Source organism: Corvus kubaryi, unplaced genomic scaffold, assembly GCF_017639235.1.
Source record: "Corvus kubaryi isolate FWS band 111438036 unplaced genomic scaffold, C.kubaryi_AGA036_p1.0 78, whole genome shotgun sequence".
NCBI classification, from domain to species: domain Eukaryota; kingdom Metazoa; phylum Chordata; class Aves; order Passeriformes; family Corvidae; genus Corvus; species Corvus kubaryi.
Genome location: NW_024582065.1, coordinates 10,268,014 through 10,340,102, shown reverse-complemented (window position 1 = coordinate 10,340,102; position 72,089 = coordinate 10,268,014). Strand labels below are relative to the sequence as shown.

Sequence of the window (72,089 nt, the reverse complement as noted above, 5' to 3'; positions counted from 1 at the left end):
AGTATCAAAGTTCAAGTCAGTCTTTACTGATTGCTTTTTGAATGCTTGGATGCAAATGATTTGGTTTTGCTGACTTAAAAATATCTAATTATTGCTCTTTAGTAACAATCAGACTTACTCTGACCATATTTGTTTCATCACCTTCCATCAAAATAACCATTCTTGGTCATTTTTTTCTCATATTTGGGATAGAAATAATACCCTGAACACCATCTTCTTCTGCCTTATTAGACAGTGTACCATTTTTGTTTGAAGCAGCAAGATCTTTAAAACTCTTTGTAGTCTTACTACATACAACACCAATGTCCCAATTAGACAAAGATGTGTCAAATTTTGTGCAACAAGAAAGACCAAACCATTATCTTTTGAAACCACAGAAGTTCAGGATTCAGCATGCTACTGGTTGACAATGTGCTGTGATGTGTTTTGTCAATATAATTCTCATTTCTTTTCTTTTCTCCCTTAGCTTATACTTTCCAATTGGAATATTCATAACTGTAAATGAATCTGTATTCTACCTTCTTCTTTTGAATGGGAGAGTGCTGCCTTAGAACTTTTCATGCACAGGAAGAATTGATATGTAGAAATAATGTAAACATGACTGTTGATGCTGTTCACTGGCAATGGTATTTTGTATGATTTTATCAAGAGAACAAGATTCTTTAATGCAGCTTTGGAGAGTCTAATAGTATTCCCAGCAACCATAAAGTCCAATCTCTTGAAAACTCAGTGTCCCTTCTTTACGTCTCAGCAGTGACAGTTCAGATCTACCTGCTACAGAGCAGTGGGGTGCTTCTCTGCAAGTGGTTTTTTTTTAATAGACCCTTTAAAGGGCTCTAAAAACGCCTTTCCAACTTGAGTTTTCTCTCAGTGTTATTAATTTTTTTATTAGAGATCTTGTTATTTTCAGGGTTCCCAAAAGACCTATTTACAGCAGACATTTATGGAAAAGAAGCATGGTTAAACTGGTGAAAATAACTGCAGAAGTCATAAGTAAGTAATATAAGCTGCAGCAAGGATACCGTGTGTTGTTTTAATTTCCAAAATAGCAACAGTTCAGACATTTAATTGCATTTTTATGACTCTTTTTTTTCATAGCTGTCTGGTGTAAAATATGTTGCCAGTAATATGTAACTGCTAATAACTTTAAGTTTCCTAAGCTGGCATTAGATTTCTTATCCTATTGGAGAGGAAGGTCACTTAATATACTCTTCATCCTTATGAGGAAAAAAATGCGGATGGTGGATGTATATCTATGTTTTTATACTTGTATTACCTGAAATCTTTTCTGCAGTAAGAAAGATACAGGAGAGTGAATTATTTATGTCCTCTCATAGTCTTAGGAGCGTAAAGGGAGCTTTTTTACCCAAGGGATTTTTTGAGAAGCCAGCTTAGCTTAATTTTGCAATAACTGGCTCCTAGAGTCATATCTCTACCCTACTGTGCCTACCAGCTCTTATTGTGTAGGGACACAGGCTGTAGCAGTGCTCAGCTTGGACCTTAATATTGACCTAAACAAATATTAATACCAATAGTAACTTATGAGGGTGGGAAAATGAGGCAGACAAAGACACAATTCTATAGGTCGTGTCTGTGTTGTTCGAGGCTAGCATCCTTTGGGTAAGAGCATGTCTATCCATATCTACAGAAGCTGGTCATTGTAATTTCTGTGGTAGTGAAAGGTGCAGGGGGCTAGATGATTTTTAAAACATTGCATAGAGGATGAATGTTCTGTGCCTTGTGGCATGGCACAAAGGTGGATTGGAGGCTTTTGAGGTAGTGTTAAGTGCCTGTCCTGGACAGAGGCAGAGTAATTTGCCTCTTCTCATGCATAATTTCTTCCTGGATTAACCCTTGTGTGAATTACTCAGCTAGCTCTGCTTAGGTTGCTTCAAGGATGGAATTAACTATAAGTAGAAAGGAATGTAAGTATTGTAACTGAAGTATGGATTATGCAGACACAGGGCTCTACATTAAATAAGGAGCAAGTTAGACTGGTTGGTTAGCCACAGGGAGGACTAAATCCCATATCAAGAAACAATCCGACCATTGAATTTAAGTAACTTCCTTCCTTCTCTGCTTCACATCTTTAATCTTGATGCCAAAAAAAGAGACACACAAGTTCTCTAAATTCATAGCAAGGTATTTACATCATGCCTCTCTCTTGACCTTTTTGTCTTCCATCCATTGACTTCTTTCTAGGTCCCTGACAGTATGCTGAGGAGTCATTGTATTTATTAGGATCCAGTAATTCATTGCATACCATGCATTCTTCCAAGTGATGCACTTCTGATTATTCCCTTGGGGATTATTCAAGCAATACTGATGTTGGGAATATACATTATGATTGTTCGGGTTAATAGCCCAGTGATTAATTAGACATTCTTGGAAAGTAATTGATTGTATTAATTGTTTCACTGAACAGCCCTCCCAGCACTGGCCCAGAGCTTCTGCCGTGGCAGCACCAATGGGGCGAATTGCTGCCAGCTGTTGTGCTACAGCTGTTGGATCTCCTTGTTTTACTTTGCCCAAGGCTGGGATCTGCTGCCATTGACACTCCTTGACTCTAATTCCTCCAGGAAATCTGTGATAACTTCTCTGAGTAGAATTGGTGCTGAGGCATGGGGAGCAATGTGGAGCTGGCAGGGCTGAAGATTACCTGCTCTTTGGCACTGACCAATATTAGGTTACTGGATAGTTTCATTCAGTGCAGTTGAAAATAGGGCATTTTGCAAAACTCTATTAATTCTCAGAACAGCAAATGACTTAGTGAAAGTCATATTGCTCAGAGAGAATGCAGCTGTGATTCAGAAGACTCTCAGAACTGCTGAAGGTGAAGACTAAATGCCTTGCAATAGTGAGAGAAAGGAGAATGACAGGGTCTATTATGACCAGCTCTTATGTCATGTACACCTGCACACCTTATAGAGAACATTGCCCAAGTATTTAAGCACTGCTTCGCTACACACATAAGGAAAGCAATCTATTAAAAAAAATACAAAAGCAAATGCAAATCAGGAAAGCTTCTCTTGTCTTAGAGTCCCTGTAGGGAGCTGGTTTGGGTGTGGAGGAGCTGAACTCTTCATTGCTGCTGGGTGAACACACACGTCTGTGTAGATGTGTCAGTCTGTGGCACATGTGGAGTGATACAGCCTTTCAGAGAGATAAGGTAAGATTGGCTTTAGAGAGCCATTAGGTAATAACCTCAATTAGTCTGAACTGGAAAATAGAGTATATGTTTGTAGTGGTTTGGTCCAAAATACTCATTACTGTTTATCTGCTGTGAGATAAGAATTAGGAGAAATGCAAAACAGGCACCAAACTTGAAAGAATATAAAGAAGTTTATTAACAGACCTAAAAGAAGAAGGAAAAAAAATTATACCACCTTCAGAACTCTCCTCCTCCCCCCACCTTCCTCCCTTCTCCCACTGACAATGTGAAAAGACAACCCTTAAGATGTTCAGTCTGTTTACCACTTCCATAAAAACCTTGTTCAGTCCATTTAGAAAGAGAAGTCTCTTCTTGCTCATGCTATGAAAACATTATCACAACGAGACAGCCGCCCACTTCCAAATATCGTTCAGTCCATTTAGGAAGAGGAGTCTCTCTGCCTGCGTGTGAGTCCTTTCCCCCGACTTGCAGCTTTTCCCGCAACTGCTTTCGAGGGTCCACTCTTGAAGTTTTCTGGGGTACAATTTTAAGGTTGAGCCGTTCAGAAACAAAAACAGAGGCCCTTCTCCTTCCCTGGGAGCAAAGGGTCTTCATCATCTTCATCGTTAGGACTATCTCTGGGAGCATCTCTAGGAACTGAGGTTTTCTCCTTTCCCATTTGGAGCAAAAGTCCTCATCTGGTTCATCTCTACGGACTGAGGTTTTCTCCTTTCCCGTTTGGAGCAAAAGTCCTCATCTGGTTCATCTCTCCCTGTCCAAACTTCTCATGAAATTACAGCTGCGTCAGCATCTGCCTATCTCAGCGCAGGTGCTTTTGCTCACGAGTTGAACACTCCACCCCCCATATCTTCATGAAATTACAACAGGATACTCTGATATATCATAGCTTCACAACAGAATTTCAGCTTTAAGCATCTCCTCTCTCTCTTCCCTCAGGTTTTCAGCTCTTCACAGCAATAAAAGGGTTAATCTCACCTCGGCCTTGCAGCTTTGCAGCTGGAATGTTGAATTTTTCTTATCGCAGTGGAGAGGGGGGAGAGCCGAGCCGCTCCGGCTGCCCACGGCAAGGCAGTGGGGGGGGTTCCACGGCTGGAACAGGTCCATGGCTTCAGGATGGCCGTGGCCCGGCCCGGCCTGGCCCAGGCAGGGCCTGGCCGGGCCCACTGGGCCCTGCTCGGGCCCTGCAGCCACCTGTCCCAGCGCCGGAAACGAGAGAGAGCTTGGAGGGGGAGTTTGCCTATTCTTAAATGTGGATCACAGAGGTGATCACAACTTTAAGTGGCTTAGAGAATTGTCCATATTCAAACTGGCCAGCTGATAGGTTCTGTCAGTTCCCAGAGGAAACTGTAAGCACCCCTTAGCAAGGACGTCCCTTCCGGGACTACGCTTGCTAACCTATGACAATGTTTACTGGATGAAAATGCAACATCACTGCCAAGAAACAAGTACCACAAAGAGCACACCTTTGTTTTCGATGACTGAAGAAAATTATTTGGTACTTTGGAATCAATAAATTTGGCTTAAAGGATGCAGCTCAAGGCAATCTTAACTAATCATTGTTTTAAAAAGCATATAAAATTCAACAAAACACTTTAAAAAAGAGATATCTCAGTCATGACATTAATGTCAGGGAGAGTAAAATCTTCTTTGAACATCTTGCCAACTGCTAGTCACTTACTGAAGTTTTATAGCATTAGCTTAGTAGTGGCAGCCTTCTGTATCTGTCACATCTTGTTTTATTTGCATCAGAGGCTATAATTATATTCATACAAACTTTACATCATTTTAAAATCTGAAAGCAGCCCCTGATTTACGTTCCCTACAAGGCAATTCTTTCTCTTCTGGATGTAATATGTCACAGAGGAGAGTGAAGCTGCAACATTGCTGCCATCCTTCTGCCTCCTCCAAGCATACCTCCAGGACACTGCAGATACATTAAACAGGAGCAGCGAGCCCTGGCTTCTCTCTGCTCGCTTGCAATGCTCACACGCAGGGCAGTGGGAGAGCCCTAATGGGGCTGGGGCAGCACTGTGACTTCAAGAGGGCTTACATTTTAAAGTAAGAACAGAGAGGGCATGGGGGCATTGCAAGCCCCTCTGTCCATATCCTGTCCGCTTTTGGCTAAAGCAGTAACATCCTTGCTCGAGCTTCATCTTCACTCATAAAATATCTAAAATAAATTTTGGACAATAAAACTTTTCTGAGAGAGCAGACATACACCACCAGTGCTCCCATTTCAAAGGCACTGGTGTGAAAAACTTTGCCTCTAAACTACTGAATTTTCCTGCAGTCTCCCTGACTTCATTTCTACAGAAATTCAGCTGCACACCCTGTCAACATGCCATTAGCTGACTAGAATGATAGGGCTTTTGGCTAAGAGACTAAAATGCAGATTTATGGCCTGTGATGATTCTCCCTAGGATCCTTTCCCAAACTGTCATGCAGAAGTAGCAGGCTGACACTGTCCCCCTACCATATATATGTTTTGACAACTTTCTTAAAGCTGGCTTCTTATCGTTTCTTAAAACTCATTTAAAAAGAACTTTCTGAAAACCCTTGGTAACGTCAGTTAACGTGAAGCCAGCTTTCAGTTGCTTAGCAAGGGTTTGAGGTTGACTGGCATGTAAAAAGAAAAAAGAAGGAACCTTGAGAAAAAAATTGAGCCAAATACTCACAGAAGTATTTCTTATGGACAAATATTGCATGGGTTTAAGTTTCTAAATGAATTGAGTTTATACAGTTTGGAGAAACAACTGGGAAAGGAAAGCCTGATGTCAGAACCATTCCAATCAGTGACAACATGTGGAAATGCAGGCTTTGTGACTTTTCGCCTGTTTTTATTTTATGTCATTAACATGGGATCAGCATGAGCAAACACCCATGTGGGGCCATGGGCCAGTTCACATCTCTGCTGTGTTCACCCATGGTCTTTGCTGAAGTCATGGTTGGTTCAATGCATGGCCATGTGAGAGCAATGGCTGGAAAAGCCACAATTAGATCTGCCTGACAGGTCTCTCCTGAGGTCATGACAAGGACCTTCACAGAGAGCAGCACCAGGTGGGCATCAACCCCTTGGTGTTTCCAAGCCACCACCGGATCTGAATTTTCCAACATCTTCCCAGCTAAAAAAGTTTTCCTCTGAAAAACCCCTTCCTGCCTACATCATGTCATTTTCCCAGGAGCATCTGAGACCCTCCAGGGATGTGTTGAGGTTTCTGAGGAAACGTGGGTCACGGTAAGCTGCAGGAGGAGTAGGCCTCTGAAGCCAGTGCCCAGCAAGTGGGGCTGAGGAATTTACAGCCCTCGTAGTGCTCATACTTTATTTCTCCCCACAGCCGTGCGAGTCTTCTGTGTTGTGTCAGCAGAGATCTCGAACACGAGAGCAGAGTGCGTTCCTGTGCCTTGCTTGCTGCTGTTTTTCCAAGATTCCCATCTCTGAACTCGGGCACGTTTCCCTCTTGCACAAGGTGTGTGGATGTCATGGGTTCAAGCGAGTGGGGGCAGGGGTTGTCCCTGGGGAGCAGAGGGGAGTGGGGCTGCCATCACCCTGGAGGGAAGTACAAACCAACCCACCGCCCCAGTCGCCACTGGCCCCAGGACAGGGGGACTGATGGCCCCCAGACCCTTCCAGGACAATATGCATTTCTGCTTTGCTCATAAACAAACTTATCTAAACCACCACACTTTATACCCACTTAAAATTCTGAATACCTTTTCATTTATCTAAAGCTTGCTGAGGTGAGTTCCTATAAGGGAAGACTTATTTCATTTCCATGAAATGTTTATATTTTCTGGGAAGTTTCTCTCTCACCTCTTTAAATTTTACTGCAGTTGGCGTGCAGCCTGTAGTAGGGTCCTCCCAAGGAAGCTGGTGAGGCAGAAAGGTTCAAGAGGGACTATAAATTTAAAACTTTCTGGGTTAGAATAATTTAAGTGCAGCAAGTTCTTAACCTTAAAGGATCAATACTGAGGGTTTTTCCTTGTAGTGCTGTAAAATTCAAGCTAAGAAAAAAAACCCCAACAAAACCCAAACCCAAATCAAAACCAATTCCCCCCAATCCAGATTTAAAGTAAATAAAGGCTGTATATGAACAGGGGATTGATACTGAACTATGTTTCTGGAGTTTCAGATTCCATTGTCCGAAGGATGTCTGTTTTGGCTGTTCGGGAGAATAACCATCTCAAGAAAGTGTTTTACAAAAAATATAAATACCCATAACCTAGTACTCATCCTTGCAAAACGGACGTAGTTCTCTTTCTGCAACTAGTTTCTTTGTTTAAAGTCCAGAAGGGACTTGGCCATTTCAGCACAGATTTTTGGAGCTGATTAGGGCTGGTTGGTCTGTATGTGCCCATGGGTGAGTGTGTTGCTGTACAGATGACTTCTCTGAATTACACCCTGCTGTACTTACATTTTCTGACCAGTTTTCTGAGACTCTGGCTTAATATCAGGTATATGTATGCCATTTTAATTGTTTTATATCCTCTTGTATGGCATTTGTATTAAAGAAGGCATTGACCAACCTGCTACCTTCTCAGAATATTAATGCATGGCCTCAGTGAAGTATCTTGCAGTATATTCCGGCATCCATATTTGTTTTGGAAAAAAACCCCAATATCTTCAAATGAGGTTCACAAACTGTTACCAAAAACCACAGAACAAATTCCAGTGCAATACGAAAATCTCAGCTGTTGTTTCTCCAGCAGGTATGTAAGGTAAATGCAACTCAAAAGAAATATTAAGATGCCATATCTAGAAGAATAGATACCACCTTTAGCAGAATATGTGAGATCATCAATCTCATATGGGAAATATAGGACCCTGAGGTCAACATTTGACAAATAGTGCAGGAGAAACTGTTTTATAAAACACAAATTCCCATTTAGCCTCTAACACTTCACACAGTCTCCAACAATAATTTTCAGTCTGAAACCTCTGTCCTCTGTGGGAGGATGATGCTGAGTCCCCTTTTTACATGGGTAAAAATGACAAGGGATGGAAAGAGTTGGTGCATGCCACATTCAAGCTGTTTTAAACACTTGTTCCTAACAGCCTGGCCCAAAATAAAAACATGAGACCTAAACAATCAGAGCAAACTAGAGTCTCTGTTTTGGAACTCTCCAGGAGCAGCCCTGTAGATAAAATTCCTAAATCAATCTTCTGGATGCCCTTACTTGATCTGGGATTACAGAGAAGCTCCTTTTGGCATTTTACATAGAAACTCCATTTGTAGATGCCAAGAACTGCTCAGAAGAAATAAAGAATGCCTTGTGTGATAGTGACAAGGCTTTCTACAAGGAAAGTATCATCTTTACAAACCAGATGTGTAGCACAGAACCACCCTGTATGCACTGTACTGGGCATTTCACTCAGTCTGCAGATCCACCTGCCTGTCTGCTGTTATTTCTGGCAACACTCGGTGCCATGCCTGCAGAGGGTGTAGGGCTACACTCCCTGCCCACTTGTGGGGCACCAGTGCAGGTGTGCAGTGATGACAGTAGGTGGCTGTACTGCCAACCGCAGCCCGATTTGCAGGCTCAGTGCCTCCAGAAACACCATCCTGGTCAGGCACCTTTTTCTGCAGTGACAGTCCTAGCTTTGCTGGGGTTTAGGAGACATAACCGAATGCAATTGAATCTATGTAAAATTCTGAGAACAAACTGACACCTCTATATTCTAAGGGCTTGGGATACAGGGTAGGAGTGGCAGGGTTTCTCTCCTGATAGAAACATTTAAATTGGGAGTATTCAGCGAGTCTTGAAAAAGGACTAAAGAAACCAGTGTCTTAGATTTAGCTATTGTCTAATAACCCTACTCTGTATATTTCCTGCCAGTTTTTTTTCTGGCATAGTTTGTAACTCACAAAATCATGTCTGGGCAGTGACACAAACTGTGAGTTCACACTCAGAAATCCCCCCTTGACCCATCAGTGGACCTTCTGAGAAGCCAAAAAATAGCAGAGGTAGAGCAAAGTTCATGGTGCTTCTAGTCATATCAGCTTCAGGTGAACCTGCTCTTATCTGTCACCAGCCAACTGAAACCAACAGGGACCACTTACCAGCAGTAAGGTCCACCCTTGACTCTCCAGTGTGCATGCAGCCACTGCCTCTGTGTTTTATCCAGAAAAAAATACCCAAACATCTTCTAGATGAGCATGTTCAAGCCAGCCACAGCCTTTCCTTCAGATGAGTGACAGCACCGCATGGCAGAGGTTTGTGAAGCTGCAGCGTGGCAGGAGCCAAGGCAGAGTTCCATGCTAACATACTCTGTCCTCCCACAGCTTTCAAGATAAGAAGGCAAGCATGGTATTGATTTACCGAGTAAAAGTGACAGCTCCCAACATGTGGAACCGATCCCTGCTTGTCACTCAGCCCTGCTCATACAAGGCTGCTTGTATGTATGAAGTTATTAAGCAGAAACAGCCTATCAGAGCAGCCTCAGAGCAGGCAGGTACCACAGCAGTTCCAAGAGCCTGGGAACTACCAAATGGCACTCAGAAATCTGCACATCCATCTTCAGGAATGTATACAGACACCTGATTCTAAAGAGACACATTTCTGGTTTTGGACATAAATCCTATGACTCATGAGCCTAGTTCAATTAATAATTAATCCAAGCAACTTTTAACCCATATTTTTTTAATCCATCAAACCTAAGGAATGATACACTTATGAGTTATACCACTGAGAACAGCTTACAGAAGAAAAAGCATAGGAAATGTGTACACAGTTAGTCACTGGCTTTTGCTTTATGAATGTCACAGTTGTCAGGTGTATCTACTAAATAATTAAGGCTGATAATGGTCACCTGGTAAGAAGTTCCTCCCAGAGCCTTGGGACCGCTATTAATTAAGGTCTGAGCAGAATAGAATGGATATTTGCCCTTTGTTGATATCAAAAAGTGGTGAGAGCTGGAACTGTGTCTGAGATTAATGTTAATGAGGTTGTCTGTGTTGGAAGGTCAGTCACAGTCCTGCTCATCCTTCCTCTCTCTTCATCCTGATTGTCTTCATCATACTGTTCAGTAGAGAGGTAGCAAGGAACAATGCCTGTCTGTGACCTTCCCAGGAAGTAAAGGAGTCTAGTTATTCCTAGACTTAATGTTTTTCATACTTAGATGAGCAGTAACTTTAAAGTTCTTGCACACAACTTGCTCTAATGAGAAAAATTTCCTCTGCCATGGCTAATAACGTGAGCTCCAGCGCAAGCTGCAGAGCACTCTCCACAGTTCTCTCTGCCATGTGATCCAGCATTGCAGAAAATGAGCAATGGCAACAATAAATAATGACAGAATCAGAAAGCATGGAACCCCTTTTCCTGTAACAATATATATCTTTCAGTGAAACACTCTGATCTCACAGCAGTAATGCACCATTATGCCCCTGAGGCCACTCCTCTGATTCCACATTTTATGGACCAGCTCTTTATTCCTAAATTCAGCAGATGCATGGCTTATAGCTGGTCTCAGCATGGAATGCATCACAAGCAGCTTGTCTATTACAAGTGACCTGCTAAAGAGAAGAAATAGTGTTTGTATCCTCTGTAGCATTTTTAAAGCTGAAAAAGGAGACATGAAAGATTTCTTTTTTTCTGGATCCTGTGTATTGCTCAATATTAAGTATTTGGAATACAAAAAAACCCTGAAGACCCATCATTCATTCATTTTTCTCTTGGAAGCAGAGGATGAGTAGTAGAAATTCTTGGGAAAAACTCAGAGCAGTAAGACAACTAGAAATTATCTACAACTGCTCTCTGGGATTTTGGCTGAATAATCCTTCTCATATGGAATTTTAAAGGCTTTAGTAATAGTATTATTTTTTAAATAATCTGTTTAAACTGTTGTAGAAAGTTTTGTAGATTTTTAAGGGTTTTTTTTAAGACTTCTGTTCAAATGATCCTTATAGTTTTCCTTTAAGTAAGAGACTGTTGTATTTGTTGTTGTTATAGCATAGTGTATACTAACTAACCACAGAAGTCTTCTTATGTCCTTAAAAACAGTATATTGTATAGCTGTCCTTCGAGACCACAGACTGGTCTATCTAGTGCCTGGTTTTGGGGTGCAGAGCTGGGCTGTGTGCCAGATTTGAAGTGGTGCACAGCCTATTATTCTGGTAAACATCTATCCAAATTCCTGAGATAATGCCAGACAAATCTATGTGTGTGTCTGTTCACCTACACACACACACACACACACACACACGCATCAAATCAGTGCAAAAAATATTTTGGGGACACAGTCCATGGGACCATTGGAAGCACAAGCATTCTGGAGCAGAGATGAGTAAAGGCTGCAGCTGCCGCTGCCTGAGAGCTGGGGCTGTTCCTGTCCTGACTGACAAGTGCCTGTATCCTGTGGAGATGACTGTAGAGTAGTTCCATGTTTGGGGTGTGCTTCTGATCGTGACCATAAGCAACGAGGCCAGTATCCTATGTGCAAGGTCATGTTTCTTTTTGGCAGGTATTACTGGACTGGCCATTGCCAGAAGTATAAAGAGGGCCTAAGAAGAATTACTTCAGGATCTGTCCATTTCCAGTATTTTTCATGTTGTTCCAATCCCAGAATTCTGCATCTAAGTCATAACAGTACAGGTTGCTTTAATTGCTTTCTGCAAATGTTCTCCTTCACACCCTTGGCTGTTTCATTCCCAGAGCTTATTTACAGGTCAGCTTTCTCAGTGTTTTTGGACAAGTGCTTCAAACAGACATTCTGGAGCTGCTCACTGCAGACACTGACTTGTGAAGGGGATGCAGAATTAAAGAGGATCAGTATATGCATATGCCCTGGTTAAACACCACCTGCACACTGTGTCAGGTCTCAGTTGTGGCATTGCATGGGGAATGGAATTGTCACTGTAGACTGACTATTCTGTAACCATACACCAAAGCATATGGCACAAAGCAGATAAAATATTTTCTTTCTCTCTTATTTTCCTTCTACTGGCTCTCGCAGTTCTCCCTGCCCTGCCCACAAAAGCCAGCTTTGTATGTAAAGACACACCAGGCCAGTGCTTTGCCTCTACAACTCCAGCATGGAGACAAAATTAAAGGAGAAACAGTCACGAGCTGTGAATTAAGGAAAACATTACACTGTGATGTATTGACTGAATGAATGTGTGCACCCTAAAAAGTGTAGAGAAGGGATAGTTTTGATTCCTCCATGGGAAAAGCTGGAGTGGTCTGCAGCTAAGAAGTGCTGATGATACAATGAATATTTACTTGTACTTTCTGAAGCTAAATTCTTCATTTCCTCATTGGGAAGACAAGCCACTCTAAAAACCTCTGTGTTACCTGAGCACCCAACTCGCTCAGAGTACTCCCAATGTCAGAGTTTGAAATTCTCTCTTTACCAATTTTTTTTTTGCAGAACATGTACTGCCGTTTACAAAGTGAAAAAGATAACATGTTGGGGAAAGGAGAAGGCAATAGAAGAATTAGCTCCCATCTTATGGAAAAATCTAATCTTGGTTACCTGAAAGCATTTGGGCATCCAAACACAACAGGACTGCAGCAGGAAAAGGGAGGGAGTGCTCATTTCTTCCCTGGAATGGAATGAAATGTCTCAAACTAACACTTGGCCAAAGAAGCTTTATTATTGTTGCTCTGATTTCAGAATTATAAGGAAAAAGCTCTGACTACTGATGGGGAGAACTTGCACTTTTGCTTCATGGTGCTTAGAATTTTAAAATAATCCCTTGGAAGAGGAGCACAATTGGAATCACAGTTGAATGTGTTGATTCTTTTCCCTGCGATGTCTACAGAGAACCTTAAAAAAAAAGGGTGAAAATCATCTGTGTGGCCTTGAAACCTTATATAATGTTTCGGTGTTGGGCCAATAAAAAATATCCTAACCGTTATTCTGTCTGAGCTCAAGTCTTGAAGGAAATGTTGGACTGAGTAGGAAAAAAGCTCTACAGTTACAGGTCTTATAATTCTCAGAGCTTTCCCCCAAATACCCCCTATTTCCAAGCCCTGTCTCCAAACACTCAAACTGTGGAAGTGATAACCTGCAGACTTGGCAGTGTACATGACATTTTACTAAGGGAGCTAATACAAATATTATCTCAAGTGAAATGAGGGTTTAATTCTATTATCTGTGGCTTTTCTTTCCCTGGGGTCAAAAGTACAGAAAGTGGTCATGTTGTCTTTATAGCCCAAGAAACAAAAGACCTGTTTTTAAACCAAATTATTAGTCATCCAGAACTAATGTCCCACAGCACTAACCACTAAGGGGGCTTTGGAGTGATCTGAACCAGTGTGCAGTTCTCCAGACACATCGTTTCAGAGGTGCTAGTATGGAGCATAGCAGAGGATTCTCTTGAGGTGGCTGACACCATGGCCAGGGAGCGAGGAGCAGGGACTCTGCAGGTACTGTAAAGAAACTCTGCAATTGCTTATTTCTCCAAGAGTCCTACTTCTTGTTTTACACTGAAAATTTCATTCCCTGTTGCTTTGTGCAGGTTGCAGGTGTGTGGCTGTGCATGACAAAGCCTTGTGACAGCCAGCAGTGCCCTGCAGAGAGCAGAGGGCAGATCATGAGGGGTGCTGGCAGAATTCAAATGTGAATAGTGTGGTCTGGCATCCTACAAGGCATGTTAAATTCTGCAGCTGTGATCAGAGCTGTTCAGAAGGAGGAATCAGCATCAGCACAGATCTGCTCTTTGGCTTTGACTAGTCACTCATTTTTAGCAGCTCTTGTGCAAAACTAAAGGGCTCCAGACTCAGTTTTCTGCCTTTTAACCTGTTTGTGTCCCAGATTTGGGAATTCTGAAATTTGCAAGGGACTGAAAAGCACCAAAGCAGATTTTTTTAGTGATGGAACTAAACCTGAGTAACTCCAGTGTCTGAATCCTGTCTCCTCTGCTTCTGCTGAGGATATGGGCTCCAAGGAGCTCACAGTCCAGACCAAAGACTCATGGAAAAGGCTCACAGTGGTGGAGCACTGTTTGCTATACATGCTGGTTGACCTACTACTGTAGAGTTATGTCTCTGCAGGTAACGAGTACTGTAAGGAAAAATGACACAAGCTCCCTCTGATCAGGATTTTGGCAGTGGATCAGGTCAGAGGTTGTGCAAAGAACTTGCAGAAGTGGCATGACCTGAAGGAATGCACTGGGCAGGATGCCTGTGTCAGTGATGTGCACATCCATGAGCTCTGCCTTTCCTGGCAACTGATGCTGCAAATAGAACTGTGCAAGCCTGACTCCGAACAGAATGGAAACCCTGAAATGGTCATGGTAGTCATGACATTGGCTCAGGGGCTTATGGAATTAATAACTTGCTACAGTTCATGTCCAAGCCAAATCCTTTAGCTGGTCATTAATTTACAACCTATGCCCACTGATTATTGTTCCCTAGAAGAATGACTCAAATCCAGCCGAAGATTTTGTAATGCTTCCCTCTCAGATGCCCATTGCAAGACTGAAAGCTGGATCTTCTTGTTCACTGCAGGTACTTAAGGAGGTTAATTAATTTCAAAAAGCTTGTTCTTTTCTCTTACAAATCCATTTTTTCCCCTAGCATTCACTATGGCTACATATGGTCGGCCAACAAATTTTATAAGTAATTCATTTTACTGGTTTTGCCTGGGATAACATTACTTTTCTTCCAACTAGCTGGTATGGTGCTGTGATCTGGATGTATGACCAAAGCAGTCTTAATAACAACCTGGTGTTCCAGTTATTGGTGAACAGGGCTTATACCAACCCAGCAGCAAGGGGCTGGGGGACAGCGGAAGCTGGGGGAGGACACAGCTGGGACAGCTGACCCCAGCTGGCCAGGGATGGGTGTCTCACATCATATCACATCATGTGCAGCAACAGAAGCTGGGGGAAGAGAGAGGAAGGAGGGCGTGTTCGGGGTGATGGTGTTTGTCTTCTGGAGTCACTGTTACATGTGCTGGAGCCCTGCTGTCCTGGCGGTGGCTGAACGCCTGCCTACCCGTAGGAGTGTTGAATTGCTTGTTTGGCTTTGCTTGCGCCCAAAATTTTTGCTGTGCTATTAAACTGTCTCTATCTCAACTCACAAGTCTTCCTACTTTTGCCCTCCCAATTCTCTTATGTTCCCCATCCCAATTCTCTTATGTGGGGGAGAGATGTGAGTCAATGTCTTTGTGGGGCTGAGCTGCTACCAGGGTGAGCCCACAACTTTTACATGACACAGCAACTGAGACTCACCCCAGATAATTTCTCAGGTAAAAAAATGCAGCACTTTCTCAGGATTCAAGAGATATTCTCCACTTTCTCCTACTCCCAGAGTAATCTCAGACCTTTCTTTCACATGTTTTTTCTCACACTGCATTGGGAGAACTGAATAAATGCAAAAATGGTTGCTTTAATCAAGAAGAAACTGAAAAATATGTTTTGTTGACAGCATGTGCTAGAGTAATAAGATCCAGTGCTGCTGCTGTTGTAATTACAAGTGAAATAGTCCTTCACTCTCAAAGATACTGTGCAGGCTCTGTTTGTTCAGATGGCACACCGTCCTTTTGGTCTAAAGCAACTACTTACATTTTCCACATAACAACTTCCCAAAGATGCCTTTGAAAATTTCTAAAGACAACATGTATTTAATACTTTAATATAAGCAGGTTTGATTCAATACAGATTGTTCAGAAGCACCAAATATCTGTGGATGTATCTTAGGTTGTATCTAAATCTGTACTTCCGTGCATAGTTTTGTGTCTGAAAGCAATCCCAAGCCACATGGTCTGTGAAACAGCACAGGGAGCTTAGTAGAAATATAAACCATGTGAACTGTGATGCCACTAAATCACAGATCTTCCTTTTGTCTGTTTTGATAGCCCTTGATCCTCCAAGGACGTGGAAGTATTTTCCAGTCCAGCAACTGAAAAATAAGGCCACTTTGGATTCTGGAAACAAAAACATTCTCTTTAAATCCATGCCTTTATAATTTTGTTTTCAGACACTGTCTGTCAGTCTAGCCTTTGAAATTAGCACAAATACCCATGAGAAATTTAATCCAGCTCAAGGCTCTGAATTAAATACATTGCAGCCGATAAATAGTTGCCCTTTGACTTCCAAATGATGTTTAATCTTTGAATCAGGTACAGTAACCGAGGGTAATCTGCTCATCAGTTTTCTAGGTTAAATAAATGGATATATTAGTTTCCTCTAGATTTCAATGTTTTATAATAGCAATGGGAACATAAAATCAGCACCACAAAAAAGAATCCAGAACTATCTGCTATGCTTTTTATTAACAAGCCTCAGAAAAAAAGGATCTTTATTGCCCATGAAGTGACTCTGTGCTGCCCAGGGGGACAGTCAGTGTTTCTGGGGTGAGGAAACTCTACTACAGGCATGTTAGGGCTGCCTTGCCCAGGTGTAACTGCCCAGCAGAGCTGTTGACTCTTGGAGTGAATGGACCTGTGCTTTGTTCTGGGCCACAGGGGACACTGAGGCTGACGCCCTCATTCTGCTTGAGGTGGAAATGATGTCACTAAGCTTCTCTTTTCATGGTTTGCCTATTCCTTGTCTGCATGCCAATATCCCTGACTTTGCAGTTATTTGTTGGAGACAAATTTACTTGGAGGAAAGCACAGAAAAAGAACATGACCCCTTCAAAAGTTTAAAGGACCAATATAAAGATTAGTTAAAAGATACTTTTACATACCATTGCATATGCTCAGTAAAATCTTCATAGCAATTCAAAATAATTTTAGTATATTTAAATGAAAATAATTTCAAAATTCAGATTCAGCTCAATTAAGTAGCTGACAGAACCCATTTTACAGTCTATAGAAGTCAGGCAGTTAATGATTTTAAAATTCTCCATTTTTTTTCAAAGCAAAACAAGAAATAAAAATGAAGCTTATGTAGAACAAGGTGTTCCAAATGAGCCCTCAGGACACAGCAGTCTCAAACTCTGTGAGCCTCTGTGTTCATGAGATGGTGTCACACTGCATTAGCTTTTCGTAGGACACTGTTACACATTGTTCTCAGTGCAAGCAACTATACTCAGCTTGGCTTCCTTGTCATGCAAATCATCAAAATTATTGGAGCATATACAATTACCTGTCTCAAATCCACACTCACGTGGGACAGACAGTCAATGAAGAAACTGTAAAATTAATTGTTTAATGCAAGTTACTGATCATTTGGAGAGATGATTTATGGAATTACAAAGGTCTGACATTCATTGACCACCAAATTACCCTTTAAATTATTCAATGCTCTAGAGACTATTTACTGACTTGCTGTGACCTAACCTGAGCTGATTCCTGCAGCAATGCAGAGCATTGCCTGCTGCTGTGGTGCATGTAGGACACATGCAGATTTTACACCCTGTTGGCAGTAAAAGCAATTAATTTTGTCCAAACTGATTTTGTAAGATAAAGCTATAAAAAAAAAGCACCATAGTGAAGGTCATATCAGTCAAAGTTCCTCATATCCTCTTCCAAAAAGAGAACAAGTTGCCCACACCTCTACTTTATTAAGGCTGAAATCAGTTTAGGTCCCTGTTTGCCAAACCCAACAAACAAAGCCAGGCATTTTTCAAAAGGTAGAAGAGGTACACTGTACTTTCATCATCTTGGGCAGTAATTATCTTAATCTGGCTAATTAGGAGGTTTTGTGAGAAAGCAAGCAGCTCGGACATGCTTAGTGGCAGTATCTGTGGCACAAGCTCTGTACTCCAGAACCCCTTGCTTGGTGGAATAATTGTGGCTTTTCTTTTTTTTTACTCTTGGTTGACAGGTAGATCTCTGAAAAGAAGGAAGAAAGCCACAGAAACTTCCCAGCTGCTTTTGTGCAATACTCAGAGATTAAATAGTCTTTGTCATATTTATAAGAAAAAGAAAATTGAAAGTTTTGTTATGAATTTCAGACTATGTTAAAATGAAAGCACTTCCTTGGCATATCTAGCTAAATAAGTGAGGTTGATGGGGGGATTGCTTTTTAGAGAGCCACTGAAATTATTAGAAAATGATCAAACTTTTAGAGAGACTCATGCAGGAGCTGGCAATCCTGAAGGAAGCTGTCCACAACCCAAGTTAATTGGAGAACAGTGACTGTGCAAAGATGACAAGCTAAAGCAGGTCTAGGCATATGGATGGTAAAAGACTATTGTGTAAGAAGTATTTTGGTACAGGTGAAGAATTCCCTCCAGCTGTATAGGTGCCATTTACACAAGTTCGAATTTTGCCCAGAGTTAGACTTGCCCTGTTAGTATAAGGAGAAGAGGTATTACTTTTTCTAAGTTTTGATAAGTTATTGTGAGAAATTACTAAGAAATCGTGTTCCTTCCCAAGTCCTAATGTGTGTCCCAAAGTCTTTCACGGTGCCCTTTTTCTCATGTGATTTTACCAATGTAATCATTATGTTAGTCGCATAAGTTTCCCTACTTAAGTACTTCCTAAAAGGCACTTTAAGGTGGGAAAACTTTCTGTACAGGTGTGTGTAGCAAGCTGGCGAAGCTGCATGAGTTGAATTGTGCCTGGCCAATGTCCATAGAAAATGGAGTCATCTCTGAATTTCCCATGAGCATGCCATAAACCAGTGGTTTATCTAAAGCTGAAGGTAAGAGTGCATAGAATAAATTTCTTCCTAGATGTGTTACGAGAATGTGCTCTTTAGACTGTCTTTCCCAGCTTCACACTCCCCCTGTGTTTGTAACAGATTCTGCTGGTAAATATCGTGATCGGCATTATTCTTACCTGGATAAGTTATTGTTATTGTTATTCAACTCCTCCAAACACATAAACTACAGGTATTTGGATTTCAGCACACCACAAGAAGTGCTCTTCTTTCCCTGTCCTTGCTATGCAGTATCTGCGGGGGACATCACAGATAATGTGAATAATCATCATGATTGTGGAGTTCTTGACCTGCGCTGCTCAGGCGCCCAAGCACAAAAGAAAAAGGGCTGAAAGTGTTTAGGACAGAGTGCTAGCTGGTCACAGGATTACTGCTCTCAAGTAGCTGTGCTAGCCCAGTCCTTAGACCCAGAGCCGTCCCTGCTTTGTGCCAGATGCCATCAGGGACTCGTGACTCAGGGAGGCTTTATTTTCGTTCTGAAGATCAGTTGTGCACACGGGCTGAGAGTGTGGGGGTGTGCAGGTAAGTGGAACCTAAGGTGCCCTGATCAATCTTGCCAATTTTCAGGATTAGTAATTGTTAGTTCAGACTCAATTGAACAATTGGATTTTTTTCTCTGCTAGCTGTAGTCTCGGTGTTGGTAGAACTCGTCAGCTGCAGGGAAGCAAAGCCGGGGATCCTATGGCCGTTAGGTGGTGCCCCTGCCTTGAGTAAAAAAAAAAAGCACATAAAAGACTCTACTGTCCTCATTTTAGTTATGCAAACAGGAGCAGCTCTAAGAAGGAAACTGTAGGGCAAGATTAAGGTCTAATGTGGGAATACATGAAGTGTATATATGCACGTATATATGTGTGTATATATATATATATACACACACAAATATACTTTTACTGAAAGAAATTTTGGCTGTTGAAGCCATTGGTAGAGGAGAGCAGTTTCTTTCAGTTCAGCTGAGTCTGTCATCCACCTTCACTGCCACCTTTGTCCCATGGGTGCCATCTCACCCCTAACCATTCTCACTGCAGTTTGTGCCAGTTGTAGAGAGCTGACATCCCAGAGGTGTCTCTGACATGCAGAGAGACACTTTACACAGAACAGCATGCTTTCTTCTGTGTCACTACCTAAACTTAAGCATTTCTCTGCATTATTTTGGGTTTGCCATTTTTTCTGACCCATTTTAAATCCTGAAGTACCTTGCCTCGTAACCCTCCGATAAAAATGCAGCACAATAAAACAACTTATTTGCCTGTATTTTTTATTGCCTGCTTTTAATTATGTTGTTGTCTGCCCCTTGCCCAGTGGTGAAAGGACACAGGTATTATTCAGTAGACTGAATCCAGCTCATTATGTAATCTGTCTAGTTGCAAGTGACCCACAGAATTCAATGTGATGTCTTTTTGCATGTCATGCACAGTCAACTGTCACTGTTTGCTGTCTTCTGAGGCTTAGCTCATGGCACAAGGTAGGTGAGCCAAATCCTGAACCTTTCCTAGTGACCAACAGTGAATGAAGCTCAGAGTTGCTGACTACCTGCCTGAGTGCTCATTTATTCCTGGCTCCACAACAGCACCTGAACATCTTGTTCCACTGAAAGAATTTTGCCTGCAAACAGGGAAGATTTTAGGAGAATAAATGTTCCCTGACTTAGATATTCAGCTGCTTCCTAGATAAGCTCCACAGTATAGCTTAGAAGAACAGCAGGTGAGGTGGGGGTACTGCTAAGGATGTTTGTGGCTGCCTTGCTTTAGAACATATTTTACCTTTTTGAGAAAACAAGCATCCCTATTTCCTGTCCATGGATCCAGGACATTCTGACCAGCTGGACAAAAACAGCTGGTAAGAGCAAAGACCTGGGGAGGTACCTAGTGCTCCTGGGTTCCAGCAGCTGCAGGAAAATCAACAGCCTCGTTTCTCCACACCAGCTTTTCCATTAGCATAGTTGAGAATAATGAACTGAACCAACTAATATTCAGGTTGGCTTAAGGTTGACTAATAACTACAGCTTCTCTGGTGATGAAAAGCATTCCATATCCTATTATTAGCAGATCAATGTGAATAATTTGCAGACATACAATAAAAGCTACCCATTGCAGATATTTCATTATAGTATTTAAGTAAAATTTAAACAACTACATTTTTATTATTTCAATATTATGTTTTTGATTTCATCTCTTGAAACATTCAAAATTACTATTATTTTTATAAGTTGCTTACTTACAATTACAGAAACCAAAACCTTGTCCTAACCCCTTATTTCTTAAGGAGTTCATCACTCTCTCTATCCCTGGGTTTTTTATTGTTGTAAAATATGCATCAACATTGCAAGTCTCAGGCTGGGACAAGCAGAAGCAGCAGCTGCTGCTGCCATGTACAGCCCCTCTCAGTGAATTACCCCCCGTGCTGGCTTCCCTCTACTGGAGACTGTGTTCAGTGTTAATGGTGAGCTGCTGCTTAGGAGGAGAGAGTTTCTGTAGTTCTGGCCTTGCTGTCATGGAAAGTTGTCTTCCCTCCTGCACATCTGCTGAGCATAAAGGTGCAGTATTCAGCTGGAGTGAAGGAACAAAACAGCTGTCATTTTCTTCTTGAAATAGAAATCAAATCACCTGCAAACTCAAATGAGCTGGGATTGGAGCTGGGTGCTTTCTCCACTGAGCAGGTTATTGGAGAAGGTATCTGGCTGGATGGGCAGCTCCTGTACTTGACCTCACACCTCTTCAGTCAGCAGATCCAGGAATTTTGCCTGGGCTCTGTCAGAGGGGCTGCACAGTGAGGGAGTGCTTGCTCCTCCTGTTTTTGCACAAGTGCTGCTGCAGATGGTCTGTGTCAGGGTAGTCCAGAGACTGGGACGACGTGAGTTTGGCTGGGGCTGGTCAACCACGTGCACAGCAGGCTTAGCACTACACTGAACTACAGTGCTCGGTGAAGTCCTCATGCTGGAAATGAGTCAGCTCTGGAAAAGCTGGTACCTACAGGCCACAGGCGAGGAGAAGTGGGAAGAAGGATTCTCTCTGAGATGCCATCACTCTACTCATCCCTCCAAGATTTGCAGGATCTGGCCACTGTCTCAGCATTTTACATGCAGTTTATGCCAGCCATTCTCCCAACCTTCACCCTGGCTGGGGAGGGGGGGCATGAAGCCTGAGTGCAGGATGATCAGCACATGTTTTGTTTATTCTTTATTATTTATTTATGTTGTGTTTAATTTTTCAAAATACAACCTGTTCATTTTGGGAGTGATTTCTTTTTTCCCTTTTTTTAGTTTCCTCAAATTAATGTAACTAATATGGAAAGTATCTTGCAGTAGGAAATTTGCAGATGCAGATGAAAGCATGTCTCTGGTGCTAGTTATCTGCATTGGACCTGACCCTGACCTGTGGATTGACTTTGTGTCTTGACCCTGGACCTGCCTCACTGCCACAGACTTGCCAGATGATCTGGGCTTTGCTGACACTGGCTGCCATCCCTGGGCTTGTCCTGCTCTGCCCACCTTGTTCAGGTACTCCAGTACAGGCCATAGCTAAAAAGGTCCCTTTACTGCCAGTCATGCTGTCACACTTTGTCCCCACCTCTTGCAAGCAGCTGGCCTTTGCTACTTCTTGGCACCTGCCACTCTAATTTGTTTTCTCTAAAATACACGTGCTGCTGATACTATCTCTGACTTCTAAGTCCACAGGGATATTTTTAACAAGCCACTCTGAACTTAGAAAAACTAAATGTCATGTTCTGTGTGCCACTGGTTCCTTCTGTTTCAGGATTTCCTGGAAATCCAAACACACCTTTTCTTGCAGGAAGTTCACTGTGAATCCACCCTGATGCTAGGTGAGACAAGAAATGTTCTGGGGACATGAGGGCTCTGAATTTGCTGTCAGTATTACTCTCAGCAGTGCAGCCCCTGATATAACTGGAGCCAGAGTACAGTTCCTCACTGTAGATGGGGAGCAATTCAACTCAACAGGTATTTTTCTTGCCTGGAATACCAGGTTTCTACTAAATGAGGGCACAGGGAACAACTGAAAGGAAAACAAACTACTTTTAGATAAGCATGGTGCAATTAACAGCCAGCTTGTGTTCTTTTAAGTTTGTTGTTTTCTTTTGCTAAAACCAATTATAATCCAAGACAAGTTCAGAATTTGTAAGCCAAAATTTCTCTTGGTTTCTGTGAAGATGAGCATTTGTTTCTCTTGTCCCTCTTGACCTCGGTTTCAAACTTCCTTCCTCATTAATATTTTTTTGACCTGAATGAAAAGCTGTCCGTGTACAGATTGTCTTTCCATCCTAATTAATCTGGCACTGCACCACAGACTACCAACTGTGTGCTCTGGACAGGGGGGAGAGGGCAGCACTGGAGAAGGCTGTGCGGCCACTCCTGATACACCACTCACAGATACACCTGGGATCGTGTGTGTTAGTTTAACTCTATCTTACCCAGACTTGGTGTCTAGAGCTTCCCACGGAGCAGTGCACAGTTATTAGGTTATTAAAATCTAACCTGAAGCTGTCAGATCAAGTGCATGTACTGGTGTGTGGAATCTGCTTCTAAAGCCACATTGGCAATCAGTTTGCACCTGTAAATCAGCCAAGCCAGGTATTTCCTCAGTGCATACAACGTTTTCAAAATTCAAAGAGCCATCATAAGCTGCTGAGTCTTTGACTTATGAACAACCGCATCCTGGTGGGCTGGAGGTGGAGCCCAACCCAGGACCCAACCCAGTGAATCTCAGCAGCATCATTGGAGGGCTGTGTATCTGATGGCAGACAGGTCCCATGCCTGTGACCACCTGACCCTCTGGCTGGGATTCTGCTTCCTCAGCCTTGGCAGCAGAGAAGACAATTTGCACCAAATCCTGACTTTCTGTAGGCTGCCTGCCCTGCAGGTTGACTTGATGGAGCAGGAAAAGTCCACCTCTTGTGGAAATTTTTAACGCTCAGACATAATATATTGAAATATAAAATGCATTCAAATTAGAGACTAGGTGTAACAGCGTTAGTGGCTTACCGCAGCTGGAATTCAGTGCTGAGCAAGGAACCCAGTGCGGGCCAGCTTTAATTTGGATCAGATGGCATGCCAGAACATGTGCACTGAATCTGGAAGGGTTTCTGTCGGTATGGCAGGGGGTAGCCAGCGCCACAATAGCGGCACAGATCTGAGCAGTCAGCCCAGCTCTCCTCCATGAAACTGAGCATTGAATACATACACCATCCCAGTACAAGAGAGATTGATCTCAGCAGGATGGCCCAGTCAAATAATTGTGTGTCAATAAGCAGGGGGAGTAAAATATCTTCTCACTTTTCTGAAAACCCCATGGCTCTCCCAGAGCAGGACTGGCACAGGCTAGTAGGGCTGCACAGGAAACAAGTACTCCAGCAGCTTCTGGGGAAGGGCCTGCATTCTCCAGCCCTGGAAAGGTGCAGGGAGGCAGGTGCTGCCCCTTGGCATCAGTGGCAGCTTCAGGCAAGGAACAGCAGGTCAGGCATGACACGTAGGAGTTTGCACTGGCTGCTGTTTCACCATCCACTCTGTCACAAATGGAGAGTGTTGTGATGGGCCACGATTAGATTCCACGGTTTTGGGCAAGGCAAAACACGCCAGGGCTTATGTTTCCTTCTGCTGCGGAAACGTAAAGTCAGCCTCAGTGGCTTTTTTCTCTGTGTGGCTCACTGTGGCTCACATATTTTCATCATTGTTTCTCTGCGATTTTCATTGCTATGTGTGACTTTGGCAGAGGAACATCTAGGTGGTTCACTGCCTGAAGCCAGTTCCCAGTCCCTCCCAGCACAGCTACCAAACACAAACTGTGCAGCAGCCCAGCAGGGGCTGTGCAGTGACCTGTGATCAAAGTTAGACACTACTCTTCTGGCCCCAGTGCCAAGTGATCTTGTTTTAACCTCAGAATGTCAAAATAATATGGAATAAAATACATGAAGAATGATCTCCCATTGCTCATGGAGGGAAGGAGAGATTCCTTCTTGCCTTCCTGCAGAGTCCTGTTAGGGCTGAGTCCTGCTGTGGGAAGGTGGAGAAGGAAAAGGCAGGATAGAAGAGGAAAAGCGGGGGGAATCATACAGAGCGATGGGGATCTGCTAAAAGAAACACTGTTGCTGCTGGAATGCAATTGTAGAGGAAACATTTAGGAAGGGAATCACCCACTCCCAGCTCCTGAAAGGAAGGCTATGTTGGCAGCAGCTGAGAGGATAAGGATTTAGCTGGTGCTGACAATATCCCACCTCCTTCCCTGCTGTCCTGGTAATAATGCCCTTTCAGACCCTGGTGTCTGTGTTGGAAGGTGCAAGGTTTGCCCATGCCCAGAGCCAGGCAGGTTGGGATGGCAGCGGAGTCACATCAACTGGGCCCATGCACACGTGTGTGCATTACTGATAGCAGCTGGTGCAGGTTTGCAGCCCAATTCAGATGCCAGCTGGCACTGTCAAGTGTTGTCAGGGCAGACACTCCTATTGCTATCTCCAGTAGGTATTTTGTGCAGGAAAAGAAGAAAATTGGCCCACATTTTCCATGGTCTTCAAGAAGCAATCAAATGCAACCTGAGGTTCCCGTGAAAGGCTACCAGAAGCATGGTTCCCTACGGACCTCTTAGCAGGAGGGGCCTCAGCCCAAGGTCCAGCAGTTGTATGAAGCAGAAGTGCAGAACATCACTGAGAGGGGCTGCTCTTGGGCACTGCATCTGATGGCAGTACAACTGTTACTTGACAACAAGGCTCCTAGAACAGGGACACTTTTACTTGCAAAATACCACGTTTTGTGATATTTGCAACAGTTACACGGACAAGGACCACAGTACAGAACACTATGGGGACCAGGACTGGGGAGTTTCTGATTAATAATCACACAGAAATTAGGTTCAAAAATAGAAGATTTTGCATTTGCCAGTACTCATCTGGTGGAGTCCAGCCCCTGAATTTCAGTGCAAATTCACAAATTCTTGTGGAAAGCCATGTTATCTGCTCATCCTTGGGATGAGGATGAGGTAGTGCTGCAGTAGCTGAAGCCACAGTCCAGAAGAGCAGCAAATACTCATCTGCAGATTGTGTATGTGAATATGGGAAGGTCACTGTTCAGCTAAGACTTCTATATGGAAATTGCTGTTGATAGAGACATTCCAGCGAGGTGAAAAGTCAGCCTTGGATCAGACTGCATGGATTTGGAGGTTACTTTAATGTCATCCATCTATTCTCAGCCTGCTGTTTGGCCTGGGTTTTGCCTGATTTACAGGTAGAAGATTTGGGAACTAAAGTGTTAGCTGTAAGTGTCAGGACGTGCGGGTGGAAACTGAATCCTCAAGGTTATTAGCAGAAATTTATTCTTTTGTGGTATACTGTAAAAAGCTGTAGGAGCAGACAGCTTTTTAAACACTGGCCTGTTTGCAGAGTCATCCAACCATGGCAGACAGCCTCCCACTCAACTCTGACAGTACAGGTGTTCAATCTTCAGCTCCATCTCTGCATTTGCTCTTTTATTCAAAAGAAAAATTGTGATTTTGAGACTTTTTTGTTACAGCTTCTTTATCAGGCCAGTTAAGCAGAGAGTGGAATAATTTGTAATGGGATCAAAGTGCCTACTATTGTGCTCACTCTTCTGAGAGGAGCTGTGGGACATGCACACACCTCTGGCAAATTGTGAGCTCTTGCTAATTGATTGTACCTCACGCCCCAGCTGAAGTTAGCAACAAAATTATAATTTAGGCAATCCTTGTCTTCTGCTCAGAAGTCTTAAGCCATGGTACAACAGTAACAATGCATATATGGTGTGAAGGAGAAGGGTTTTAAAGTAGAGAGCAACTACTCACAAAAAACATTGAGTAAAGAACTATTTTGAACACCCTAACAGTGCTTAACCCAATTACTGAGCTTGGTTGGACAATCTGGCTTTATTGCTCTCTGTAGATTTTCTCAAGAGGCTAAGGGCTACCCTGATACAGTGGCAGTAAAAGAAACTCATCTGACTAAATTTCACATAGTGCTCCACAAACTGGCCAAGTGCGGAAATACCAAGCCAAGAGCTACAAGTATGTGTGAAATGGGAAAACTTTGCCCACTGTCACTACCCACAGTGCAATAAAGCTCTCCCACTAGCAGAGCTCTAGACTTTCATGCTTTATTAGCTAATTACAGACAGGAGATTCATTCAGCTCTATTGCTAACAGAGTGCTGCTACCTCCACTTGATACTTGTCAAGAAAATATTGCATCTGTCTTGGAAAGGAGTTTCACCACCTCCATTTGGAATGGGAGAATTGTAAAATATCTCCACAGTAAATGAACATCAGAACCTGAATTAAACATTTTCATTTCTTTTTTGCATTTTATGCTTGATTTCTTTAGCTAGGACTCTAGAGGATAATGTCCAGCAAATATTCTAATTTTCTGCCTGTGAAATACCAAAAATACGTTATTTATTAACTCAAACGCTTTTTCATCTTTTGCACTAATGACTATAAGGAAGGTATTGATAAAACAGTAATCAGAGAGTATATCTGACTGTCCAGTATGTGACTACATGTTGGAGAAGAAAGAATAAAAATCGCTGAGGTTTCAGCAAACCTGCTTACTTTGAGTTTAATATCTCCTTTCCTTGATTTGGGATTCCTGCTAGTACAACCAGAGCTGATGCTTGTGGTAGACTCACTGACACTGCCTTCTTGGTCTCAAGTATCCCCTGTATCTTCACCTTTATTCTGCTAAATAACACAGCCCATTGTCTGCAGTTCCCATCAAGACATTTTAAGCAGTTCTTAGTGTCACTCAATCCAGGATGGGTTCTCACTGTTTAGTAATGCTTTTGAACTCAGTAGCTCCTTGGAAGCAGTTGATAAATTAATGTAAACAACACCCTTGGGATAATAGATGATACCACTTTTTAATTTTTTATCTGTAAACAAAATAAGACCCATTTCCACTGGGAATGCAACTGGCCTGGTAATGGGATCCCAGGCCGTGCTAGCATCAAAGTCTGTATTTCTTTATCAAAAGATGAGACTGTCCTGAATATTAACATAATCAGGGTCCCACACTTAGAAAGAACAGCAGATGGGATAAAATATGAAAATAAAAATATGAGATGAGAGGTCTTCTTTTCTTGAGAGCCCAAGGTTGCAAGAAAATAAAGTATGTGCAAAGATACCAGCACTTCTGTGTCAGCTGCTGAGCATTAGTCCTCCTCCTCACCCAGTTGCTGACAGATTAAATAGCTCGGATCAGCAGCTGCAGAAGAACTCTCTTGGCAGCTCCTGCTCTGGAGATGAGCTTTTTCCGCCCCTCTAGCCCTTGTCAGGCTGGCAAAGAAGGGGATGCATCTGAGGCAAGATTGGAGAGGTACAGGCCACTGGAAAATGGCACGAGCCTGGTGCTGCTCTGGCTTGTCACTGAGCTCTAACAGCTCAGGAGAGGCTGGGGTTGACAGGTAAGCATGGCAGGGAGATACAGTCTGGCCCTTACCTCGTCTTTCCAATGTTTAGCCTCTTCTCAAACATTTGGTGACGTCTGCCCTATTACAGTAGATATGCAGCTATAGACAAACTGCAGCTGCCTGGGTCACTGTGTTACGTAGCACAGCAATAACCCAGTGTCAAGGTGAAGGTAGCAGTCCTTTAGGATATATCTATATTCCCAGATATATCTATATTCCTTTAGGATATATCTGTGCTGCTGCTAAAATCATACCTGTAGTCATAGCTCTGCCTGAAGAAAACATATAATCCCTATGGAAAAGATACTTCTTCCTTTAACCTGAGCACACCTATATTTATGCTACTGGCTTTAGTAAATTACTCTGGAGCAGCACAGTTTTGTGTAAGACCAGTATTTGTCTTGGTGGCGTAAATCCATCTAGGTAGGAGGGCACTGGCTTCCACCAGCATGTCTTCAAGTGCTTTGCAATAATGAGAACAAGACATGGTACATTTCTCCAGTCTTGTACCACCTGAATAATACATTGAATAATACAATTTTTTTTTTTTTTTTTTGAGCATGGAATGTATGTGCTTTTTCAGAGTCTGACACCCTAGGATGCTTTGGCATGTGTGGGCATTCTATCTGTCTTCCTGACAGAGACTCACAAATTTTATCTCAGTCTAATCCCTCTCTTTGCCCTCACTATAAAAGAAAAAGGGGGGAGCTATAACTTGCACACAAATACTTATCTAAAAATATCTTCTTTCTATTTCAAATTTATTCTGCAGCTTCTCAATGGGACACCTGGAACTACCATCTGAAATGGACGGGCAGGTTCTTCAAAATAATCCTTCTGTTTGCAGGGTACAGAAATCTGTTCTGCAGCAAGGAGGGAAGACTTTGGAGGGACCTAGCTGGCAGGATGTTTTTATAGGATGTTTTATGTTCGGCAAAAAGCACTCATGTTAGGCTGAGTAATGCCATGAAACCTCTCCCCTGCATCCCATTTCTCAAATGCTGGAGATCCCAATATCTCAGCATGCTCAGTACAGTGTGCACACACCTACTGAAAGCAGATTAGAAAGATTTTTTATAACTTCCTGAGATATTGCTCTCCCTTTCAGTAAGTTTTTACTTGTGTCTTGGATGGAATTTTTAGGGGTTTTCAAGGTTCTTGAGACTGTTAATAATACTGCTCAGGGCCTCAGGGAATGAACAAGATGGTCTAACAGGTTGTTTCCATCTCTTATTTCTGTGTCTCTTTGATTTAAGGATTTTCTGCATTTATTGGCTGTTGCTTCTCTTGGCCACTTTATACACTGTGTAGTGATTTTACCAATCATGGGGAATGGCAGAGGCTACTTGAACCCCCCTGTTGCCATAGAAACACAATAGCATCTAGCTGGCTCTAACCTCACTCTCCCATACCAGCCCCCATGGGAAGCAGAAATTCTGGCCTTAAAATGTAATCAATTTGATGTTAAGTTTTAGAAGTGATTTTCTTTTTGTTGCCTGGGTCTCCTGGATGGATGTTTTCATGCAGACTTAATTACTTATGCTACTAATACTTTATTAAAATTACAGCAACTAATGATTAGCACAAGTAACACTGTGGTTTCCAGAGCCATCATAACTCCTATTGTATGTGTGCTCTAAAGACTAACAGTGTTCATGTTTCAGTCAGCTACTGATGCAGCCACAGAGGGAAACTTCCAGCATAACATGAGAGATGTAAACCCAGAGAGACTGGGAGAGATGTTTGGGCCTGTGTGAGGCTGGTGGGTCCTGCACTGGTCTGTGTACCCCGGCCAGTCCCTGCCACAGCACTGCTGGTCCCCTTACACTGGATCAGGTTTCTGTGGCTGCAGTCGTAGGCGCTTCCCAGTCCCCTGCAAAGCCTGTTGAGTGCACAGTACTGTGGCCTCATATTTAGAGATATCTCACTCGGAACTGATTTTCCTCTTTTACTGATGGTTTTCAGATTTCTGTATGTTTTATGGGAAAGTGCTGGCTATGCCATGGGCTGCAGCTTGACACAGGCCCAGTGTGAATCTCCTGACATGATTCCATGACCACTTTAGCCTCTAGAATTCTGTTGCTTTCTCCTCTTACTCCCATTTAAGCATGACAATATCTTCAGGTGTCAAGGGTAGGAAAGCACCTTTGTAGCATGAATTCTGGGGTGTGCTGTTCCTGTGGTGCTTGTCTCAGGTAGCATGACTTTATCTTTGGGTGCATAGAGAACAATAATTTCAGGTAATCTTTAATAATTTGCAGCTTTCAGGAGTCCCTGGGAACCAGAAGGTTTTGTTGTATTCAGTCGATGTGAGTTGTGACCTTGGGTCAGTTTACTGTCATTACACATCCTAATGAGCACATACTCTGGCATCAAAGGGCAAGGCTGGAGCTGGGGTACTTTAAACAGACTGGAAAGAAACCATACAGCTATTGTTGTAAATTGCCATTACTGATTAAAAAGAGATAGCAAAGGCTTCTGCTGAGTGAGCTCTGCATCGTAAAGACTGAGCAGAATCAGGCCCATGGCAGGTAGTGCCCTAGGAAAGGCAAGTTAGTGGAATCACCTGCTTCTCCCAGTTGCTCTCCTCCACTGACTGCTGCTGCCAGAGAAGGCTGGAGAAGAAAGAAATTATAAAGTATTTGCAATATGAATAGCTTCTGGCAAGCAAGATTGTTTCTCTGTGTACTTGAAGATTACATCAGACCTTACAACCCCTTTCTTGTCCTGGTCTATGGGAATAGGAAGTCTTTAAGAATTTTACCTAGGAGGTGGCTTTTACAGAATTTGCTTAAACTCACCGTGAGAACAGCGGCAAGCTTACCTCCAGTAAAATAAGGGAATTCTGTGAGAAATAGCCCTCTAAGAGTGGTTTATACTGCAAAAGTTTTGTCTTGCCAGGACTGGATTAGGAAATTACAGATGCGCCTGTAGGACCCCTGTTTCCTGTGCTCCCATGATTAGATCAGGCTGTAACCTTTCAATACAAAAAATGTAATTGGTGTGTGTCTCTAAAACTTAAGGAGACAACTTTAGAATGTACATGGAATATAACCGGTTGTGCGTAAGGACAGGGACTGCCTGTGTTTGGCAAGAGTCTGAAGAGGTAACTTTGACACAGTAAGAACTCCTGGCCTATTTCCAATGGGTGTTTACTTCAAGACCAGGAGCTCCGGGAGGTTACCTGTGCCTCTGGGATGGAGCTGTGCACAGCCAGTGAGGACAATGATGATGGCTTGGACATGATCAGAAGCCAGCTGATCGTGCTGCTGGGATTGCTGGGAACATGCTGCTGTGTCTGGGAATTGCGCAGATTCCCAGGGCCCCACCATGACACATCAGTACTGAGCTCTGCTGATAGTCTCATTTCTGTAACAGAAATGTACATGTTTTTCTTTTGTAAAACACCAAAAGCATTGATGTCTTTGTGTTGTTAAACTGAGTTTGCCCCTGTAAAGCCCTCATGCCGTTTTGGAGCTGGCAGTTCATTTTCCCACTCTATACTTTTATGTTTCTTGGAGAGCTCCTGTAATTTTACTCTTCCCTTCTCTCTCCTGGCTGACGTGTTTCTGATCTGTACCAGCCCATATAAAAGCCTAGAGAGGAGAAACACTTTCTGTTCTCTTTCCGTAAACTGGTAAACCTCTTCCTGAGCCTTCACAACCCTTTGGAAGCACACAAAGTGCATTTCATAATTTCCAGGTACAGTGCATGAAAATTCTGCTAAGTAAACACTATAAAGTAGGTTTTGAGAAAATATTAGTCACCATTATGCAATTCTAAAACCAAAACCACAAAGAGAGTGCCAGTATATTTTGTTTTATTGGTTGTGACTGCAAATACTACGCACACAAAGGAAACCTTTGAAAACCAACCAGCCTATGTTTGTATGCATATTACTCTTACAAGGCAATTTGTCTAGTAATCTCAGTGTTAATTTTTTTCATCTGGTACACACTGCTGATACACCAGACAGTTTTCTGTAACGCATCTGAAAAATTCCACGCAGAGATATTTTTTTTTTCCTCAGTTTATTCTTAATTTTCTAAAAATAAATTTACTTGCTTTTCTTTTTTTGTCTTTGCCGTTAAATCTAGTGAAGATAATATTTTCATACAGTGTCTTTTAACTTCAAAGTTTTCAAAGTAAATAGAAGCAATATGCACTCTATTAGAAAAAAAATGTACAAAGTACCTAAATCCTAATTTTTCAGGCCTGCCAGAGCTGCATCTGTTTAAACATGTTACTTATATGCATGTGTACAGTACAGGAAGCTGGACTGCTTTCCAGAACTGCCTGGAGTTGTATCTTTTTTATTCTTCTCTTTCTCAAAACAATTTTAAATCTACAGAAAAGGTCAGGGGAGGTCATGATTCCTGACCCAAAGCTGAACTGAGCTTGCCTATGCCGCCTGTTTGATGATCTGACCAGGGTCACTGAACTGGGGGTTATTGCTGGCTCCCTGTGTCTATGAGGCACAGCCTATCCCAAACAATTTTTAAATTACCACTGGCATGAGACTGTCAGGAAGGATAGTAGCTGGGAATGTCTAGACACTGCCGCCAAGACAAGCTCCCCTATAGCGGAGCCACTGTGTGCCGAGGGGGTCAGGAAGAGGGGCCGGGAAGCTGCCCCGGAGCCCCGGGCTGAAAGACAAAACTCCCATCACGTGCCCTGCAATTTGCTCCAGGGGTTTAGCCAAAGAATTTAAGATAAGGAAATCTATAGGCATTACAACTGGGAGAATTTTTAACTGCTTTATTGCTTTCCATAGATTCTAAAGCTAGTTGTCTGCTTTTATGAGCTCTTTAAATCACACATCGGTTTCTCTTGGCTTCAGTCACACTAAACTGTCCCTGAATTTATACTGGTTCTTCTTGACTTTATCCTTTAGAAATTAACATTGAGGTATGACTTTAAGATTGTATCAATGAATTCTCATCCTTCTGCAAAGCTGCAGCACCTTCCAGTGCCGGTCAACAGTTCTTTACGGTGTGTAAAGCACGGACAAGGCCACGGGGGTCTTTAAATCATGTCTTTTTCTGATTCATCACTCTGCTTAAGCAGAACTGCGAGGGAAAAATGAGATTAAATATATATTCTACTCTTTCCAGCTCAATTCATTGCATTTTTTAAAGAAATTTCATTCAGAATGTGTTGGCAAATTATTTAGTAATCATGTATCAAAATTTATTAGTATCGTCATTCACTCATTAATAAACCCTCTCTTATTTACAATAACAACACAATCATTTTGAATTTTATACTTAAGGATATTTTTAACCGAAAAGTGCCCTGATCAGTCAGGTTAGATTGGTGGTGGGCACAGCACTGTTGCAGCCCCAGCCCCTCGCTGGGCACTGTGCTGGCACTGTGTAGGCACCACACTGGCAGAGAGGAGCAGACCCTGCCCCTAAGCAGGAGCTGGCAGCCGGGTGTGCCTGGGATGCGGGAGGGGGCATCCCCTGCTTTGCATCCTGATGGCTGAGCATAAAAGCATCTCAAAAAATCCCAAGTGTTTCTCTGAAGACAGCTGAATGGGGATTATTTCCCTAAGGAAAAGAAAAGCTGTGTGAAAACTGGAGTGCTCTCCCTTACGTCCCTTGTTAGATCCACCATTCTCCAAAGGGGCAGCTTTCCTGCTTTTCCCCTTGGCCACGCTATCATGCTGTTTCACAGTATCTTTGGGCTAATCTAAATGTCAGTGGGAAAAACTTTCCGTAAGCCCACCCTTCCCTGCAGTTTGTGCTGTGAAAGGTGTGACGTGTCGCACAGCAGAGCTCCAGCTCCTCAGTCCCTCAGGCTGGCACACAGCGAGGACAGCGGCTTGGTCACAGCAGAGCAGGACCTTTGGTCAGTACACCTGACCTGTCAGAGAGCTCACTCACTCACTCACTCACTGCTTGCTCTCTCACTGAGCAGAAAACAGGCTCGTACAGTCAAAGCTAAATTTGCAGCATAAATTAATTTACATTTCAGTTGTTAGCTTGTGTGCAATTTAATAACAAAAGGAAAAAACCCCAAAGAGATGATACTACACTTGCTACATATAAACTCTTCTAAAAGTCAGTGGCATTAGGGAAATGACAGTCCTTACCTTGCTCCCAGCAGAAATCTTTCAGTGAAGCTATTATCACACCTGTGCCTCAGACTGAGGGTTGCAGATGGACTTAGGGAACGAAAGGAAAGATTCCTTCGCTCATGCACTGCAGCCTGTTAGCCCATCCAGAGTGTCACTGGGCCACACTGCTGGCAGGCAGATTACAGGTGCTAAGCTTGTCATAAGCCTCAGAGGTCACAGGCAAACCTCTGCTTTTGAGGTTGCATCTCTACAGACAGGGCTGAGATGCAGCTGAGATGTGAATGCTCTTACTGGGTTTTCCTGCTGCTTGGGGCAGCACCAGCCCAAGGAATACAGCCTACTCAGCCTGCTGATGTCCTGGGAGAGTTGCCACACTAAGTTTGAGGACAATTTTTAACTCTTCCTTTTGCTAAACTACACTGGAAAATTAATGCACATAAAGTAACACACTTCACATTCCCCACACAAGAGGAGCTCCTTCTAAGGACACTTTCTTTTTCTTTTATTTCGTGTTTCTGCATTAGTTTATTCCATTTTTTAAATGCCTGTTAGTTGACTAGGAAAAAGATGCCTTTGTGCCTTCAAATGGGAGTTAATCAAGAACATTCGAGGCAAGTTATTTTACACTAGCTGCCTTCAGGAGCTGGCCTTCATCTGCTGGGATTTTCAGCCCAGGTAGGACTGCAGGTTAGTGCACCTTGTATTACTTTTTCTTACATCCTGTAATAATTGTGTAAAACAACAATTTTTCCGAAGTTGGATCTGCCTGTTAATAATCCTATTTTAAACTAAGCCTCTTTCTCATGAACTCACATGCAGTTTTGTGGGGCAACAGATCCTGTTTCTAAAGATGCAAGAAAAATCAGTCTGTTCTCCCTAATGCAAATGTTTGCAAAGAAATGTATTGCTCATCTATGACCTGCCTATTACTGCTTCAATCTGTTAAGCTTGGGATGTAAGTGCATGTGCAAACAAGGAGCCTTGTGACCGCCTTCCCTGCCCAACCTGGCAGCTCCTCTCTGGTGCATCTGATGTGTGCTGGCCCAGGTGTACTGGCAGCTCACACCGCTCACCTGGTGCCATCAGGCAGTCCTGAACTGCATGGATAAACAAGTAACAGACTTGGACAAATTGGCACCAAATGCTTTTAGAGACTGAGGGGTGAGCCGCTGAGTATGGGAAGGGGCAGGATTTAACTCGTGCTGATGTAGAGGAAAATTCAGTGAGCAAAGCAGCTCAGAATGAAGTGGGACAAGAGCCCAGCCAAGAACAAAGATTCTCCTGGGGCATTACCTGTGAGTGATATGAGTTATGTAATCTGGGACAGTACTAGTTTTGCTGAATGTGATATCTGCATATGGCATAAAAATGCATTTCTACGGAAGATGATGTAAATGTTTGTGAGCAGAAAACAGGGTCTCTGATTTAAGGCATGGGATGTAGTTTTGATGCCTGTTTTTAAGAGTGCTTCTCTGAATACTCCAACTTGAAAAAAGCTGTTGAATGTTAAAAAGCAGGAGCTGAATGTCTAATTCAAAAGAGAAAATTTGGAGTGAGAAAAAGAAACCCTATTAGTCACCGTGGAACAGAAAAGGAAAACACACAGAAACTGAGTGCTTTCCAGAAATCAGTCAGTGAAATATCCCAGTATCTCTGGACTTTGCTCACTGTATCATTGTGGCTCTCTTTACCCCTTGTGCTTCTTGCAACTATCTGCTATAGACATTCCTATCTCTTAAGTATTTAAAAATATTTTAAAGAAGAATTGGTAGCATTATTCAACTTAAAAAACAAAAATAAATTGTTCAAACAATTTATCTCCCAGTGTACACTGCAGTTAGAGAAGCCCAAGAAATAAAATTATTGCTGTTGCACTCATGACTTTCATGCAGTTGATGAACACAGGAGAAGGCACAGCCCCCTCCCTGGGACCCCCCACCAGCCATTCTCTGGGGCTGTGGGACTGCGTGGAGCCGCCCCAGCCCCAGGAACAGGAGCCACCATTGGTCCTGCTTGAGTTGGCCATTTTTAGTTACCTATGGCAAACAGCTCAAAACTCAAGAGTAAGGCAAATTATTTGTGGAGCTAAGTTCATGTTAGTTGTCTTCTTCATTTGCAAGGTACCCTATCTCTGTGCAGTAGGTGATATACAGATGCTTGTGATGGCCCATCCTGGAGCCCTGCCCTGCCCTGCCCTGCCTGGGAAGCAGTGGCATTGACTTTCTGCCTTTCCTGCTGGCTCTTGCAGTCTCTTTTGGTTTTTTATTTTTTATCTGCCTGGTTCTCCACACTCTTTTTTATACAGAGGTTTCCTGTGTCTCTGCATGTATGAATAATATACTTGATGGGATGTATGTGTGCATGTTCTCTCTCCTCAGAGGTACTGTCTTGCCCTGATTTGTGTCATCTCCTGGGCAAATATTTCAGGGTTGTGTACAGTTTAGAAATTCGTTTTGGAAGCTTCAAAATTATTGTCGTAAGTAGGGAAAATCTAGCAAGTAGAGAAAAAGAGCATTTCTCTATAGATTTCTCTATAGTCATGGGAGCACCATAGTTTTAGTGATGAAATAATACTCCAAAAGAAGCAGAAAGTTGCAGGTTAAGTGTTAAGAGAATTTTGAAAATAAAAAGAAATTCTTATAAGGAACCCACAGAATAAAATTAAAATATTAAATTGGGTAAGAACTATTTTCTTTTAAAATATAAATTTGGAAGGATTTTCACAACTATATCTTATATTTTGTACATAAAGTTACTTGAGTGCTTAACTAAAGGTCAAGCCTTCAAATAAAAAAAATCGTTTTTTGTAGTCTGAAAATGTTTCGTGAAAAATATTAAAAAATTAACACAATTCCTTTGTGCCAAATTGTTCCAATCTAAGCCAACTGATTCTAAGCTGCAGCATTTTATTTATTGTTTTTATGTTTTTCTTCTAATTTTCTGATGTGTTGATTAGTATAAGCTCACAGCAAACCCAAGCTGGATGTGAGCATGTGCATAACATGTCCCTCTACATGGGCTGCAAAATAAATAAATTCTTTTTGACTAATCGTATCAACTGCAAAGCATTTTCAGTGCAGTGATCATTCAAAAATAGGGTCTTTTCATGTAAGCAGAGTACTGTACCTTACAGCACTACCATAGCGTCCTTTCACACAATTTTGTAGGACTTCTGTATTCTGCTCTTGACCTTTTAAAGTATTTTAGTGTATGATGATAGTTATCTTTTATGAAAAGAAAAGCTTCAAACAACTAATTTTCGTTCTTGAAATCATTAGAGCAATTTCTGTTATGATACAGATCATTAAGAAAGGCCAGCAGTTACATATCTGCTACAAATACTCTGTATTGAGTGTGATTTAAGGAACATAAATTTATTAATAGCATGTTTAATAAAAAGAGCCTTTGGGTTCTTCCTGTGCATGACTATCAAATCTATTTGTACTTAGGATGATAAGATAAGACATGGTTCCAAGTGTAATACACATTTCAATAGAATTTGTGATTACTGACCTTCATAGTAAACTGGACTTGTTTTTAAGTTTAACTCGTATGATGTATTTTAAAACAAGAACGTGAAAAGAATCTTGTTAGATCACATGTGGACTAAATGCTTTGAAATCAGAAAATTCCCCTAAATTTTGAGGGGTGGCAGGCATCAGACTCTTGCCCTCTTAACCACCTCCAAACTTTGATGATAGAGACAGATTTCGGCACGCAACAGGAATGTAACTGGGAAAAATAATTGAAAAAGTCCACGAAACTGGATGTGCAATTTTGACACCAAGTTGTTCAAGAGCAAGAATTCTTTATATAACATGAGGGCAGTAAATCAAGGGATTTTGTCACAGTTCCTTGTCGTGCTGATACTTCAAACAGGAGCACCCACATTGCCTGGTACAGAAAAAATATTTTTTTAAAAGACTTCTTTCTTTTAACTTTCCGTCACTAATAAGCTGTGATTGTGGATTTCTACCTGTAAAACTCACCCCAAACAACACTGTATTTATTGGAGAATATTTTAATCCCTGAGAAGATGAATTTGACTAAATTAGTGTTTTCTAAATTATGATACAAACCAAAAACACTTTGAGAAGATCAATGACATTTAAAAGGAGAAATGATGGAACTAAGTGTGATATTCTTCCCTTTAAAACAGTATTTTTCTCTTGTCACTCATCTCTTTAGGATACATTCAAATGTAACTTGAATTACAGCAGTTTCTGTGGAGGATTACTTCCCATTAGCTAATAAAGAGTAACTGCAGCAAATAAAATATTCTTTTAATTTATCTCTTATCAATGCTGTAGTTTAGTAGATAAATTGGCATTCTGCTTAGAGAGTTTTCAAAGCATTCAGTTTCTAAATCTCAGCATACTAACACATCTAAAGAGCATATTTAATTTAAAAAAAATAAAATGAATCTCATATATTAATTTATTGGGGTGGTGCAGCAGCAATAATAATACAGACACAGCTTCAGCCCTAAAGACTTTTACAGCTTTGTTTTTCATTAGGCTTTTGAATCCCAAACAAGGTATGTAAAGCATCTATTTTTATCTCAGTATTCAATCAGAATTTAATATTTATTCTTATTGAATCAGATTCTTCAAAGTCTGTAATAAGTCAATTCTTCGTTGTTAATTTTAACATGAGTGAGCTTAATTTTTTCAGTGTGCAAAGGAGCTTAGGATAAGTAGTTTTGAAGTTAAATAGAAAACCCAGGGAGCAATATTTATGAAGTAATGTGGCCAAATGCATTTAAAATGCAGAATATTTGTGACTTTGCTAGCCAGTAAATCCTTTTCTATTCTCTGCTTGGCTACAGCAGCTGGTGATTTTTCAGTTTCCAGGTACAGTATCAGCAGCATAGCCTTTCTTTTGTGACAAAGGAATATAAGTTGCCTTGGAGATTTTTAATTAACTCTTCTCCTGTAGCTCTGCCTGCTTATCATTTCAGCAGTTATTTAAGCTTCATATCAGATTTTGGATATTATTCTTCAGAAATGTCTTCTTATTCTACACAAATTAGCATTTCAGCAAAACAATGTTTCCATAATGGACCATTCATTACACTTTTTTTAAAGGTGTAGCTAGTATTTACACCCATTAATTCAGCCTTGAAAAACAGATGAATCCTAAAGGGGGAACATGTGTGGATTCTGCGACTAAAAGAAACTATTCTGCACCAAAGATGTGATGCTGATCACTTTCCTAACCTTAATCAGACTAAGATACTTCTTAATTACTTTTTATGATTTGTTCTTATCAATAAATAAAGGTGAATAGAATATTTTTTCATAAATTGGGATTCCTCAGACTAATTTGTTATTTAATGGAGTATTATTCATTTAACAAATAAATTTACCTTGCAAAACGTCCCTATCTTTTTGAAATGGCCATTTTGAAACGGCTAGTTGTCTCAGCCAAGTGGGTGAAGATATATATATATATATTTCTATGTGAGAAAATAAAAGAGAATAAAGTTGGAAGAGGCAGAAAGGTGCTTATGACAGTCACATCCCCTGATGTCACAAATTTTTTCTCTATACTGCTCTTTTAAAAAGCCTGGAATTTACTGTCATCATTGTTGTTAATGCCATTGAGCCAGCAGCTGGGCTTTTGGTTTTTTTTTTTTTTTTCCCCAGACAAATTATAAATGTCATAAATGCTTCCAAGAATACAGAATCAGAAGCCTTTTCTACCCTGAAAATGGAGGTAGGAGTTTGAGCAGATGTGATTTACAGACACGGGGTTAAGGCTATAAGCTAGAGGGAGCTCCACCACAACGAAATGCAAAGGCTCAGTTTCATTTATCAATGTGCTTCCCCGGCTTTGTCTGCTCGTGAACATAAAAGACCCGGTTTTATTGCAGATATTATCTACACCATTCTATGATATGAATGTTATTGTCTAAACTGTTGATGAGATATAAAACAGCTGAAACCTTCTACCAACACCATATTTATGCCAAACCTTTTGATAAATATACAGGTCTTTTTGTTCACCTTCACTGTCTTTGTCCTCATCTTACCACTCAGCCATTTTAAATGAAAATGCATCCTCTATAAATCCCGAGCATAGAAATGCACCAAAAGCCAATCTTGTAGCCATAATTGTGCAAGATAATGTCCAGCAGTTGGACAAGAATTCTGGGCCAGCCCCAAGCCCTGGGTCTGAAGATAAAAATATCTCCCCAGTTCAGTTATTTCATAGTGCTCTTTCCAAAGTAATCCACACCACAAATTCATCCCAGTGACAACCTGGTTTATTCCACAACTAGGCCTGAAGAGGGATCAGTGAAGGGAGGTTGGAGCAATCTGCTTGGAAAGGACGTAGTTATTATAACTGGAACATCAATAATCTTTAATAATTGCTTCTATTGAGCATCTCAGAGACACAGTGATCTATTCACAGTTCCAGTAATTCTCTAGGAATCCTGTTACCCCTTCTGTAGCATTGGCTAAAGGACAGTGTTTGTCCACTATTGTTCTTAGATGTCTTTTCAGTGTAAGAATAGTTGTTAGTTAATTTGCATCCCTGCCTTGCCTTTGTGCCCTGAAATTCTGGAGCCTACATTTGAGGTTCTTCTTTCTTACCTCTTGGTCCTCAATCTCAGCAGATGATATTGCACTGGTCATAGAGATAATAAGAAAGCACCTAATATCTTCTTATTGATTTTTGTTAATAAAATGCCACTTCAGAGAGAAAGCAACAGCTGAAACCATGAAGGCTGAGTCATGGCTGTGTTAATGAACTTTATTTTTGTCTATATTTGGTGTCTAATTCATGGTGAATAATTTATTAAGTAAACGTGTCCTCTTTCCTGTTTGTAGCATACGCACAAGCAAATTATGACCTTATTCCACTTTTTAGAAACAATATTATTGTTTTCCTCTATCAACTTTAAAAATTTTCAAACATAATTGACCAACTCAAAAACTTTATATATGTGATTGATCAAGTCTCTTCTCCTTCAGCACAACCGACTGCATCTGTAGGGCACGGTGCTCTCATAGCAGAGAACAGGTATCAGCTTTCCAAGCAACCTTACCACTGATGTTGTCCCAGTAAAAATTTAAAATGGAATTTCCAAATATGCTGTGAAGAATACTTCAACATTTGCTGTGTAACAGCATTCCTGAGCATAAAACCTGGTAGGCTTGACCTCACTTGTGGGAAAAGGCCAGAACACGGCTTAGAACTGGCTCTGGGGTTGGTCATCTGAGACTCAAGAGGAGGGATTTGAACCTTTGTTTCCACCAAGACTGAGAGCCTTGCATTCACACAGCTCATGAGTTCCTTGAAGCTAGGAGCCAAGTAACCGCAACCTTAAAACAACATGTAGCTATTAATCTTACATAAGATATATTTTCTACATTTAATGTTACTTTTCTAACTTCTGAAGAGGTTTCTTTTTTGAATGAGACAAACAGAATGCCTTTTTCTCCCATATTTATGGGAGACATGGACTTATTTCTGCTCCTTTTATAAGTTATGGCACATTTACTGAGTTATTCATATATTTGTGCAGTATTTTTTATGCCTCTGTGCTTTAAAAAAGAAGTCTGAGTGTTCTGCTCACAGATGGGCCTTCCAGGATGCTGAGGGGCAGCTCTGCCTCTGGCCCAGGGGGGGGAATAAAAGTTTTAGGAGACATGTTGGCAACTCAGGACCCATTGTTAGGGGTGTCTGCATATGGGCAACACCTTACCTCATGGGGCTTTAGGGAAAGTTGTCTGCTTCATCGGACTTGGAGCGGGTGCTGGCTGAATGGCAGATCAGCCTCAATAAGTATGCCAGAAATATTTATCACTTTGAGAACTCTACCTGCAGAACTGGCATTAACTTGCAGGTCAGGATGTTTGTTTCCAGCAAAACTCCTGAATTGACGTCTTAAAGGATTTTAATTTCTGTAACACAAAACAAAAATACTTAATAATCTGTAAATATCCTCAGACATCACAGAAGAAAAAGGACCTCTTTTGAAAAGGACCTTTTTTCTTTCCCTTCCTCAACCTGGAATAAACTTTCCAATGCAGATGTTCTAAGAAAAATATGTTTTGGTCAGAAGTGGCAAAACAAAACTGGTGCTTTGCTGACAAGTCTGGGCTGCCAGCAGAAATCTGTCTTTAGACTATGCAATCATTCTCCTATGTTTCCTTAAAAATATAATAAAAAGGCAGAATGTGATTTCTCATTTCTGAGCCTCTGGTATCACTAAAGCTTTTTATTTGAGAAGTTCTGTCTTGAAAAGTTTTTTTGCTTAATTTGCTATCTAATATTAAATAATGCAATATTAACAAGTTCTTAGTGGTCTTATGGACAAATATGCAAGCAGCAATTCTTGGACTGGCTCCAAAGGCCAGCTGCCAGCCATCACCCCTGGCAAGGGGCTGGGGGAGTGATATGGTCAGAAAGGATTTCCAAATGGTAATTTTACAGGCAGCTGTTTGCCAATCCTCAGTTTGCTTTCTGAGTTTGCTGAAAAGACCTGCTCAACATCTTTTTGAAGATTTTAACCAGTGTTTGCTTCTTTGCCATATGGGATCCCCCTCAGACGCAACCATGGGATGCAGCCCCAGTGCAGGTTCTGCTGCACCGCACTGCACAGGTTGCCATAGTGACAGACAGGCGAGACATTACTTCAGAAATGTTGCTTTATTGCAGCTAAAGTGTATTTTGAAACAGGATCACATTCCAAGTCACTCCCTGTGTTTCATATAGGAACAAGCAGAATTACTGGCTTCTACAAATAAGAATTAGTTTGTACCTGCCCATTCCCCAGCAGACGCTCAGCAGACGTCATGATGTGCTGCATGTGCTTTCCATTTACCCAGAACACCCCTCCCTTCTTTCTCAGTATATGCACAAACACACTTCGCCTCTCTGCTGCCTTCAGAACTGCCCCTGCTTCCAAACAGGCCCACAAATACCATGTCACTGCTGGCTCTGATGTGCTGTGTCTTTTTTTAATAAAGAGTATCTTACTTGGGATTCCATCAATTTTGTTCACATTCATGCAGAAAGCACATCAGGGGAGAATTCTGAAGGATTCCTGACTGTGTTATGTCCTGTCAAATGAACCAAATCAGGGGCATTCTGCAGGCACAGCACTACCTGGCCAGCCGGGGCTGAGATGTCTCTCAGATCTGAAACAGCCTTCCCCATGGAAACACTAAGCCCATGGAGATTCAAGATGCAAAATTCATCAGCCATCCTCTCCCCTGCAACGCCATCTCCATCCCACAGCTGGGGCAGGCCCAGAGCTATCAGCATCCCCCTTCTCCACTGATTAAACCATCCCCACCACTTTTCCTAAGAAACAGGATGAAAGGGTGTGCTGGTGAAAGGTGGGGCTTGGGCACAGTTTAGAAACAGGTGTGTTGGCAGTTTGCAGGAGGAATGCTCAGGCCTGAGAGCCCTCCAGCCACAGGGCTCTCCTTCCCACAAACAGGGCAGATGGGTCGCTGGAGCCTCGGTAGGGGCATGGCTGGCACCAGGACAGCGCCGACTGAATTCTTAACACAGGAATAACGCAGGACAGAACGATCTTACTGCTTTTTGAAATAGAGTTTTGATCTATGCCTTGGATTTTACAGCTTGTTCTTTTACATCCTTTCATCTTTTCTGTAACTTATAGACAGGAGTTATTTTTTTCTGCAGTAGATTGCTACAAAGGCCAGAGACATGATTCAAATCCTGTGCTCTTGTGCATCTACTTATAGTTATGCTCATATAATATACTAACAGTATAGTCACAAAGTCAAATGTTGATTTCAAGCCTGTCCATCACACTCCTTCCAAAACACACAGCCCAAGTCAGATTTCTTCATGAGAGAATAAATAATGTACTGGTCCACCAGCTCCTTCCTTCCTGGCTCTGTGACCCTTTGTTCCCTGGGCTGGGAACTATTAGGAAGATGAGACTTCTTATTTTACCTCTTGCTCATTCTTTGTCTTTCTGCCTAAGCAGACATGACTCTATTTCCATTTATTTTGCACAGATCTCGACTACCAAGACAAGTAACAAGCACAGGCATTGGACGAATTCTTGTCTTGCTTAACTTTGTTTTTCTGTCCATCAGTCAGCAACTGGAAAAAGAAGTGAATTAAAGTGTAATGCTCCAGGTTTGTTATGATGCTAAAGAAGAGTAAAAATAACTAATATGGGGATAGCATCCCTATTTTCTCATCTGGAAAAAATTGAATCTCTCTTCTATTGAAACTTCAAAAATAAGAGTGGACCCCTGGCACAGAGAACTGAAGGCCTCAGCTTCATTTTGCCACAGCCATAGTGGTTACAATGGGATGTGCCTAGAGGTGAAAATCTTTGGTCCTCTAAAGGGGATGCACAGTTTGAACCATTCTGTGAATGAGGAGGACACAAAACCAATAAGCAGAGTCTGCTGCAGCTTACAGCTAAGCCTGTGGAAGAAAATCTGTGTCAGAAGGAGTTACAGCATTGGCCTGCCACAGAGAGCCAAGGGTTTGGCATCAGGAGAGGTGAGCCCAGCCGAGGATCTAACTACTGAGCTTGATTTAAACTGTGCCCTGTCTTTTCTCAGGTGCGGGATATGGGCTGAAAGGAGGCAAAATATGGCAGACTTTATGTCTGGCTATTTTGTACACCCTCATGCAAACACTGTCTCTTCTTTCCTTATATTCCTACATGAAACCACACACTTGTGGTTTGCTTTGTAATTAGTTTTGGTGCTGAGAGAAGACAAGAGAACTTCTTGTTAGATGGATTAAAGGGATCTATGCTTTACACCACTTGAGTGACAAGAACCATGTCAAACCAGTCTGCTCTCAAGGGAAAAAAAGTGACAGCACAGTCTGAGCAAGATGAGTTCTCCCACTTAGCGAGTGGCAAGAGGCAGGCACGAACTAGCCCTGTCAGAGAGCAGCCACAGGTGACTGGGTCAAAACAACCGGGACAGAGATGAAAACACACAGCGTGATTCCTCCTTAACTTAGCTGAAGCTCTCCTGCTGAGACTTGCGTCTTCCTACCAAGGGAACTAGAACATGCCTTCAGGTCAAGGAGTGGGAAGGGGAGGAGCCTGGAAGTAGCTCTGCGCAAGTATTTCCTAGGTTGCAGCCATCACTTTATAATCGTGTTTACATGCAATGTGCAATAACGAGAACTCTTGTTGAGTAAAAGAGGATGGAAAGTAAAACGGAGCTCTCTGTGCCTGTGGCACAGTGTCAGTGTGGCTGAAATCCAGCCTTTGAGTCAGCTGAAGCCAGATGACGAGTCAGGAGAGTGAGGGAGAGATTCCCTTTTTGTTTCGGTTCGCAAGAGCTCTGCTAACATCAAACATCAGTGCAGTGGGTAGCACGGGAGTGCTGTGGAGGGGCTTGTGCTTCTCAGCTCCTCTCAAGTCCCCATGACTAGACAGCTCAGTGATGGTCTACCTGCTGATTGCACTAGGATTATTGGCTGAACTAGTTCGTTCTCAGCTTCACAGGCTCTAACATCATGCCAGAAATATCACAGATATTCGAGATCTAAATCCTTCAGGTGCTGTAGAAGTGAGCTAGTAGGGAATGAATGCTCCAAATTTGGATTCATAGAATAAGTCTATGCTGGGAAAAAAACTTCCTCTTCTCTGAAATTCTACCTTAGCACTGAATTCTGAAATTCTGAAACCTACAAACAAATCAAATCTGCCTTTTCTGCCTCTAACCTGTATAAACACATAGTTTAATGCAAATTCTACCAAGCATGACAATCAGTACCTTGAAATTATATGGCAGAAAACAGCCCATGAAACCATGAAGTTTGCTTAACAGTTTCCAAGGGATTGGAAAAGGGACTCTGCAGCTCTCACACCTGAACTCTCTTGTGCAAAGCAGATGCCCACAGCAGAGTGTCCTTTCCCTCATGGATGCTCTGTCTGGCCTTCACTGTGGCTCAGCAAGTGTGCCCAGCTCTGCAGAGTGGTCCCTTGCACTCTCCTCATGCACGTCTGTGATTACTGGCACAGACTGCCATGGCAAATATGCACCTGTAGCTACAAGAGCATCAGCAGTGCTTCATCTGCAGATGTGTTGTGACTGTGTCTGACCATGTGGACCAGCATTGGCTCATTGATACCTGATGTTCTGCAGATCTTTGTGATCTTCACCTGTTGTGAATCATCTTATATCAAGACTGTCAGCATATCAGGGCAGATAATGATAATGCTAGCATCAGTAAAACTGCAGCTTAGATGGTTTCATATGTGGCTGAAAGATGTGTGCCCCAGCCATGGTGGAAATGCCATGAAATATGTAAAGAGTAACAGGGCAGGAAGGGCAGACAAAGTGATCTAAATGCTTTAAAGAAGAATGAACAACTCTGTAATACTGATGCAGGAGACGAGGAAATAGATAATTTTGTCATGATCAGAAAAATAATGGCATGAAAATAACCAGTGAGGTGACAACAAAACTAGTCATGTGCAGAGCGCAAGGCTCAGCGTCACAGCTATTGGATCAATGGCAAATGTTGAAGTTGACAATTGTATGCAAAGCTGTCAGGGCACATATAAACCATAAAATCTACTGATTTTAATCTCAGTCTCTGATTACAAAGTGACAATTGTCTTTCTTTTTTTCTTGGTTTGCACCTTACTCTATGACTCCGAAATGTGGACAAGTTAGGACAAGAACATCAGAGGAAGCAGACATCATTAATCAGCAATACCTCCAAGCTACTATGCTTATAATTGTCAAGACAAAGATTATGAGTAATGATTTTCTGCAATACATTTTCACAAATTGTTTTTAAAAAAGTACTTAGCAAAATATCGGCTTTTCTGGACAGCACCTTTTTTCCTGGCTAAAAGGAATTAATATCCAATTACATTTTAATGGACAGATAAAAATGCAGAAAAGGGATTGAAGATCTAGGAAGAGCTTTTCTATCATCACTTGGAGCTCAACAGCAGCAAGAAATCCTTATGGCACATTGAGAATTACTATCATATATTGGTTACCAGGCAGAGAAAGGCTTCTGCAGAGACTTGCCATGTTTTGAAGTAGCCTAAAAGTCAAAAACCAGAGTTTTTTATCTGTTCTGCCTCTCACAGAAGCCTTGGAAAAACTGAAATTCATGATGGACGGCAGTGACTAGAACTTCTTTTCCTCAGATTTCTGTTGCAAGGGGTTGTCTCCAATTTAAGAACATCTCTCAGCTTTTCAGGCCAGGAACTCTAACTGACTGCATGCAGGCATCTGATATTTCCCTGTAGCCTAGGGTATCTGCAATATGATAGTTGAACATTCAATGCTTTGCATACATCCTGCTCTGTTACCTCCTTTTTATCATCTGAAAATAGAACTTCTTATTAAAATTTTTCACACAAGGAATTTTTTCATTGCATTTGAGATGAACAAACACCTCAGGAGAAACAGTATCAGCAGGAAAGGTCAGAGTGGTTGCTCTGTAAAACATTTTTTAAAGGTCTTAAAAACAATATTGGGATAGGTCGGACAAAGTTTTCAAAAGTCAAATAACTGGGAAATTGTCAGTCCACTTCAATTAAATGATCTTACATTTATACTGTCAGCTGCAATAATAGTTAGTATTCTGTGAATTTTAAAGCCTGCATTTATACTCCTAAAGCATAGCACTAGGAAGGGAAAGTGACAGCCAAGTTGCTGTCTGTGGATGCAGCCTGTCCTGCCGATCTCACCAGGTGTGCCCAAGGAGCTTGATGCAGGGGCTGGTGTGTGTGGCCGGTCCCAGCTGGCCAGCACTGCCACAGGACCTGCTGCTGTGCCCCAGCCCCGTGTTGCCACAGTGGCCACCGTGGGCACAGGCTGGCAGCAGCCACAGAGACTGGCATGACTGAGGAGGCCAGCGAGGTGACCCTGCTGCTCTACTCAGCCCTGCTGAAGACACACCTGGAGTGCTGTGTCCAGTTTGGGACTCCTCAGTACGAGAGAAACAGAGCAGATCCAGTGGAGGGCCACAAATTTGATTAAGGGACTGAAGTATCTGTCTTATGAGAAATGGCTGAGGGAGCTAGGCCTGTTCAGCCTTGAGAAGAAATGACTGAGAGGGGAACTCATCAATGTCTGAAGGGAGGATGCCAGGAAGATAGATCCAGGCTCTTCTTGGTGGTGCTGAGCAGTGACAAGAGGCAATGGACAGAAACTGATGCACAGGAAGTTCCACCAGAACACGAGAAGGAACTCCTCTCCTGGAGAGGTGACTGAACACTGGAACAGTGACCAGAGAGGTTATGGGGTCTCCCTCACTGGAGATATTCTGGACACATCTGGACACAATCCTGTGCCGTGTGCTCTAGGATGACCCTGACTGAGCAAGGAGGTTGGACCAGGTGACTCAGGGTGGTCCCTTCCAGCCTGACCCCTTCTGTGATTCTGTGATTCTCAGGCAGTGCACAGCACACAACAGCTGTGCCCGTGGGGAGCAGCTGGGTTCCCTCCCCAGGAAAGCCCCTCGCCACTCGCACCCAATGTCTCCTTTTTACATGTTCCTCTCTGGGAGATGCCACTTCCTCATTCTGTACTGCAGTCGCAGATCCCATGTCCTTATCTTGACATTAAAGAAATAGATTTAATTGTCAGTCCTCTTAACCAAGCGTTTAATTCCATTCTGTGGGGACTAAAGACAGTCTTAAATAATTGAGCGGCCAAGAGATTGGTTATTTCTGTTTTCATTGCCCATATTGATTTAAGTGCAGTTAATCCTTTCAAATACCCATGTCACACTGGGCCTGATGGCTCTCTTTAGGGCAATATTGTTCCTCTGGCTAGATTATTTGACATCAAGCATTGTAATGTCACAATAAATCCTTCATGTAGGCTGTTCTTTTCAGAGAAGGACCAGATGGGGACTTCAGCTCTTACATTAAGCTCTTGGTTTTACTAGTCAGAAGTTGGGCTTGTGAATAATTTTCATTAAATTTTCTTTTGTGCCTCATAAAAACTACCTCTTCAGCAGTGACATTAAATAATCAGAAGCCCAATTAAACAGGCATATTGACATAAAACAAACCAAGGTGTTCCCCTCACTGCAAATTAAATATAGTTGTGTGTAAAATAATCTCATTTGGGATATAACCCAATACAGAACTTGTGGAATGGATTTTACAAACAAAAAAGTAGGGATGGCTGAAGCCTATATCCAACAGATATGTTTTACAAGTCATTGCAACATTTCTTACTTCTGGTTAAGTCCTAAATCTGTCTGTCTACCTTGAGTTCCATCCAATTAATTGAAGGATTCTCCACTTGCTATTCATCAATGGATCCAAGTGAACACAATAAACATCTGTTCTCTTAAACTTCCCTGGGCTGATGCACTCACCCTTGCTTCCTTCTTTACTGTGTTTTTCACCACTGCAGAGCCTTTAGGATAACTCTGCAATTAGCTGGCAGTGGGAAATGGGAAAGCAGAGTAGTGGATGAATTTCCCTTGAAGCAGAAGGTATTGTGCCTTCGCCTGTGTTATTAATGTGGACAGCTGCTCTATGGAAGCCTTTTAAACTTTCTTCTTCTCTGGCCTTCCTTCCCTTTGGTAATAATTGCATTGTCTGCTTTTATGGGGTCTTTGGGGTTTTTTTGGTTTAGATTTATTATAAGAATGCTTAATGGCCAACTGGTAAAGAACCTGCATGGTGATTCTTTGGCTCTGTCTCCAGAGAAGGTGATTACACACACAACTTTATGCTGCCCGGTTAGATGGTGGGTGTCACGGAGGGATGCACAGGACCTCTTGGCACCATCATGGTGGGGGGAGACCAGGCTAATGGCATATTAGCTGCACACGGTCCCCATCTCCCTGACTAGTGAGTACTAGGGGGTCAATTTTATCAAATTCAAGATAAAGTTTTTATTGGACTTCTTGTTACTCAGCCAAGAGGTCTAAAGTCCTGGCCAATTCAGCAAACATGGCACTCTCCTTTGCTAATTTAAGCCATATCCCAGCATTGCTTTGGAAGCAGCAATGTCAGGACTTGGGCTCAAGGTCTTCAAGTTGTACTGTGGGCACTGGGTCCCTTTAATATCAAGGATCTTAATGCTATCTGCACCAGCAACCTTTATATTAACTAAGGAAAATAGATTCTTCTTGTTATTATATTTTGTTATTAACAAGAAATTCTTCTTTTATTACTGCTTTCTTACTAACCAGATGTGTATTTGAAATTCTTGAATTTTAAACTTCATCTGGATGAAGCATCTGGATCCACCTCATTGGGTAGCCTTTAGTGACAGAAAATATTTTGGGTTGGCAGCTAAAAGGACACAGAGTTTATCAGCTGTTCCAGCTCTGCTCACATAATCTCTTTCATAGTATCTCCCCTTACTTAGCTCTCCCATTCCTGTTGTCACACAGGTTGCTGGTTCACTCTGAAAAGTGTTCTTGCACCACCAACCTTCAGAATAAAATTATTATCTACTTCTACATTTAATGCACGTGCAGTCTTCATTGCATGTGCATTAAATGATATTAAAATCTGTTCTCTCTGGACTCCCTGTCTGTCAGGGCTGCCCTTCTTTCCAAGCAGAAAGATGATGTCCAAGCAAAAAGGTGTATTAGAAAGCCAGGCAGACAAGCAAGTTCTGCAAACCCAAAGAGGCATGTGTTTTAGACTCTGGTTTTCTGGACAAGGATACAGATACTCACTGCCCTTGTGGATTACATCAAAGCAGTTTGACTTTCGTTCACTGAGAAGATTGTGTAAAGAACTTATGGCTATTACTTATCTGCTTGGGGTATTTACAGCATAGCAGCACGTATATTTTTTTTGCTGTTGGTTGCCATTCTTCTGTTCTCTTGCCACAGAGCTGCCCTAAACTCGGTCTGGGTGGCCTCAGCTGCTCTGGGATCAGCAGCAAGGCACAGATAAATGTATGGGTCACTTCTGCTGTACATTTGGTCAGTTTTTTTGGGTTAATTTTAAGAAGTACATGTTACTGTCAAATCCTATCCTGATTGAGTAAGAGTTTACATATTTGATGCATTTTTAAATGACATTTTGAAGAAGTTTTCTTAAGATCTTAATGGAGACAGTCTGTCAAGAATGCAGCTCACAGCAGCGTGAGAGCATTCCAACGGCATTACTGGCTCGACAGCCACACACCCAACGTGGCTCTGCCTCATTATGCCCAGAGGTGTAAGAATAGCTGTGAACAGCTAATAAGAATCAATGCTATTGGAGACATCTGGTTTAGTTTTCATTTTTCAGTGTTATTAGTGCTTATTGGTACAAGGCTCAGGAATGCAGCCAATCCCTTTGAAGTGGAGTGTATTGTAAGGCTGGAGGCATTGTGAGCCTTGTTGATGACCCTGTGTGTAACCTTTCATTTAAACATCCGTAATGCACGGAATGAGAAAGGCCTCCTTAAAAGAGAAGACTGGTGTACATGAAATCTTGTAGCTGACATTTTAGTATTCATTCTGAATTTTATAATCTCCAAACAAATAACAAATTCTTTAATCTTTCAAGATCCTTTAATTTTTAAAAAAATCTTTTACTCTGGTCATGTAAAGACATCACTGTTCTTTTAGTTGTTAATATGTAATAAAGGTCCTTAATCTGTGCACAGTACAAGCAACCAGGGAAGATACAGCTCTTTGACCTCAACCTAGAAAATAACACAGAGACCAAGTGGAGCTGTGTCTTGCTCCCCTCAAAATCTAACCACATGCATCTACAGCAGCCTGGAACAGGACGACAATTTGACTTGTGAATAAATCGATCTGCATAAGCCCTGCAGTTTGGAGTGAGGTTTTTAGAGGCATTTTGCAGAGCACAGGGAGGTCAGCACAGCCTTAGGAAGCTCCTGTCACAGGTGAGGCTCAGAACAGCAGCATGGTGAGGTCGGAGGGTTCTGTGTGTGCCATGCTCTCTGGAGGCTGATTTGAGTAAAGAGACTGTCACAAATGCAACAATGACATCATCTGGAGAAAGCTGGGAGAGATGATCTGTGTGACAACCATCACTATCCTGAAGACAGTGCTAATGTACTTTGACTTATACACGAGAAAATTTTTTTACCATGAATGATTCAGGTCCTCCCTCCCAATTGCCTTGAGGGGAAGCAAACGACAGTGTCTGCCCTCTTTTTTCGACTGGTGTGTTGGGATGAAGCTGATGCTCAAACAGCAGGGTGTAACTCCAGTACCTGGCATGTGTTAGTAAAAGAGACCTGGTGCTCACTGACTTCAGCATGGGCAAGTAAATACAGATAAACAGAAGTGAACCAACCATACAGCATGAGACAAAGCAGTAAGGTGGGTGAATGGTGGTAGTGGAAACAGCTCAGTGTTCTCTGCTTCTCATTAGCAGTGGGGAGTGTCAGCTTGGATTTTTCAACAGTTAGTGTGAAGTTTGAACTCATTAATTTGTAGGTTTTTTATAGACTGATTAATACAATTACTTACTTGTACTTAAATGGAATCACAAATATTAGCAAGAATCAAAATATAATAAAAATGGGCCAATAGTGAGATGAGAAAAGTGACAGAAGTTGGTTGGCTTAAAAGATGAGATGTAATAGCAGACATATAAATGGGAGAGGAATTACTCAGGATCATAAAAGCAGGACTGATAGAAGGAAGGAATTAATGGCAAAGCTTGGGCTGGCAGCGAGATCTGCAGGGCTGCGAGAAGCTCTCATAAGTAAAGGGTCAGGTGTATCACCAAGGACATTTAAATCTACTAGAACAAGATAGAGCAGAAAATGTCTTCTGAATAAAATGCCTTAGTCCTTTGGGATGAGATACAGGATGTTACAGAGCCAGCAAGTTCTATCTGTGTATTTGGACTGGCCACCAACATTGCTGCTGGGATGTAGCATGGCATCATGTGTGAAGAGGACAAAAAATGTGGTAGTGATCATTCTGAATGGCATGGACAAAATAGGATGTAGGTTTAGTTACAGATGCACACCAGCACAGAAGGTATATCTTTTCTGCAGCAGAAATATACATTTGGTTAAAAGTTGTCCCTTTCAATTCCTCTTTGCAGGAACCCTTGAGTAGCAACAAAAGCAACAAATCAAGTAAAGCTACAAAGAGAATTTTTCTTCACATGGGAAGAGTGATCTGTGATTTTTTTTTTTTTAAATCTGGACACTGCAGAATTGTTGTTTCCCAGTACAGATAGCAAGGATATGTTTCAAACCAGAACACTCTTTCTCTGTTAATCCAAATAAGAATGAACTAATATGTTCATCACCTGATGACAAAGAAACAAGGTGGCACATTGGGGCAGTGTGTAAAAATGTAGAACAAAGAAAACTAGCCCACCATGACAGTGGAAATAAGAAAACTGCACATTCCTCTGCCTGGGGCTTCTTCGCACCTCAGTATCCTTAATTATGTTCCAGGGTATTTTGGCATTCCTTCTATTTGCATTTAGATCTTTCATCAGGAAGTTAATGTTCTCAGAGCAAGTAAGATCTCAAACCCCATAAATCCTAATGTTTAATACGTGAACGATATAGAGATAAGTATTTAATTTTGCTTTATGCATGACAGAGAAGCCAATGACAAATAGCACTGAGTAATATTTATGAGTTCCATGCCTGAAGGAATAATAAGTACCTTAAATTATTGTAAATTCCAACAAGGCACATGCATTGAAGGCTTTATAAAACTTTATACTTTATGCATGTTAACTACCACTGTTCTCCCTGCCATAGTTCAGCTTCTTGTGTTTCCAGCTGCTGTGATTGTAAAGCAGCATCTTCCTGAGCTGAAACAATCTGTAAGAGTGCATCTAAGTGTCCTTCTTGATATTGGTCTGGCCTCCAGGTACCAGCTATATCCTGTAAAGGGCCATGAAAAGGGCAATAAGGAAATTTATTGCAGTGCTAAGCAAGTAGCATATGTTTACTAAATGTCTATCATAGCTAGAAACAAGATAGGGTTCATCTTTCCTTCTTCCTTTTCATTATTTGTATTTTAACTTTACGTGCCAGCTTTGCTGACCAGCATTTCCTGTGCTTGCTGAAGGGCAGCTGGAGAAAGGAACCTCACACATTCAGGAGCACAGCAGCAATTTCTACAAGCATCTTATACCAGTTCATCAATGAAGAATGAATGGAAACAGAAGGTGGACTATAGCAAAGGAAATCTATAGGAAGCCACTTCATTTCTTGGATTTTCAGATGCACCTTATAACTGGACTCAGAAGAAGTCACAAGTGTACAGGGAGGTTTCAATTCCTCTGGCTGAATTTGGCTCTGATAGTGGTGGCAAACTGAAGATGCCTTGGTAGGTACGGAAATATTCACAGGTATTTGTGAGAGAAGACGGCAGCCTTGTGTAAAATGATACAGTTGCCAAGTGTTATCATCAACACTAACTACATGCTGCAAGACTTAAAAGATATTTTACAATGTACTATTTTAAGAGCATTGTAGCAAGGAGTAGCTGGCAAAATGAATGGAAAGTAACCTGCTGCATGAGTAAAATGTTTTTCTCCTCAGTTCTAAAGAATACATGTATAGAGCAGAGGCAGTGGTTGGCACAATTGTGTGACTGGGTTTCGGGACATCATTTAACCAAGTATTATGAAATGAATGGGGGTAGGAGGGAATTTTCCTGTCTGGGATAGTATTTAGATGGGTAAAGAGGTGGTTTCCAATTTCTAAAATACCACGTTTTAGTACCCATCCTCTGTGCCACTGCGCCACATCAGTGTGAGCCTTCTGCAGCCCACACTCTGCTCAGAAGGTTGCACAGCACATGCACACCAGGACACTCACCGCTGCTCACAGACAGTTGCACTGACAGGAAATGTAGCAGCAGAGCCAGTGCCCCAGTCCTGCTTGGCAGGACTACCTCCTCTCCTTCCTCAGAGCAAAATCAAAGCCTCCTTTAAAAAAATTTTAAACGAAGTTTACAAAAAACCCCACAACAATCCCTCTGAGTAAGTGTTCTTCTCACTTAAGGGCGATTTACAAAACCCATACCTTGGATGGGACCGCTTCCAAGAGAAGCTCAGTTTTGTTTTTACTCCATTAATCTGGAATGGCAGGAAACTCTTATCAGTTTGTGCACAATACGTTTAGTTTCTTCCCTTCTCTCTTCCAAATGTACTTGGCTTTATAAAGGTATAGAAGACTTTGAGAAATGTGATGCTGTGGGCTTGCCAAAATAAAGTACAAGTGATGGTGAAGCAATAACATATTTAACAAAGTGTTGTGGAGAAGACAAGCTGCAAAACCTATCTGCCGGGCTGCTATCTCCACTGCATCACCTGCAGCTGCACAGAGCAGTCCTGGGTATCTGCTAAGTGCTCTGCATACACAGGAACACAGCAGGAATTACCCAAGTTCATGTGCATCACCCAGACTAACACTGATTACAGTTCTTTAAACTCTGATATCAACTATTGAAACCATGTTGTATAGAAAAATCTTTGGTCACATCCATTCTTGGACAAAAGCAATAAGTTAGTCTTAGTACATTTAGAAGAGACCTTTTGAGCAAGATACAGAAGGAAGGAAACTCCATCAGATCTTCAAAGACTAGTTCAGACACTGGGACATGACTGAACCGGCAGAAGCAACATCTCTAGGAGTTAGTTATGTCATTTACTACAGGTACAACATTCAGGCCTGACACACGACAGGTGCTGTAACCTTTACGTTTGTGTGGACAATGGAATCCATAATTCTTATTGTTAGACCAGTCTCCTGGACTCGGTCAAAAGATTTGTTTTGTGTTACCACAACAGAAGGCTTAGAGGGAACCAAGCAAGGAGAAGGATACAATATGTGTGACTCCCACAGGATAAGAGACTGCAGCCGTATTCTGCTCCTCCTGTCGTGTAACAGGTGTATTAACATATTTTTAATTCTATTTTTTAATTGAGCAGTGGAGACTCTCTCTTGCCAGCTCTGGCTGTTTTGTCTTTTGGGTGAGAGACAGGTATGTAAAAGATCTTGAATAAATAGTAGCATTCTGCAGTCAGTGTCCATCTATAACTCATTTTCAGCTCATTCTAAAGCTTAGACTAACAAGCGTGCTGGGAACACTCAGAACAAAAATAAAAAGAAATTCAGAAAGTTGGTGAAATGCAGTTTTTCTTGGCAACAGGAAAGAGCATAGGCTGCCATGGGGAGGTGCCTGGTGGGTGAGGGAACCATTCTCCTGCTGCTGACAGATTGGCATCAGTGGATGAGAGCCCAGGAAAACTGACACACGACTGTGGGAGTGGGACCTGTGTGTGGGCAGATCCCCATGTCATCTCAGTGCCAGAGGAGTGTGCTGAGATTGAACCACAGCAGTGGCTCAATCAAGCTGACAATGATCAGACGTGTAACTCATCAGGTATGGGTCACTGGAGAGCTTGCAAGAGGTTGTAGCTGCTCAGATTCCCTGTCCTTGGGAAGAGTTGCTGAAACGTCCTTGTCCTTTGAACAGCCATGGGTGGAAGCCAGTGGGCTATGCTGGTCAAGGTCAAGCACCTTGGAGAATGCCAAGGCTCCTGTTGTTTTCTGAGGCTGAGCATGGGGACTCACTGGCAGCGTGTGGTAACCGAGGGGTTGATATCAGGGCAATAAACAGGCAATAAATCCACATTTAGGGCTCTTGTCTACCACTGTAGAAGATCAGCTTCATGGCTCAGACAAGTTTTGCTAGCATTCATTTAGGAAAAATGAATAACAAAACATAAACCATTTGATCTGTTGGAAGTGTTGCAAAAAGATTTTTAAAAACGTAGTTCAGAATTTTGCTTCACAAGAATGTGGGGCACTTTTGACTTTCTGCACTGTTTTACCAGGATGCTCTGAGGACACTGCCCCCTCCAGCCTCTGCTAGAATGACTGAGTCACCTGAAAGTGGAGGAGGGTTTTTAAGTGCTTGGAGGAGGGGCAGGCTTAAATCCTCAAAGGACTTCTCTACTCTCCAAATTTGTGAAGGCGTTTCTCTGCAAGGAGAATTTTCCTACACTCCCAAACAAGTGTTGCAAGAGATTATTTAAAACATTGCTGTCGGTGCCTTATAGCACTAAGCCTAATTAAGTTTCTCTCATGTCTTGGAGGACTGCACATGCTTGCTTTCAGGAGGATGGCAAAGCACCGACACTGCCAGGAGATCCACGTCAATGCGTGAGGTACCTCTGCAGTAAAAATAACAGCCAGAAATTGGTAGCTGGTGCTCATAATTTAGAGCCAAGAAGCTAAGATTGATGTTTGCTGGCAGCAGGTTTGTTGTGGTTAAATATCTTTTTTCTTTAGCCCATGAAAAATACTCACACAAGAATTACTTGATCCACAGCAGAAGAATAGGATTAGCATCAGGAAGAGGTGTCTGGTGGCAGCCTCAATAGTACAAGTTTCCCTCCCTGAATGGAACTCATTCTTCGCCAGTTGAGCTGGTGGGAAATTCTTGCTCCTACAGGAAAGTGCATGGAAGGCTGCCACGGTGTTGTTTTTTTGCTCTCATGTTATGCCCTTTTGCAGGGGTCAAGAGTTCTTCCATAAAACTCACTCCAGGCTAGAGGTCTCAGCATAAGGAGCCTACTTGGTATGTCCTCCCAGAAAGGATTCTATACATGGGGTGATGGAGCCCCCATGAAATGCCTGTCAGCCCAGCACTGTTTGTTTATTCCAGGTTCACTGGAAAGGAGATCTTGCTTCACTCTTCAGCCTGTCCTGGCAATTTTTTTCATAGATTTTCTCTACCAGAGCCATATCTCAGTAAGATCTCTGTGCCACAGCCAGCCGGCTCCTCCAGGCTGACAGTCTGGCACAGGCACACAAAGCCGACTGAGCCATTGACAAAACCAAGGTGCCGCCCATTATTTGAACATGCTGGAGTGGACAACTGCTGGGAGATCACGAGTGCCAGACAATGAACGAATCCTCTGCGGTTAATTGTCATCCCTGCCAATGAGAGGAGGTTCGTCGCTCTCGCAGTCAAGGACAAAAGTCTTTTCTTCAGCCCTTTATTGCCTGTCACAAAGCTGGTTGGTGCAGCTGGGATCAGGCCCACAGCTGATCCTTCTCCCCCACCCCGGGCCGTTCCTCCCAGCTCAGCTGGGGTCACCCGGACAATGGGGAAGCTGCGTCTGCTATGTCACAGGACGCTGGGTCTATAGCCTGGGCAGCCCGAGAATATGTGTGTATGCTCCTGCTTGATGCTCAGGAGCTTGATACCTCTTTGTTTGCTTTGCTTTATTGTAAGGTAAAATGGAAGAAGGGAAAATGCCCCTGCCTAGAAATACAGATGCAGAGTGACATAAAACGGATGAGAAAGGCACAGTTCAGCTGTGAGCCTCGCATCTCAGCTCAGCACAGGGGTGGTGTAGCAGGAGGCTGCCACAGTAGCTGTGTTGCCTCGCTGCAAGGGTTCTGCGGACAGGATCCTCTCCACAAAGCAAAACCTGTTTCATGATCAGGTAACAGGCTGCCTGGTGTAAGGTGTCAGGATAATTTGGCAGTTCTTCTGGCAGATCGCTCTCCATGCAGGAGTGAACAGGCAGGTCTGACTGAGCTGCAAGCAGACAAGCCATCAGAAAATAGTGATCAGAAAGTTGTACTGCTCCCTGTTTTTCTGTGTTGGAACTTTGCTTCCCCGATGTGTTTGATGTAGCTGCGCTAAAAGCATAGAATAATTTTTTCCACTCTGTATTTCTGTGGTTACCTTTCTCCCAGCTTGGGAGCCAGCAAGCAGATCCCAGCATGTCCATTTGCTACTCCCCACTTGGCCTCAGCAAGACATAGCACAACCTGTGCAACCTATGCTTGTCTCATTAGGACCTAACCTGGTTACCTGCTTCCCAGCATTTGCCTAGTGGCTCTTACAGAAAAGCACTGCCTCGCGTCCTCATTTCCATAAAGCTACTGCTACCAAGAGCGTCACAGCAGCTGGCTGCTTTTCCCACAGTTTATCTTGTGTAATGACTAAACCACATATCATTCATAAATATCTGCATATTTTTTCTGCATTTCCATCTAAGCAACTGCCTGTGTTCACACCTGCACTGAACACCAAAGGGACAATGCCCAGTGGTGTGGGTTAAATAAAAGTATGCCCTTTGCCAGATCACCACCAAGGAGCTGGGAAAAGGTCAAAACTGCAGTGGTGTCTTTCCCCTTCTCCCTGCTGTCATGACTGCTATTATGCCTTCAGTGCAAGAATAGCAGAGGCTGATAAGCATCCTGAAAGAGATGATTTAACTTGTATTTACCTATGCATATAAACCAGGTTTGAGACAACACAGGCAACATCCCATTCTCTGGCATCTAATGTTAAAGAAATGAATGGCTCTTAGTTCATCTACTGTTTTGGAATAATGTATTCCCTGATTTTTCAGGTGTCATTGGATTATTGATAGTTATTGTGTTCTATCTGCATATCAGTGCTTGTACTCCCTCCGCAGAAGACGCTCACCTGGAAGCCTGTGGAAATTGAATACATATTCAGGACTCAAAACAATTCCTGCCTGATGTATTCAAACACGGCAGCAGAATTTCATCACCTACCTCACCACCAAATTCTTTTCAGATCTTATCTTTTCCAGTCATAAGCTAGAAAAGATGCATGATACAATATCCTAGCAGTGCTGCAGGGGATGTGACTCCACCAGTAATTTGTGAGATAGATGTTGGGAGTGCCCCTAACGAAAATTGTTTGAGGATAAAATTACTGAGCACAGTGCTGAAATGGTGCATCACCCACTGGCCTGGTCCAGGATTTCCAGAGGGCTTCTACAACCTAGATGCCAAAATGCTACTGAATATCAATTGGAATTTTGTTCCTAATTCACTTGCCTGAAACCCAATTAATCCTTTCCATAACATTTCTTTCAGGTTTTGGATGGTGATTACATTAAAAATCCTATAGACTTTGATCATAACAGACAATATTTCCTTTGATGTGGTAGAGCTTTGATAGCCACATCAACATAAAATCAAATTAAAAGAAAAATTTAGAGATTTGTATCAGTTTACGATGGCAGCTATTCATAAAAATTGAATTGGTGCATATATGATATTTATGTACAGTCTGAGAAGCACCAGCCAGGGGACCAAGGTCTGATGCAAAATTGAGGTGTTGTTAATGATAAAAACTTAAGCACTATCATAGTAGAAATTACAACCTGTGAACCCCTGTTCCAGACCAGACTGGGGGTCTAGGAGTTGCCATGTCCTTCACTTGCCACCACAGGTGACAACGTGAGTATTTTTAACAAAGAGACAGGAAACATCAGTTGTTTTCTGACAGAGCATCATCAACATGGGTTGGGAATTGGACCTTGCTGGGCTCTGGCTGCTGGTTCCTTAGAGAAGAACAGATTTTCTTCCTGAGAGTAGGTGTGCAGGGACAAGGTGCTGGAGAGACCCTGTGCCCTCCATAGTCCTGCCCTCCATCGGCACCCATGGAACTGGCACAGGGGCACTGAAGGGATTTTGCATAACTGGAGGGCAAGATTTTCCTTTTGTTGGCCACAGTGTTTGTACAAGAAAGACCTGCATGACTGAGTGGAAGAAAAGAATATTTGTACCTTATATGTTGGAGAAATTGTTCAGGAACAGTTAATCCTCATGAAAATCCTTCTCTGAAATGCTGCCAAGAGCAGTGGCTGTGTTGTTATTTGCCATGCCAATGTCAGTCTGTGAGGAGTGCCTTCTCACCATGTAGCATGTGACTCTGGCAAATAGAGTGGGACATTTTTCTCCCAGCAGGACACAGCTGATTCTATCATTAATGCTGCCTGGACTCCAGGAGTGCCAGCTTTTCCTCCCCCTGGGCATTTCCTGGTATTGGCTACGTGGCAGTGGCCAGGCCAGCGGCAGGGCACTTACAGGTGGAGCACATGGGGTACCTTGTCTGAGCACGCCTTACCTGGAGAGCCTCTTCACACTTCATGGACATACATGTACACTGAGCATCTATTTTATCTCACTCATTTTTGTTGATTGCAGCATGTATCCTCAACTCACAATCCTCTGCACTCTGTGTCATTGAAAATCAGGTTCTCCTCAGCCCACTGCTGTCACACAGGACGTATCTGTGAAATCTGCCCACCTCAGGGATGATGCTCATCATTTAACATAATCTTGTGCTTTCCTTCATGCTTCATTTTTCATGCTCTTAGCAGCCATAACAAGTCTGAAAGGTAAATGATGAGAAGCCTGAAGTATGCAAGGAATGACTATTTGATTCTCCTGCAAAACTGGGAAAGAAAAGCCACAAACACCTTAGAATTTTCACATATATACAATCTTGTTCATGCCACACCCATGCTGGGCTCAGAAATGTAAACATGCCAATTTATTTTTATAGGAAAATCAGAACAGGTACCTGGAACATATAGAAGCTTTGCAAGAGCACTTTTGAGGAAAAATTGGTCTTATCCAGTTAATTTTAATTCAGAAATATAAAAAACCAGTATTTGCATAGAAATGTCATGTCAGGTAAGCTTTGTGTTTACTTTTCAGTTGTATTGAAATAATAATGTTACCACTGTGTTTTCATTTAGGAAAGCTTTAATCACTCACATGTGCATTTGGTTCAAAACCAATTAATTTCAGATTTTTTTTTCCTCAGTTCTCAGAAAGTTAGCTTTCCATTCCAATCTGTCAGATTTTTCACTACAATAAAAAAGTCCTTTTATTCTCCAGTGTTATCAAGTTTGACAAAGCAAAATAATGATGATTAATAAAATACTACCTTTGCTTTGACTAAACCTGTTTGGTTTTATTGCCTTATTTTGTGGAGGTTTGTTTTCCTTCCTGTGGTGTAACTGTTACTTTTAGTACAGAAACACAAACCTTCCAGGCTTGCAGATACCAGCTCCAGTTCTCAGAGACTCCCCTCTGACAGCTAATTGAGGCGTTGTTTCATTAGCAGTGTGAGCAGGAGCAGTACTGCCTTCCTTGCCCTTGTGGCATAGTTCCTTTGGGAGTGGGTGAGTAGAATAATGTGGGGAAAAGCAGCATCGAGACAAAGCAAGGACTAGCAAGTCTGGGTGTGTTTGTCATGGGGAAAGACAGCTCTGAGCTGTGATGTCCTGGTCATCTAGAGAAGGGTTGTGGTGTCTTGGCTCTTCAGGGTACCTCTTCTAACAGCTGAATGCTGCTACATGTTTCTTAGAAGATTAGGAAAGAAAGGTACAGAGTTCTTTATTAGAAGCTGAAAATTACTAAATGCAGTAATACGTCTGGTGTGGAAGTTTGACTAACAGTTTGAACATGTGAATTAAGGTTCAGAAATTTACTGTGATGCCCTCAGGGGCATGTCTTTGCAGTAGCTCTATGCAGAGATAAGCAAGGTACCATGAGAATCAATTCCTGCTTTTTGTAGCTACAGTAATTTGGGCTAATTAGGGCAAACTGAGCACCACCCTGGTGCTGAACAGAGAGCTGTATATAAATTCAAAATAACTAAGCTGTCAGCTTCAGTGAGTTCCTCATCCAAAAGACCTCACTTGCAATCACCTGTGGAAAAAAGCTACTTGCACAGACAGGCCATCCTGAGAGCATCCCAAGCCACGAAAAGACGTTTCAGTCCTGAAGAAGTTGCAATGCTTAGAGCTTCCTGCCAAGCTTCCCTGGTGCTGCCTGCAGGGTGCCAGGTTGCCAAGCCTTTGGGGAGAGACTCGGTGCCCGGGGACAGCTGGGTGCTTGGCCAACTCTGGGTGGCTGACCTAGCTCGAAAGGGCGGGGAGAAACCGAGTGCGCTTCTCATCTGTTCTGCCCAGCACCAAGTCCGGTAGAGCCTGGCCACGCTTCCAGCAGTACCTGCAAGATGAAAGGCTGAGATCTGCCAGTGGTTACCACCTTCCTCCAGCCCAGCCCAACCTCAGCAGTGCCCCGGGGCTGCCTGAATCATCGCAGCAGCACCAGCTCCGACAGTTTGCTTTGCAAAGCATTAGCTCCTAAATGCCTGTCTCTGCTCCAGTTCTCACTCGGTTGAAATGACGAAACCCTGCACGATATCAGTCTGACACCGCTGCTTACTCCTGGAGAGGATTCGTTTGCTGCATTGACAAAGCTGCCAGGTATGTGGAAGGGGGAGGGCTAGACTGTGCTCACATGCTCCAAACCTGAAAACACAGCACAATCTGATGTAAACAAACAAGTTCTGCATATTCTCTCTTCCCAAATATTCAGAAGTCTTAAAAGAATTGGGTGTGTAATTGAAAGTAGCCGAAGGCAGCCCTATCCTGTGCTACCAGCGCTTACGCAGCCGATCACCCAAAGTTTCACTTGGCAGCTTGACAGGGTTACGCATTTTCACATGGGTGAACAGTTCTCTAACAAAGCACTGCAGCCTGAACAACGTTGAAAACCACATTGTCTTGTTCCATGGACTCTGATTTCAACAGGCTGGAAGAGAAATTTTCCTTTTTTGCTCCAGCCTTGCCATCAAGTCCCTTGCCTGAAAGAGCAGCCTTCCAGCACCAGGAGCCTATTTTCTTTGACCTCTTGAATCTCACTTGCATTTTCACTAAGAGATAACGTGCCTTGTATTCTGCCCCATGTCCTTGCTAAGCTCCTCTGGAGACATAGTTCCTAATGTCAAGGGGATCCCGCTATCAGGAAAAGATCTGAACCAGCAGCATTTTAGATTTTGGAACACCATTGATCAGAAAATTTGACACTTAGAAGGGATGCAATTGTTCTAAGAAATGAGAAGCATTTCCCTGCAAACCCAAGCACTCCAGAGGATCAGCTATAGGGAACAGGGCTGTCTCCAGAACACCAGGTTTTCTTCCTTGCATGCCATGACCTGCACTTTTTTCTCTTAGGGCCCAGAGAGGAAAATCATTCCAGGAAAAGAAAACTCAGTATGTTACAAGTTGATGAACAAACCACAAAGTAGGGGGCAAGATGAGCCTCTTACAGCTCTGCACTGAGGAAACAGAGAAACTTGTCCCTACTGCCATGGTGGGTCAATAGCTCTCTTAAAGCTATTGGATTTCCCATCTTTTGAGAAAAAGTCCCACTTTTGATGACTTTGTTGCTAAAAATAGCTTATTTTAAAAACTGAAATATGACAAGATAAACAGAAAATTCCACAACATGGGCAGACACTACACTATACTAAAATCTGACATGCTTTTCTACTAGTATCACAGTTTTCATTCATGTATATGCTATTTCCTTCTTACTTGCATAACTTAAAAATACGTGAAAGTGCTAGAGTGCTCCTGAGAGCTCCATCCAAGAGCAATTCTCCTGACTAAATCAATAATTAGCCATCATGAAAAAAAGAAAAACAAAAAAGGAAAAAAAAGAAGTAGCAGTCTCTTCACATAGTTGGTTTCTGTTGTTTTGGAGGATAAAAAATGCTTTTTCCATCATCACTCTTGTGAGGGACATAAGGTCCACCTACAATACAAATCATGTTGTTTACCAAAACCACAGTCAAGAGCACTTCTGGTTCCTTCTGCAGCAAGCTTTGATGTCAAGTGGTGTTCCCAGCATGGAGACAAATTTATTTATTCATTAATTTAATATATTCAATAAGCCAACCAGCACACAGACTTATTCTTTACAAGTAATTAGAATGTATTACAAGCATACAAATGTGCCTAAGATTGAGAACTTGGGTTATAATCTAATGAAAATATTGTCACTGAATTAATTTCCTATGTGGTGCCAGACTCACAGAATAAAAAGTATATTGAAAGTCTTCAGAGACCTACTGTCAACAGCCCAGCACTACCTCTATTTTAAGCACGAGAAGATTTGATTTCAAAAGCCTGTTCTTTTTCATGCATGTTCTAGTTGTCTTAAAGGAATCTTCTGTACTTGAAAGGCCTCATAAAAGTTTCAGAGATTAAGAAAGTGAAGAAACAGGCAATTTTTGCTACAAATGTCATTAAAATTAGTACTTTAGTATTAATAACTTATCTATTAATTAAAATCTATTTATTTATTAGTTTTATTGTGCTATTGATTTATTAATAGCCATTAGTCATTAAAAATTCATTAGTCTCACAGAAATGGAGTTCAGCTGTCAACTTACCGGGCTCAAGGCACTTGGTCCTCCCTGTGACGAGCTGCAGGTTGCATCACTGCAGCAATTAAAAATCGGGGTGGGGCCGACTCTTGCTGTGGCCGTAGCTGTGGTCTTTGCCAGCACTGCAGCAGCACCCAGACCCTCACTGATACTCAGTCCTTGTCAAAAACATTCATTTCACACTTGCCTAAGATTTTAATTTCTCAGTGTTTTGTAAACTGACTATCGGTGTATCAGTGAGAAGAGAAATTTTTTTAAGAATGGGACGTGTGATCTCAATAACACACACAAACCCTTCGGAGCAAGCTGGGACAGACACAGACTGTTGGCTGGTGCTCTCAGAGAACAGCTGCTTGGACTCATTCGTGGCCCTTGGAAGTCACACAGGCAGATGAACCACAACTGGGCTATTGCTTCCAACTTTCTGTTCTGATCAGCTGGTACAGAAACCAGGCAGAAACGGCCGTGTCTGGATGCAGACATAGGCTGCAGCCCCACGAAAAGCCACATCCCTGAAGCTGCCAGCCTGATAGCAATCTGCCTTCCAACACACTTTTGTTTCTTTCTGCCTAGTGCACAGCCTGGGGGCTTCTCCCTCTTTTTAGAAGTGAGAAAAAGAGTTTAAGTTATCCAGGGCTAAGTAATTAATTGTTTCTAGTCAGATGTATTTTGCCTGCTTCAGTATGCAGCCGGCTTCCATTGCTGTGTCCTGCACGAAAGGCGGTTGCCACTGGGAGTATAATTACCTGTTTTCTCCTCTCAGTTCTAAAACAAAAGGTTTCCGCATAGTGCTGAAGTGTAAAGAAAGATCAAGGGAATGCTCAGGGTCCCTGAGAGCACTTCAGTGCAAGGCTTATCAGCGGCTCCTTATCGCCACTAATCTGACAACACAGGTGTGATGGGATGCCCCAGCTGGGACGGATCTCTGGTAATCTGATCAGGAGTAATTTATTGTGTGCTGCTGGACGCCAGTTTACTCGTTACCAGTTGAACAAAGGAAGAAATTAAGCCTACCTGAGTGGTGCTGGTACCCGGAGGGGTGTGGTGGGGAGACCTTGGCTGTCTGTGGGTGTGCAGTTCCCAACCATTGCACACCACCACTGACATGTTCCCTGGGGGCGGGGAGAGAGCAGCTAATTACAGAATGGGTGTTCAGAAGGAAAAGGCATTTAATATCCCATGTTCCTTGTTTTAATAACACAGATGGCTCACTGTGAAACATCTTCCTTAAAAAAATATAACTCCGTGACCTGCATCCTTGCTGCAGTGGCAGAGCTGGAGCAGCAGCCTGCGCCTTCCCACTGCTCTTGGGAAAGGTCCCTGTCCCACCGGGTGGACAGGGCTTGTTCCCAGGGCTGGGTCAGAGAAGTTCATGGCTGAAAGGGTCAGTGTTCGGTTACAGCCAGGGTCACAAAGCAGAGAGGTGCTCTCCTCAAGCTCAACCCAAAATGCCATGTACAGAGGCGGACATCAATGCACGCTCAATTCTGCTCCTCTGTGGACCAGGTCTCCCTCACCTTCCTCATCCCAACTCCCTGCATGAGCTCCCTGGGCCCCACCACCTGAGGGGAGGTGGCAGCATGCCAAAACATTGTCTTGAACACTGAACTGAAGCAGCAGAAGAGCTAAAAATAATTTGGGGAAGAACTGTGTTGAGCTCCAAATGAGGTGGATTGTTTATTCAGGAAACAGTATCTCAGGCAGAAAGCTGTAAGGAACCCTTCGGTGTCCTACCCTTTTCTACAGTAATTTGAATGGGAAAATGGCTCAACTCTGACAAAACCACTTGAATTCTACCTAAGTCTGTTTAAAAGTAAAATATCACAGCATATGGAAAGATTTGTTTGGAAGGGCAGGGACACACAAGCACATGACAGTGTCAAAAATATCTGTCACTGATGGATGACATGAGGGGTTTGAACCAGGCTCCTGTGCTTTATGTACAGCTCCAGCCTGTCCCTCCTGCCAGCTGCTAAAGGCTTGCCATAAAGCATTGCTTTTATCTGCCTGTCTTACAGAATCTTTTTGCTTTGGACATCATCTGACTATGCCAGGGTCTGACCAAACCCTCATTACCTGCTGCTTCTAGGAACTGGATCTGTCCTATCTGCCAGTCAGTCAGCAGGCACAAGGGATGGCAGGAAGATTTTGGAGTGAGCAGATGTTGTATTAGATCCCTGCACGGTTCCTTGTGGGTGCACCATCCCACAGGCATGCAAAAATGTCACTTCACTTCCTCATTTTGGCTGAAGATGAGAGAATGTGATGTCCTCTTGCTAACTAAAGGTCAAGAGATTGTTAGTGTAAATCCAGGTGGCAGAGCAAAGACTCTATCAACATTCAATGCAGTGAAACGTGCATTGCTCTAGTTCGTGTTGTGGTTTACATAATTCTCCACTGTTATTTTCTTTGCTCTGCAGTTTGGGGTGCCACTTTGGTGATGTCTAACACTGGGCCTTGCTCGCTGGGTGATAGCCCCAGAGCCTGTGATTGACATGTTGAGCTATGACAAGAGCATCTGACCCTGGCCATGGCTGGTGAGAAACATCAGACCTGTGCAAGGAGCTGCAGGCCAAGGAGAGGTGCAGATCATTTCTGACTTTAAGGTCTTCACACATACAACTGACACCGTGCTATCACTATATCCAAGCAATTCATATTTAGTTCTCGAGGTATGAGAAAAACTAGCTTAAGACTGCAAATGGTGGCTGTGGCTTTGACAAATACTGCAGGCCAAATTCATTAGTGAGCTTTCAGAGAGAATTATTTCATTTTCCCATCATAAGTAAACAAAGAAACAGCATTTCTATCACCTCATTTCAGAATGTACCTGCTGGTTCTGGGGCTAATTATCATGTTCTTTCTGTGACGGAAAATAGCCCTACAGCATCTTAACTGCAAAATTTGGTTTTCAGGAAAAAACGGTTTTCTGAGGACATAAAAATGTGTTTCATTCTTTCTGAGTAATTGGTTTATATTTGAATATAAATAAATGAGAAGCAAGTATGCTATCTATTTCGTAGCATTTGATGTACAATCATTTATACAGTGGGGCCATACTCGTAAGTTTCTTTTATGTTATTAAAAATACTGATAAAACACTAGACATTCATTTGTTACACCACTTCCAAGTGCACGGGAGGATGAACAAATGTGTTTTCATTATAAGAGGTAATAATAATTAAGAGTGACAGAACCTTATCCTCAGGATCTGCCTCCCAGCAGCAGTTTGGCTGATAAAAAACCAGAAGTTAAGATAAGGCAGCAATTATTAAGACAAATCTTTTGAAGGGCTGTTTGAACTCCTGTGTCCAGCAGATAATCTGATTTTACAAGGTGCTCCAAGGGGGGGAGGCTGCATGGGAAGCAGTACCCAGGTGCAGGCCTTTAGCCCCTTGCACTGGCATTTTTACCTCTAGCCATTTCCCTGGTCTCTTCTTCTTTTGTTTGCTACAGCTGTGGCACATAAATCAGTCTCCATTCTGTCTCACTGACACCAAGGAGAAACACAACACAAACAATACACAACACCAAGCCCCAAATGTATTAATCTTTTTTTTTTCCTCCTTTTTTTTGTGATCCCTTTCACCTATTTTTTTGGGGGAGATTCAGAAATGGCTATGGGCAACTCTAATTCTTCCTTCATAAATATTAAATGCACAGAGAGCATGAATATTTGAGTAGCTAATTCTGACTTAGGTGAATCCAATTGCTAATGGCAATTCATTTTTCCTCAGTGACATTCCACCAATAACCAGTGTGAGTGGGACAGGATGATGCAGTTTGGAGCTGGAAAGCAAAAAGGAACGAAAGTTCTGACTAGGAGCAAAAATGCTTTATTGATCTGGTCCTCAGGTGGGACTTGGGACTGTGCCTCCTCCCTTACCTTGGAAAGAGTTTGAGCAGGGAGATCTGTGCTCAGCAGTTACGTGTGGATCTTTAAAAACAAAATAGGGGAAGAAACTTTTAAACTGATTTTTATTATGTCATTGAGATACCGCCTCTTGATGTGTTGTGCCCTTTGTGGTGCCACCCGCATGATGTGCAAACTGCAGTGGGAGAGACTCAGTCGGTGCCAGCTCCCTCCCCTTGGGATACACCATGTCCTTGCTGCTGGGCAAGGCCTGTTGGGGCTGTGGAATGGCCTGTTCCTCAAGGTAGGTGAACCCACCTTGCTGCACAAGGGCTATAGGGACGTGCTGAAATGGCAGGGTGGGGGTGGAAACGGGGATGTCCCATTTGGTGATACCAGGTTATGTGTAAAACTTTATCTCCAAGGCATAGAAAGGAAATGTGATGTTTCTGGACCTGGGGAATGGCAGTGAGTAATCAGATGTGACCAGATGAAACCTCAGCTGAGGTTCATGTTCATGTTTACATGGCCCAAGAGACACCAGCAAGTATCTATCATTTTGTATTAGTCTCAAATTTGCTATTACTAGATGGATACTTTATAATCCATTGCTAATACTTACACACATTTGTCTGCTGTAGCATGGGGCTGCCCTTGCATGCGCTTTGCACAGGAAAGATCCCACTGGGTCTCTGAAATCACCACGGAGCAGCTCCTCTGCCAGGGCTGGCTGTTTGGGTTGGCTCCCTGTGTCTGACCAGCCAGCTGGAGGAGCCAGGATGTGTAACAATCTGTCACCATCCCTACAGAACAGCTCTCAACCTGCAGAGGCCAAAGACCAGTGCAAAAGGAGCCTCTGCCATCACCCTTGCGGTGTCCCTCTGCCAGGCAGCCTGGGCTGCAGTTCCACAACACTAAAACCATCGAGGCTGTGCTCGGCTGTCCCTGGGTTCTCCCGCCTGTGAGAACACTGGTGCTAGCCCCAGGACACACACTCTCAGTCTGCAAAAGCAAAGAAAGAACTGCACACTGAGGGAAAATCCTGCTTAGTTTACAGGTTGCTTTTATTTACAAATATACTGAAGTGTAATCTCTCTCTTTTTTTTCTTTTTCTGTTTTTGTTTAGACTCTGTGTGTGTGTGTGCATGTGCACATGCACGTGGGAAGGAACATGATGCATGAGAAACTCATGGATCTTAGCTGCCAGCAATGGTGGCAGGAAAAAAAATGAAGTGAAATGAAATTTAAAAACACTAATAAATAATTTAATAATGACAAATAATTAAATAAAAAAAATTCCAATCTACATACATTATGGTGGTTTGTTTCCAACAGAGGAAAAGGAGCAGCGAATCTACAGTGAAAGGAGCTGGTTAAGTATGAGAGAGCACAGTCATATTTTTTACAAGTTAAACAAATTGTAACAGACAGCTACAAAATACTACATTTCGATAACATAAATACAGAATATATAAATATACAAGTAATACAGCCATACACAGCTAAAAAATAGGGTGTTCACCTAAAAACAGAGTTCCCAATGCAAAGTATCTGGCAGCCCCTTCACAGCTGCTGCTGAACAGAACCAGGGTGCACCAAGCCAAGGTGATCCAGGCTGCAGCCGTCAGGAGGGAAAGAGCCATCAGAGTAGTCAGATCGGCCTCAGAGAAGCAAGACCGTGTTGAAAGCCCACCAAAACCAAAAGACTTCAGGCAAGCAAATGCCCAAGCATGTCCCTAACCAAGGAGCACAGGTGCCCGAAGCCCTGGCCATCTGGCTGCCCTGCGCCCCTAGGCCACAGAAGGGGGGCTATGGAGGGACCTGCATGCTAGGGAGCAGCTACTGGTCAGAAATTCGTGGGGTGAGTTGAGCATGTGGTTGTGTAAAGCATGATCTGAAGCACTGGGACTCTGGGTACTGCAGCTCCAGCTCCCACAGCCGTGCTGTACTTCAGCTGCCTCTCAGTCCTTTCACTGCTGTGACCGAGCTCCAGCTTGTGAGAATCCTTCCTTTCCTCATGATTCTGCTGTTCATTTCTAGTGACTTTCAGGGAGAATCAGAGTTCTCATGACAGGGCTCACAGAGGTGCTCTTGTAAACCCCGGTTTGCAGCATCCCAGCAGCATCCCAGAGCTGGGTTCCCTGGAGCACCTGAGGCAGTGGCTTGGGATATACCTCTGACCCTTAAGGGAACTGGAAGGGAGTCCTGAGCACAGTGGGAAGAGGGAAGTGGGTTCACATCATCTCTGGAAGGTTTGCTGGCATGAAGGACCTTCCCCATGACATGATGCACAGCGAGGTGGCTGAGCAATGGCCCTTCCAAAGGACCTGGTAATGATCATCTGAGTTATGCAGGGTGGATTTGAAAAATCCACTCAGCAGCTGCTGTGCGACTAACATGAGCCACATCTCAGGCACAGTTAGCTGCGACTGGGCCAAGTGATCTGGATGTTTTTGATGAGAGTTTAAAGAAGAAAAGGAGATCAAAATGCCCAAGATGATGTTTCAATATGAGTGCAACCCCTACCATTTATTTATAGCAACATAATTGTCTTTAGTATTGTGACTGTGAAACGTTTGCCACGAGCCCCAAGGTTTGCCCCACAGTGCAGTGATAAGGAGGGTCTGAAAACAGCAGCAGAGGGCAGGAGTCGTCCCCTCAGCAGCCAGGCATGCCCAGGGAAGGTGCTGCTGCTGCCCGTCCCATAGCCCAGCTGGGCCCCAGTACCAGACAGCCCAGTAACCGGTCATGAACGCTGGGAACTCTCTGCCACCGCCACAGACCTGCAGCTGCACAATAAGGACCTCTGAGCTCGTACCCAGCATATTCAGTCTGATCTCACAATCACCATTTTGATACATTATTGAGCACACTGAAACCTAATCAATCATCTTTTACTTAATTGCATCTTGTCACCACTTTAGCTGCACACGTATTCCTTGATTAGCCAAAACAATATGATGGAAACACCATGAAGAGCTCACTTGATGCGTTTGTATTAGAGAGGGGTTAATTTCCTAGGGAAAATGATCACTGTAAGGTGCATGTAAT

At 42.6% G+C, this 72,089-nt stretch overlaps 1 long non-coding RNA gene across 2 annotated transcripts; it reads right to left on the bottom strand.

The window, feature by feature from the left end:
- Window positions 1-42,874: 42,874 nt before the first annotated feature.
- On the bottom strand, window positions 42,875-65,262 carry LOC121676189. Of its 2 annotated transcripts, XR_006020388.1 has the most exons (3): window positions 65,192-65,262; window positions 61,061-61,327; window positions 42,875-58,705 (listed from the first exon to the last, which is right to left on the bottom strand). It is a non-coding gene; the product is annotated as an uncharacterized LOC121676189 (long non-coding RNA). The 2 variants fall into 2 exon arrangements; XR_006020387.1 differs by lacking the exon at window positions 65,192-65,262 and having other exon boundaries at window positions 61,061-63,218.
- Between the last annotated feature and the right edge of the window lie 6,827 nt (window positions 65,263-72,089).